The 72,089-nt window shown below is 38.7% G+C and overlaps 4 protein-coding genes across 5 annotated transcripts in view; all 4 read right to left on the minus strand.

The window, feature by feature from the left end:
- Window positions 1–5,160: 5,160 nt before the first annotated feature.
- mas1l (MAS1 proto-oncogene like, G protein-coupled receptor) lies at window positions 5,161–15,266 on the minus strand. The gene is made up of 2 exons (XM_031899147.1): window positions 15,084–15,266; window positions 5,161–8,917 (listed from the first exon to the last, which is right to left on the minus strand). Exon 2 carries the CDS (start codon window positions 8,853–8,855, stop codon window positions 7,860–7,862), a length of 996 nt encoding a protein of 331 aa, XP_031755007.1. The 5' UTR covers window positions 8,856–8,917; window positions 15,084–15,266; the 3' UTR covers window positions 5,161–7,859.
- A 10,577-nt stretch (window positions 15,267–25,843) lies between these two features.
- On the minus strand, window positions 25,844–26,919 carry mas1 (MAS1 proto-oncogene, G protein-coupled receptor). The gene has a single exon (XM_002937887.2). The coding sequence runs from the start codon at window positions 26,883–26,885 to the stop codon at window positions 25,893–25,895; it is 993 nt and encodes a 330-aa protein (XP_002937933.2). The 5' UTR covers window positions 26,886–26,919; the 3' UTR covers window positions 25,844–25,892.
- Window positions 26,920–47,758: 20,839 nt separating this feature from the next.
- Window positions 47,759–55,610, minus strand: mrpl18 (mitochondrial ribosomal protein L18). Its single transcript, NM_203957.1, is given in 4 exon segments — window positions 47,759–48,163; window positions 51,596–51,827; window positions 54,088–54,274; window positions 55,458–55,610. Coding segments are annotated over 4 exon segments (528 nt in total). The 5' UTR covers window positions 55,495–55,610; the 3' UTR covers window positions 47,759–48,091.
- Window positions 55,611–66,237: 10,627 nt separating this feature from the next.
- The window catches only part of LOC100485898 (interaptin), a 13,887-nt gene continuing 8,035 nt past the window's right edge, over window positions 66,238–72,089 (minus strand). For both annotated transcript variants that reach the window (XM_018092409.2, XM_012971346.2), the window contains exons 5-7: window positions 72,027–72,089; window positions 70,724–70,977; window positions 66,238–68,730 (exon numbers count right to left, since the gene is read on the minus strand). The exon at window positions 72,027–72,089 is cut by the window's right edge and continues 40 nt beyond it. In XM_018092409.2, coding sequence (XP_017947898.1) covers window positions 67,790–68,730; window positions 70,724–70,977; window positions 72,027–72,089 — 1,258 coding nt within the window. In that variant the 3' untranslated portion in view covers window positions 66,238–67,789. The remainder of the gene's footprint in view (window positions 68,731–70,723; window positions 70,978–72,026) is intronic.

A 72,089-nucleotide genomic window follows, 5' to 3' on the forward strand; every position in this document is an offset into this window, starting at 1 on the left:
TTTCTTTCTCCTTTAAAGTAAAAACTCAGTTGCTACCTTCTGGAGCACTAGAACATTATTTTGTCTAGCCCTGTGCTTACGGGCAAATGCCCATACCTTGTGCACTCTTACCTTCCAATTTGTGCCTGTATGTTATTCAACCATTTAGATTGTAAGCTCTATGGGGCAGGGACCTCCTTCCTTCCTACTGAGTCTCATACTACATGGCACTTAATCTCTCTGTACTTATTTATTGTATTTATTATAACACTCCCTGTGTGTAATTGTGTATATTGTAAGATTGTACAGTGCTGCGTATTCTTGTAGCGCTTTATTAATAAAGTTATACTTACATACATACTCTGTACTAAATGAAGTGGTGGTCAGTCAATTACTGGCTGCCACATCATAGCCCTGCCCCCTGACAGCACAAGTTTGCCCACAAAATGTTATCACCCCACCCCCTGCCCAAGCTTTCCTCATCCAAAAGGTGGAAACCCTACTTGGCAAGCCTTTTTGCAGGAAACTACAATTCCCAGTATTCCACAGCAGTTTTCAAGTTCAGAGGGATGTTAGGTGCTGCTGTTTAAAATAGCTGGAAGTCATGATTTTGATATGTTTGGTTTCCCATTTAAAGGTACAATTTACTAAGGTGAAAACACCAAGGGACACGTTTATAAAAGGGCACATAATTTGTTACCCCAAAAATAAAAGTGTAAGATTTGATATAAATTAAATGACTATGATGTGACATTAGTACTAACACGCAGCATAAATTTAGCGAAACTTCTGTGAAAATTTGCAGCAGAAAAATTAGATGCATGGATTTTTTTTTGTCGCACGTCAAATTGGGCGTGGTCGCATCAAAAACAGGCGCGGACGCGTGATAAAAAGGATGGGCGACAAAAAATAGATGCAGGTGACAAAAAATAGACGCGGGCGACAAAAAAAAACGTGCAATAAATGCATTTCGCAAATTTTTCACAGATTCGCTCATCACTAATGAAAGCAAATAATTAAAAATAAGAAAAAAATAAGAAAATGAAGACCAATTGAGAATTTGCTAAAAACTGACCATGACCATTCTATAACCTACTCTTTGTCTCTTTGTGACAGACCCTGCAGGAGTATGCACAGTTGAAGCTGATTCCTGACTAGCCCCTACTGTGTATGCTCCTGCAGGGTCTGTGGTGGGGAAGAGACAAGCAGTCTTTCTACATAATATACTTTGTGGGGAGGGAGAGGTGAGGGGGGGACAATGGTGGGCAGTTAAGGAGCGGCTGTTGTATGTAGGGGGGTTTAGTTCTCATTTAAAGGGGTTGCTCACCTTTAAATTAACATTTGGTGTGATGTATAGACTGCTATCCTGAGACAATTTTCAATTGGTTTTCATTTTTTATTTGTGGTTTTTTTGTTCTGCAGCTCTCCAGTTCTGAATTTCAGCAGTTATCTGGCCGCTAGGGTCTAGTTTAACCTATAAACCAAGCAGTGGTTTGAAAGAGGGACAATAATATAAATAGAGAAGGGCCTAAATAAGATAAGTCTTACAAAGTAACAATAACAATACAATTGTAGCCTTAAAGAGGAATAGTTTTTGGCTGCTGGGGTTAGTGACCCCCATTTGAAAGCTAGAAAGAGTTAGAAGAGAAAGGCAAATAATTAAAAAGAATGAAAAATTAAAAATGAAGACCAATTGAAAACTTTGCCATAACATACTAAAAGTTAACCTGAAGCTGAACCACCTCTTTTATGTTCTGAATTTAATGGATAATGTTCTGCAATTGATTATGGAATGCAAAAATGGTTTTTGCTCTGGGCTTATGCCGGTGCCTCATGGGGTGTTAGTATTTATATTAATATTCTGCTGCCTAATTGATCTTTTGTTCAAACCTATGGAGCTAGTATGATATATACAATGTGTTTTATATAGATAGAGGATTTAGATCAGTATTTTTTATATTTATCTGCGTATGAGTAAGTAGCCAGTCTAGTGTTTGAGTGTATGAAGATCTTTGTCATTAAGAGAAAACAGAACATCTTATACTAATTTAGGAGTGAATTAAATCCGCCATAATGCATTTAGTGCAATGTCCTACAGTGAGAATAGTACTATGTCCAATATATCCATTACATACATTCCAAGGGTAATTAGAGAAACACTCGGGTTCAACATATAAATGACATCCTGCAGTTAAACTTATAAGAAAGATTATCTACCAACAGAACTACACAGATAATTAGCTCAGCCGTTTGGATGGTTTAACATTCTGAACTTGATCTCTTAAAGGAAACATGATATGACACTTAAGATAAGGTTAAAATGTTTCAGTGATGATAAGCAAGACTGAAATATGGTTAGAGTTCATTAATTTAACTAATATATTAACGAGGTAAAAAGAGAAGAGAAAGACAGTAAATAAATCTGTATTATAAGAGTGTGTAATAAAATATACAGTATATTGTATTGTTTTAAAGTAATTATGTGTATTAAAGGTATTTCTCTGTTCTGAGGGGGAATAAAGCATTAGAAGCTGTGGCATCATTTTTGCCATACTAACTACCCTGACACTACCCTGTCATCTAGCACAAGGGATAGCTTACAGGAGCTCAGATCTATTATAATCCTTATTTACAAGGCACAAAGCTAAATCTGCACTAAATTTAAGAGAGTCCTATAATTATCACCAAGACACCAACCCTTTAGGGTGCTTACTGGTTTACTAAGACAAAACAACCAATCAGCAGGTAGCATACACTTGTCTTGTCTGCTGTTTGAAACATTTGACATCTGCTATGGGTTATAAGACCTTGCCTTCCCTAACAACAAGTCACCCAAAGTATTCTTGCTGGGACATATAGACCAGATAATCCCTCATCAATATAAATGCAAGATCTTTTGTCTGCTTTTCTTCTATGCAAGCAAGGCCATCACCCATAAATAGAAACTACAAGAGCCTTCCTCCTTATCACTCTGGGAAAATTGGTGAGCAATGCCCTTCCCATGTACAAACTGACCAACAAGGACACAGGCTGCTCCACTAAATTTAGTAAAATCTGGGACACATGGACTTCCTGCCACTACGGACCAGGAATGCAATCATATGCAACCTGACCTTTAACACATTGCGGACTTCCAAACTGGAAGCATACTCTCCCTTAACCTCCCCATGATCTCCCTTCCTTACCTTCTTACCCCCCATCTGATTTCTGTTGTTATTTTTAAAAGCAAAAATATAAACTACAGGCAAGCACAGGAGCTCTACTAGTCTAAGGGATGTTACAGAGAGTGAGGTATGATGGTATTGAGATTGGCAGCCTCTGTATAACCGCAACCAGCAACATGATCCCTACTGTAGGCAATATAACAAAGGTCTTGCCATGGGGTGCTCACTACTCCAAATAAATAGGCAATTAGTTAAGGATAATGCTACCAGGTGGTCTATAAAGAGTTCCTGGCTGTGTGACTTTGAATTATTAATTAAATATATTGTAAAAACTTCCATAGTACCTTGACATCTAATTTTTCTTTTATATTGTGTGCTTTATGTACAAAATATATAATATCCCGTGTTTGTACATCAGATTTAAAGGAAAACTATACCCCCAAACATTATAGGTTTTATAAAAATATATTGCACAAAACAGCTCATATGTAAAAACATGTTAATCTAAATAAACCATTTTCATAAAAATATACTATTTTAGTAGTATGTGCCATTAGGTAATCCTAAATAGAAAATTGCTATTTAAGTACTATGGGCCACCTTTTTGAATCATACACAAACATGCCAAGGCACACATACATGTTAGGTTCCATCAGCCAATTAATAAACAAAGTTCTGTCTTTTGCTCCCACACTTCCTGACACAGCATTATTTTTTGTCAGGTGATCTCTGAGGGAGCACACAGCACCACATAAATGGTGGCTCAAGGTAAAAGGGCAATGCTTACCGCTCTATATTAAATCCATCCTTACACAGAATTCCCCTCTCTATCGAATACAGCAGAGGCTAATCAAAATGAAATAAACTGCAGCCACCCTCACATCCAGTGATCCATTCTTACACATGTGGAGGGGGACACTGGGCCTGCAAGTATAGTTGGGTGGGGCTGCAGGTCCCTAGTTATACCACTGGTGTAAATACCTTAAGCAGGAGGGTGCCCAGCTAGATGTATACATGCCTTAGCAGTTGTGTTATATCTGGTACCCTTGATCTCATGCTGGAGACAAACTACTAAATACACTTTGTGATTTTAATATCACAGTAACTCCCTAACCATTTTCTTTACATATTAAACCAGCAAGACCCCCAGTTCTAACCATGTGACACAGATAGCTTAATAATCTCTATGTTTCCAACCACACTTTCTAATTCTTATCTAAAATGTTCCCTGGATATACCCTGTCAAAAGGGTTGTTGATATAGAAATCTTTTAACTAGAAATTCTCATAAAAATGAATAATATTTCCGGCTCCCTGTATCGCTACCATGCTGACCAATGTGTGCATATCTACTCTATGTTCTCTAACTGTCTCTGTTTGATTACAGATATCCTATAAAATTGTCTAATATGTTCCTTGATAACAAAAATGCTTTAATACTGACTGAAATTGGGTCCTGCAATGGTGGTAGGTTTAATTTAAAGAAAAAAAAAAAAGAATATCTAGAATGTCTTACCTTCTCATTGTTTGAAATTAAATGTAAAATCCTGCAGGTCTCCCAAAAATAGTAAAAAATTGATTTGAAATGTGTGAATAGTGGTGAAAGTTTACTGGTACTGGGAAGCCTTTATATCACATGATAATCTAGGCATTTTGTGGTATTTTGTGATTCAGCCATTCATTTATGTTTTTAGCACAGTAACCAAATGCATATGGAGTGCTGGCTATAACAAATTAATTCCCCAGATATTTCAGATATAATCTTTCTAAACTAGAAAGATTGAATAGTTCACAATATGTTTAACTTTTTAACGAAATTTGCCAAAAAATCATATTACTTTCTTACATTTGAATCAAATGTACATTTAGAAATCCAGTTTAGAAAATTTAACAACCTGGAAAATCCCACAAAAACATTAAGCATAGCCAGATTGTTATAAACTACTACATATAAGTGAATTAGAGCTAGACAATAGGAAAACATTCAAAGTTGAAACAATAAACACACAAATAAGAACTGATGATTTACATTTTTATTCACTTGGCAAGTAAGTACAATATGTTATGATTTATATATTACAATATTGATTTATTAGCTTTAGTGGCTGGATTTCTCTAAATGGCAGAGCTCAAAAAAAAAACAGGTTGATTATGGCAGCACAGGTAGTAGAGTATGATGCAAATTCTGTTGTTGTATTGGTAAAACAGAAAGGAATTGCAGGTATATTTAACCTCACTTTTACTTCACATACAACAGTATTTTGTATTCTTATGTACCAAATAACAACCATGAAATCTCAGTGCTGGGAAGTAATTGCTACATATGGTAGTTGATTTCCTAATCATCTTCCTAATCATCTTGTGTTTTTACCTGAGGCTAACAAGGAATTTTGCTTTGTAAAAAGATTTATAAAAGTTTAATGAATGCAATGAATGAATGTTTTTTTTAATCAACCTTTTGGTTCATTAGGGCAGTATAGTTCAGAACTGCTGAAGAACTATGACATCTCATAGAAAAAAATGGTTTTGACTTCTTCTAGCAGTTAAATTACTTCTGACCAACTGGCCCATTTCTAAAGGCAGGAAATGTGCAAACATAAAAAAAATTACTGTCAGGTCTGAACTGCTCAGGAAGTCCCCTCCATATCATTCAGTGGTTCGGTATTGTTTATAGGAACATTCACCTGGAAGAAAAACTCTCTTTCTCCAAGAAAAGCTGAAAATGCTGTCTGTTTGTTGGAAGAAATTGAAACTTGAACTCATCGATAAGGTAAGGATTAATTTAGGCTGGATAACAATGCAGTTTTTTCATGGAAATCATGGATTATACTTGCAGGGAATCAAGATAAACACTTATGTAATAAGATCATCTTTGGTATCTACAACTGCTATATTCTTACTTTAATGGCAGATCTTACAAGGCTAAAGCTACATTACTCATAAGAAATTCTCTCCAATGCGTATTAAAAAAAGGAACACTTGCTTAATTAACACATCTTTTTTGTACAAAGCAAAAATAAAATGAAACTGTCAAGTAGCGTTAGTGATATACTTCATTTGTTGCCACTGCGGGATTTACATAAATAGTAACAATGAATACACAAGACTCACAATTTCATAGGGATGCACCAAGCCCACTTTTTTGGGTTCAGCAAAACCCACCCCGACAGATTCTGTTGAATACCGAACCAAATCCGAATCCTAATTAGCATATGCAAATTACGATCGGAAGCAGTTAAAAATCGCTGTGCAGCGAAAATCTTTTCCCCGACCCATTCCGGATGCTAATTAGTACATGCAAAGTTATGCTAATTGAGATTCAGATTCAGTTCGGCCAGGACCGTGGATTTGGCCGAAACCGAATCCTTCAAAAAAAGCCTGGATTCGGCCCGAATCCCGAACTGAACCTTAAATTAAGTGCAACCCTACAATTTTATAACAGGAACAACCTAAGGGTGGCCATGCACATTAAGGGGCATATTTTTATGCTGTGTAAAACGAATTCAAAGAAAAAACGGCGTAAAAAGCTGTGTAAAATAAACTAATAAGATTGCCGTCTGAACGTCACATTTGACTCCATTATTTCTGGCAGAACAAAAACTAAGCCAATTTTACGCCGTGTTTAACACGGCGAAGCCTTGCGATGTGTGGTGAATTTCCTTGACATTTTTTACATAGTATAATAAATATGCCCCTAAGAGCGGATCTTCTCCCAATATGCCCACTTAAGCCAAATGATCAAATTAAAAAGACAGGTGTAGGAGTTGTCAGACCAGGGGCCACATCAATGAGCTGATGCAGTCAATGAGAAAATCAAACCTGCCCAATTGACACCTGGACAATTTTTGGCCAGATATACATCGCAAGCCTGTTGGGGGGCCCCATAAATGGGCAGATAAGCTACCCTAATGGTCTAAAGGACTCGAATAGGCAGCTTATATCTGCCAGTGTAAGGCCACAATAACCCACTTTTTGTCTATGTTACAGCAACAGAGATAAGTGATGAGTCTTAGGAGTGACTAGTTAAAGTTAAAATATGGCTCACAAATTTTAGACATACAATTAATTTTTTAACTGACTTTAAGGTTGAACTGTTCCAGCAGAAGAAACATCTGCTTGTGTATTAAATTTATTTGTTGTATATTTGTTATATATTACAGTGGATGTAACTTATAAAGACATTTTATAAGTAACTTGTTTTAGCATCAGCATGCTCATTTCTACACTATTAAATAAGTAATAATTGAATGTATAATTATTCCACTATTCATCAGAAATGCTGTCCAATAAAAGTCAGTCCATAATGAAGAGGGGTTTGTATTTTTTCTTTCAGCAGGTAAATATCATTGAACACTTGAACACCGTGATTAACAAGACTGCAACAAATCCGAATCCGAAAATACTCTAAAAACTGTCGATATCATGTAGAAGACAATGGCAGATGTCCCTTTTGCAACTGGAAGATCTTTCATTACTTTGTGGTTTTAGAGGTGTTCGGTTTTTTGTGCGACAATTCAAAAAAGTCACAGTTATCATGAAACACGTAGAAAAAGCTGTGGTTTTCACAACTTTTTTAATTTGTGCTTTTACAGTTCAGATCTTTTGAGAAATGACGGCCATTTGTGGAAATTAGCTTTTTTGTGGTTCCCAATATAAATCCGAAAAATGAGTTAAAGCAAATCTGCCCCATAGTCTTGAAATATTTTTCTGAAATACACTAATTTAAAGTAGAGATTGTGGAATTACTCTCTGTGTAATATTCAGTTGATTGATCTGTTTCATCTTCTTTAAAAACTCTGCTAAGTGCTTCATTCACTGAGCTACTAAACCTCTTCATCTTTTGCCTCCCCACAAAGAAGTAAATGAATGGGTTTGCACTGCTGTTAAACATAGTGCAGTAAGTACTGGCAAAGAACAGGGCAACTGAATGGAAGTTATTTGGGAATAACTTAAAATACAACAAAATCCACAACACTTTGATAGGTATGACAGAAATCAAGAACACCAGAACTGTAATGATGATGGCAACATAGATTTTTGGTGGTCGACATTTCTTTGATGTTGTCCTAACAACATGGATCAAAGTAAAACTAGACATAACCATCAAAGGAACAATGATAGCAAATGTCAGAACAGAGGCAAATATTTGCATCGCTGTACATTGATATGTATTCTTATTGAAATCATTAGCGGGACAAACAAAATTATCAAGGAGGGATAATAAAGCTCCAAACAACCAGAGGAACCCACAGGCCCACGTTGATAAGTGCTTGGGCCGGTAACATTTATGCCATATGGGGAAGAGAACTGACAGGCAACGTTCAATACTTATTGCTGTAAGGAAAAGCATGCCTGCAGTATAGCCAAAATCATATATGATTTCTAGTGCTTGGAGCGTTTTGCTTGATGGGTTCCTGGCGTTCAGCATTTTGTCCACCAGCAAAAGCATGACAACAGCATCAAAGAAAAGGTAGATAAAATCCGCAATTGCAAGATTAAGGATATACACAGTGTATTTGTTCCTCTTCATCTTAAATGTAAGGACCCAGATGACAATTGCATTGCCTATAAGCCCAAAGATGGAAAAAAAGGCAGCAAAACCGGCAACAACTGAGAAGATAATATTTTGGCTGTTCTGAGTGCCATTTGCACTTAGAGCTGATAGTGTGGAGTTCACTGTAGGATAAACTGGAGTTGCATTTACGGTGGTCATGATGGCAACACTGCACTTTACGTTTCCTTGAAGAGAATTTTGCTTGGCTGTTCAACACACTCCTACAAAACAAACAGATGCACATTAATTGGTCATGTACCACATAGCAGGGAAGCAACTTTCAGCATCTTAGCTGGTGCAGGACTACACCTTCCAATATCTATATATTTGTTCAACTGCTGAAGTATTGTTGAGGGTGGAAGTTCTATAACATCTAGAGTGGTAAAGCATGGTTACCTCTGCCATACGCAGTGTTTAGAAACTTACAAAATGCCTTTCATCTAACTTTATAAAATGATAAATCATTGGTGAGTATCGCCTTTAGAACCATTCCTACAGAAATTCCTGAAACATTCATTATAGAAGCTCAAACAAATATTAATCATTTTATCGAAAGCTAAAAAACACACTCTATAATAGTCACTAGTATTTGACAAAGAGATAAACCATTAGGAGGTTTTCAGAAACATTATACTGCAAATATTATTTTTAAAGAATTAAATACCAATGGACAGAAATAGACAAAAATGTACTCGCCAGGATGACATAAACATGTATTTACTAATCTACCTTCTACTCTAAACATTGACATTTGTATGTTCAAACATATACAAGGTCAGTTAGATTCTATTTTTCATTTGCCTTTTTCATCCATTTGAAAACTAGAACCAAGGAAAGATTATTCCCTGTTGCTGCTTTATATCAAGCAGGACAAATCAGTGGATCTGAAACACTACAAAATGGATTTCCAAATTTTACAAATATTTGCAAATACAGCATGATCTTACTTCTCTTTTCTAAAAAAGAATATCTTTTAAGAAACAGAAATACCCAAAGGGGTAGCTAACAAAGACATGGAATGTTGTTCTGAGACAATTTGCAATCGGTCTTCATTTTCTATTATTTGTGGTTTTTGATTTATTCACTTTTTGTGCTGCAGCTCTCCAGTTTCAAATTTTAGCAGCTTTCTGGTTGCTAGGGTCCAATTTAACCTAGCAAACAGGCAGTGCTTTGAAAAAGAGACAGCAATATCAATATTAGAGGGCCTAAACAGAACGATAAAAAGCACAATAGCAATTGTAGGCTCACAAAACAATAGGTTTTTGGCTGCTGGGGTCAGTGACCCCCATTTGAAAGTTGAAAAGAGTTGGAAGAGGAAACCAAATAATTCAAAAACGATAAAAACTAAAAAATGATAACCAGTGGAGGAGTTGCTAAGAATAGGCCATTCTACAGCATACTAAAAGTTAACCTGAAGGTGAACCATCCCTTTAATGCGCATTCAGGGAAGACTTCAATCTGGGGACTGGCTGTGCACTGCAGCTAGTGCCAAATAAAAAATCCTGCAACTTTTGCACTTTGCACATTGTGCCCTATTTTTTACCTGCAGAACACATTAAAGAGATACTGACTGCAATTAAAGAGTTTTTTTTAAATATATCATAACATTGCCTTTGCATGAGCTTTACAGTTTTGCCATACGAGTACTTCCTGATGCTTTTACATTACCTATGTGATCCCCCATGTTCCCCTATGAGGGGGCTGCCATATTTGTGCAGCAGAAGGCCGTTAGCATTAGAAGCTATAACTGACAGGCTGAGAAGGGACAGTCAGGTTGGCAAAACAGTCAGGTTTAGAAACCTCAAGTAACAATTACGTACAAAAGCAGCCCTATCAGTGAAATATGATCAACATAACCTATAGGTAACTTTTTATTTACATTAAAACACTCAGAAGCATTCTCCAACTTGCATATTTGAAAAATCAATTAATTATTCCAATTCTACCTCCTCAGATGTAACTTCTATTAGTAAATAGATTTCAAGCAAGTATAACCTCTCTCCCTCTCTGATTTTTTTACATAGGGTGTGCCAGTCGTGAAATAATTTTTGGTATACATTTAATTTGGCTGTGTACCACGCCATATAATTACTTTTGACATCAGAGTGCAGACACTCCAAGGACTGAGATATATATATATATATATATCTATATATCTATATATATATATAGATCATAAACCACGTCTTATGTATTCCTCTCTTATTAGCTAAAGGCATGAAAGAATATAAAGTTAATAGACCTGTCAGTTTTGCCAGCAGAATTGTGCTGAGCCCAGAGGAATACCTGTGCTATTATGGTATTATGTGATAATAATAGAAGAATGCTATATTAGACCCTAGTTGGCTAATCACACTCATTAGGCCATTTCCAGCTTCTTGTATTAGGACTATAAACAAAATAAGAGCCCTGTGGGGGTTGTAAAGAGCTTGTGAACAGCCAAAAAGCCATTGCTTTTGAGGCCAGGCTAAAAGCACAATCAGAGACAGAAGAAAATAATTCCTCTTCTAATATTTCAGTTAGGCAAATCTGTCTATTGGGGGAAATGAAAATGAAGGCATAGTCACCATCCAAAAAAAGTTGAAGAGCCACAGATCTAAAATTTCTCAATCTTTAGATGGGTGAAAGATTTCTGTTTGATTTTTTAGATGCTACAGAGCTTTGGCATAAATATAGCTTGGTATCTTTAGAATTATATGCAGAATTGTTTAACAAAATGTAAATCTGGTTTACCTATTTATAATCCTCACAGTAAAGTATGATGACTGTAATTTATGTGGGAATCCCAGCTGCCATGGTAATGTACTTCTGTAATATATAAACATATGAGATCTGGAACTAAAGTTGCATAATTTATAATCCTTCAGTAACAGCAGACAGTCATAGGATGAGGAGCATTACTGAAGGCTACCAGGCATATTAGTGTTGCACAATGGTACAGTTGACGTCATATAGAATATAAACAAAGGACGATGTGTTAGCACAACAGGTAATCTCATAAGTATTTAACTGAGCAAAATAATACTTAAGACCATAAGCATGTGCATATAACTGTCTATCCAACTATCAGGAGATGAAATAAATCAGGGGATGAAAAAATCTTTCATATGTAATTATGAAATTAACACTTCTTATAGTGCTTTTGTATTTTATTGGTGCTGCGGATCCCTAGACCAAATGCAGTTATGTACACATGACAGAGTTAATCTTCTTTAAAATGCAGTTTGATGTCACATACAATATAAACAAAGGTGGAATGTGTTAGCACAACAGGTAATCTCATAAGTCTTTGAGAGAAAAAATATTTGAGAACATGAGCGTGTTTATGTAATTGCCCTTGGAAATGGAAAAGAAGAATCATTGTCCAAATGTAATGTACATTTTTTACAGGACCTTTTATTTACAAGACATCGTACAAACAGCGATCCAAGGAATCCAAGCAATGTATGTATTGTATTAATTTTTAGGTTTTAATGTATTTTTGAGTGATATCTAGTCAGTGTATTCTGTATAGTGTCATAATTGAAAAACTGCTAAGGGAAACACAAGTGGTACACAGGTACACATTTTGTATTTTTTGGTATGTCAGAGAGGGCCCAAGTCATAAAGCTTTACTGGACACCAAAGGCAAACTTAGGACTTTCCATAGTAGCTATGCTATTACTTTATGATGCATTAGATTTCCATAAACTTAAAGGGCCAGTAATAGAAAAAATATTTTAGCTAGATATAATTTGGCCAAAGCTCTCCACTTAATTTTTCAGGATTCGTTGAGGTCTGGCATGGTGCTGTGAGACAAAAGGTTGTGAGGCAAATTGCTAATGTGGTGCCGTTATTCAAAAAGGGACCCCTTTTTCAGCCTGAGAACTATAGGCCTGTTAGTCAGTGGTTTGGCAGGTGTAATAAAGAATAGGGTACTTGAATACATTACAAATCACAATTCTACAAGTTTGTGCCAGTGTGGTTTCATGTGTAACAGTTTTGCCAGACTAATTTAATTATGTTTTATGAGGAGGTAAGGAGGAACCTCGACTCTGGAATGGCAGTTGATGTCATCTACTTGGACTTTGCTAAAGCATTTGATACAGTACCTCACCGAAAGTTAATGATAAAATTGAGGAATATTGACCTGGAACATAATATTTGTAATTGGATAGAAAACTGAAGGATAGATTAGAGTGGTGGTGAATGGAATATTTTCTAATTGAGCCAGTGTTGTAAGTGGAGTATCGCATAGGTCAGTCTTTGATCCTTTGCTTTTTAACTTGTTTATTAATGACCTGGAGGTGGGCATAGAAAGTACTGTTTCTATTTTTATTGATGATACTAAATTGTGCAAAACTATGAGTTCCTTGCAGGATGCAGAGCGATTTCATTAAATTCAAAACTGGGCAGCAAAATGGAAAATGCGGTTGATAAGTGCAAAGTTATAAATGCGAGTTATATACTAAATGGTAATGTTTTGTGGGCATCCTTAATGGAGAAGGATCTGGGTGTTTTTGTAGATAAAAAGTTGTCTAATTCCAGGCAGTGTCATTCTGTGGCTACTAAAGCAAATAAAGTGCTGTCTTGTATAAAAAAAAAGGGCATTGACTCAAGGGATGAAAACATAATTTTGCCCCTTTATAGGTCCCTGGTAAGGCCTCAACTTGAGTATGCAGTGAAGTTTTGGGCTCCAGTCCTTAAGAAAGATATTAATGAGCTGGAGAGAGTGCAGAGATGTGCAACTAAACTGGTAAAGGGGATGGAAGATTTCAAGTATGAGGTTAGACTGTCAAGTTTGGGGTTGTTTTCTCTGTGGAAAAAAGGTGCTTGCGAGGGACATCACATTACCAGAGGCCTCCCTTTAGATTAGAGGAATGGAGCTTCCATTTTAAGCAGCGTAGGTGTTTTTTCACGGTGAGGGCAGTGAGGTTCAGGAATGCCCTTCCTAGTGATCTTGTAATGGCAGATTCTGTTAATGCCTTTAAGAGGGGCCTGGATGAGTTCTTGAACAATCAGAATATCCAAGGCTATTGTGATACTAAAATCTACAGTTAGTATTGATGTTGGTATATATGGTTTATGTATGGGAGTGTATAGATAGGTCAGTATAGGTTTGTGGGTGCTGGGTTTACTTGGAAGGGTTGAACTTGTTAGACTCTTTCAACCCTATGCAACTATGTAACCATACTTGGAACAGTTTTCTTTGGACCAAATGTCTTGTTTTAAGTGCAGTGTGTTTAAATAACTTTTGCAGAATTCAGTAATTAAATAAGACATGTTGTTTTATTATTTACAGGTATTTTCAAATAACAATGTATACTTTCTAGAGATGGTGCAGAAAGGGAAGCAGAAGTAATATTACCAGTAATAAACAGAAGTAATATTACCAGTAGATGCATTTAGGTCATTCTAATTTTTTTGTTGTTACTGGCCTATTATAAAAAAAATTGTTATACAGGTATGGGGCCTGTTACCCAGAATGCTTGGGACCTAAGGTATTCCAGATAAGGGATCTTTTGTAACTCTGATCTCCATAGTGCAAGTCTGCCAAAAAATCATTGAAACATTATTTATACCCAATATGTTTGTTTCACCACCAATATGGATTAATTATAACTTAGTTGGGATCAAGTACAAGGTATTATTACAGAGAAAAAGGAAATAATGTTTAAATATTAGAATTAATTGCCTATAATGGAGTCTATGGGAGATGACCTCATAAATTGAAACTTTCTGGATAACAGGTTTCCAGATAATGGATTCTAGATAATGGCATGTTCAGTTATTTGTATTGACATTTACTTCAATTCTATATTGTTGCCAAGCCTTTTACATGCTCTACTTTTCAGGTGAGAACAAGATTGTATCTGACAGCATGACCTCAGATTTGTCCCCTACTTTTTTTTTTTACCAAGCTTGTTAATATTAGTGAACATTTTAACTAAATGGCTAGCAAAACTCCTCTGACCTTCATAAGGATATTTCTTAATTTTTTTACAGAAAGGTTTAACCTTAATCGAGAAGTAAAAGTCAACAGAGCAGAGTTTTGCAGCCACCAAGTGGCTTTGAGCAGTGCTGCATAACATGACACATGCAAATCCATGGTTTAATTGAATCATTTACATATTTTTCTTTGTCCTTGATCACAACTAAGATATAATTATTCCTTACTGGAAGCAAAATCCTTTTGAATTTTTAATTAATGTTTAAATGATGAAAAAATAAAGAAAAAACCCTTATGTGGAAAACCACAGGTCCCATACCTGTACTACAGTCCATAAAATTACTTAAATCTTTGTAAAAAAAAGAAATTCATACAGTTATTTCACAACAAAACAACTACAAAATCTAACAGCTAAAATAGAATTTGTAGGTACAGTAGTAGACCTATTCAGGACTTACCTTTGTTTTCGGGAAAGCTGGAAAAGAGTAATACTCGCTGTGTGATTTCTGATTCCCACACAATGTTCTAATAAACACTAAGAAGTGAATAATGTTTCTCCTCGAAATCAATGCTTTTGGATTACAAATGGGCAGGGAAAAAACATAAACCCACACCCACTCTTAACTAAAACAAAATTAATACCACAAGTAGCATGCAGCTATTACACAATCTTTCTGGCTGGAGAATCGTGCTATGTATTAGTTATTTCCTGGTTTCTTTGTATATGATTTGGGCTCCAAGTAAACCTTGATTTAATCTTGCTTAGGTATGTTCAGATATTGTGTCTCTAATAATTCATCTCACACTGTGGCAAATAATTACGGTATGGCATTGTGCTCACTGGCACGCAACTGCAGTTTCATCTGTAACCTTTGGGAATAAAATACAAAGAAAGAAATCCATTGATCACCTAATAGTTTACATAGTTGCTAAACCTGTTATGTAAGGCGGCATGCAACCGTTATTACACTGAGTATATTAATAGATTAACAGCATGAGAACAGAAGTTCTATTTTCTGTAAAAGTCAATTGTTAATTGTTAGGAAATGATCCTGTGTTGCTTTGTAGAGGAGCTCATGGGAATCATTTTTATAGGGGATAAATACTTTAGCTATGTGCCATAACATTTAATATTTGAATTATAGAATGAAAATGTAAATCATCACACCGGATCACATTTTCTATTCTTGTAGACTTTGAGGCCTAGTTACTGCAGTGCAATACTTTTTCTAACATTGAATCACCTTTCATTAAGAAGAGGTATGTGGCTTGCTCTAGCATCCCTAAATATTTTCCATCCAGGGTATTTGTCCTCTCTGGCACATTTCAAATTAGCTTTTCTATCCCTTTATTAACTGGATGTCAAGGATATTGCCGCATTTCATACATGTGACAGGAGGTTGATTACTAGACGTACCACAGAATCCATTACACCTATCAAGTAAATCACTGGACACATGCACACACTTCATAGTACTGTAATTACAGTCTGCAAATATATTCTCTTCAGTCTGTCCACAAATACTAGTGGGTATCTGTTCACTTAAAGATTGTTTGGTGACAGATTCTAGGCTTATATGAGTTCATTTTACTTGTATGTTGGTTATAGCACTCTCAGACAAAGCTAGTAGGATAGTGCAAGTGAACTCTTTTTTTTTACCCAGCGAAGCCACAATTAGCCCAAAATATAGTCAGTGTTTAGTATAACTAACAAGCTAACAATCATTATAAATGCTGTGTTATCAGAAACACTGTAGAAATAGAAAGGCCACAAACTATATAATTATGACATATAAGTATTTGCCATGCCATTAAATGAAACATAATAAGCAGTAAATTAAAATCACAGTAGGGGCAGGGTTTGACAACCCACTATAAAATCATTGGTTCCCACTGCATATACACCATCCAATGCTAGTTGAGAGCAGACATCATATCAATAACATTGCATTGCATGCAAAAGGGTTCAACAGCATCCAGTCCTATAGATGGCCAGTTTATGCAGCAGTAATTGCCCTCATTTATTAACAGGGACCTCCACTGAAAAACTTTTTTGGCATAATGAAAGAAAATGCAATTCTAAGAAGCTTTCCATTATATATCAATTAAACCTTTTAATGTTCTTAAAGTTATTTTGAAACATAATTGCTTTTTAAAGCTATTTACAATCTCTGCACTCTGACTCCTGAAACCATGTTGCAAGGCAGCTGATTAAAGACAATTAAAAGATTGACTCCTGGTACATTGTTTTGAGAGTCAGACCAAGAGAGCATGACTTTAAAGGAGAAGGAAAGGTAAAAACTAAGTAAGCTTTATCAGAAAGGTCTATGTAAATACAGCCATAAGCACTTACAGAAAAGCTGCACTGAGTCCTCTATCAAAAGAAACACAGGATTTCTTGTCTCCTTTTTTGTAAACATATTCTTAGGGTATCTGACTTCCTCTCTCAGAAAAGTCCTTCATTCCTGGGGCCAGAGTCTGCACAGCTATCTCCTCTCTCCCTTCTCCTGCTCCCCCCTCCCATAAAATTTCATAAAACTCACACCCCCCATCCTTAGGAATGTGTGATCTCAGCTATAATAGAGCTGCAAGCAGGAATCTATGAAGACCAAGCTAAAATGGCAGCAGCAATCTTAATCAAACAGAGAATGCTTTTAGGGCTTGGTACGGTATTGGTTTCTGCAGAATAAATATAGCGTTCTAAGTGGCATTAATGTGGCAAATCTATTGTGGCGAATACTTCTCCTTTAAGAGTATAAATAGTATAGGTATTCCGTAAGTGATGCTCAAAAGGAAAGATAGACAGGCAGATACAGTATTTGTTTGTTAAATTCTGATTGAGATGATTTGTTTTTCACTTGTCATAAATCTCAGAGTTATTCCTTTTAAATGCTTCAAACACTGCAGTTCATGGGAACATGTAGCTGAGATCACACACTTATTTTCTTTGTACCATGCAGGGCTATTTTTAACATTTTGATCAGCTTTATTTTGCACCTAATTGCTGTGGGAAAGGCACCTCATGAACTTAGCATTAATGTCTGGGAAACACCATGGTCAATAGGATAACAAGCTGTTACACTAAGCCATCATCATGTATCAAAATTCACTGAACCCTGTCAAACCCTGTCATTATACAAAATGGGTGCAGATGGGAATTCCCTCTCCGATTTCTTTTATTTTTATATCAACCCTTGTGCCATATATCTACTGAATGGTACAAGAGTTGCATCATATAAAAAAGTATCTAATGTCAATAGGCTTTTCATAAACCATACAGGGCTCTAACTCAATCAGCTATAAACATTAAAGCAACAGCCTACAATAAACAAAGTAAATATTGTGTTGTATTATTTGTAGACATAACATACTGTATCACATCTCCAATTTTCACCCATTACACTCACATAGACATCAGAGCCAGAAAATAACATGTACGCTTAATATATATATAATGGGAAGTGTAAAAATTGATATGCAGAGACAGTGTCTCGAAAAAAAACATTTCACAATTACAAGTTTGTGCCAGCATGGGTAAATGCCAAACAGGATTGCGTCAGACAAATCTACAGGATGTGTATAGAAATGTAGCATGTTGGCTACAGTGCATTTAATACAGGACTGAAGGTTACAGGGGTATTCTTTCATTCAAGTTGCATGTAAAACTTAGTCCTTCTAAAAAAATGCATTAAAAAAAGGAGGGCAGCGCAGTGCAGCAGCGTACCTGTGCGCCATCTTCTGTTTAATAGAATATGCTTCGGGTCTCACCGCCAACATGGACCCTGCTTGAGCATGCACAGTTAAAGTTGATTTCTGGCTAGCCCCAACTGCACATTCTCAAGCAGGGTCTGTATCGGTGGTGAGAACCGAAGCATATTCTATTGAACAGAAGATGGTGCCCAGGTGCGCTGCTCTGTTTTTTTAGGTTGGGTTCTTCTCTAGGGCCAGTTTTAAACTTACAGGCTATGTGAGAAGGGAGAAGTGAGGGTTATCGATGCAGGCCACTTAAGGGGCTTTTATACCTGGGGGGAGGTAGTAGTTCCCCTTTAATGAATCAGATCAATTTGAGTGTCTGGCCAGCCTGGGGATGACTTTCACATAGTAGCCCGTTTGAAATATATTGCAATATATGGACAAACAATCCCTGTTTTGGTTAAATGGTATGGGAATTTTTTGGTAGCTTAATATCGGGTACAGAGGGTGGTTGTTAATGGTACATTCTCTACTTGGAATAAGGTTCTCAGTGGGGTCCCTCAGGGTTCTGTATTGGGTCCACTTTTGTTTAACTTGTTCATAAATGACTTAGGGGAGGTTATTACAAGTAATGTTGATACAGATGACACAAAACTCTGCAGACCAGTCAATTCTATCCAGGATGTGGCATCCTTGCAGCAGGATCTTGACCAACTGGCAATCTGGGTGGCTAAGTGGCAGATGAGATTTAATGTGGATAAATGTAAGGTCATGCACCTGGGATGTAAAAATATGCAAGCCACTTATACCCTTAATGGGACTGCACTAGGCAAATCCATAATGGAGAAGGACCTTGGAGTCCTTGTAGATAATAAACTTGGCTGTAGCAAGCAATGCCAGGCAGCAGCTGCAAGGGAAAACAAGGTTTTGAGCTGTATTAAAAGGGGTATAGATTCACGGGAGGAGGGGGTTATTCTTCCCCTTTACAGAGCACTGGTAAGGCCCCATCTAGAATATGCTCTTCAGTTCTGGTTTCCAATGCTCAAACGGGACATGATTGAGAGGGTCCAGACAAGGGCAACTAAGTTGGTAAAGGGTATGGAAAGTCTCAGTTATGAAGAAAGACTGGCCAAGTTGGGTTTGTTTACACTGGAGAAGAGGCGCTTAAGAGGTGACATAACTATGTATAAATATATAAGGGGATCATATAATAACCTTTCTAATGTTTTATTTACCAGTAGGTCCTTCCAACGGACACGAGGGCATCACTCCGTTTAGAAGAAGGGAGGTTCAGTTTAAATATTCGGAAAGGATTTTTTACAGTGAGAGCTGTGAAGTTGTGGAATTCCCTCCCCGAATCAGTCGTACTGGCTGATACATTATATAGCTTTAAGAAGGGGCTGGATGGATTCTTAGCAAGTGAGGGAATACAGGGTTATGGGAGATAGCTCTTAGTACAAGTGAGGGAATACAGGGGTATGGGAGATAGCTCTTAGTACAAGTGAGGGAATACAGGGTTATGGGAGATAGCTCTTAGTACAAGTTGCCCCAGCGACTGGTCCGATTGCCATCTTGGAGTCAGGAAGGAATTTTTTCCCCTCTGCAGCAAATTAGAGAGGCTTCAGATGGGGTTTTTTGCCTTCCTCTGGATCAACTAGTAGTTAGGCAGGTTATATATAGGCATTATGGTTGAACGTGATGGAATTATGTCTTTTTTCAACCCAACTTACTATGTTACTATGTTACTATCTTACTGCCCAATATATATATTGATAAAAGGACCTCTTGTCTTTGTCTGTATCGATTTTATGATCATATTGTAAAGGTTTAATGTTTAATGCTGAGTACAGATTTCACTTTTTTTATTGGTATGGTATGTTCCTGTGTAGTTAGAACAATCTTACTGTATTTGTGATGTGCCTCTGGGGTCTGCTCTAAAGGGTCAGTAAAGCTGGCAATTTTCGCATGAAAGATTGTTCCAACCTTCCACTGACATTCAGGGCTGAATCATCAAATATGGAGGTAGAAACAATAGGATTTCTACCTCCTTCTGTAGATTTAGCCCTGAAGGCAGATTTTGCTTAGGCGCCTTCAATGGCGCCCGATATCAGCAGCTTTCTGCGATATCTGCTACCTCGCCGAGCTGCCATACATGCACCGAATATCGTATGAATCGAGGTTTCGTACAATATTATCTGTGCGTGTAGGGCCATCTTAAATCTCTGGAGTTCAATGAAATGGGGGTTGTGCCGAACATACTTTTTGCCTATTGTTTTTATCACATTGTTTAATCCCATTTTTATTTCTGGAGCTAAACAGGTAAAACATGGAAATTAAGCTACTCCATCTTTGGTCCTTGGGAGATATCCATTTTTAATGTTTTAGTATTTATATACAAAAAAACACAGTATGTTTAAATGGCTCATTTTGCAGAATGTGTACTGTATCTACTATGCTTAATTGTATATACTATCATACAGACAAAAGTAGAGTTTTTTTAGATTTTGAATACTTTTTTACTTTAATTTAAAGGACAGCAGCAGCACAGTAACTGCAATTTTAATTACAGTAATTGGAAAAAAGGGCAAAATGCACTTAATGCAAGATCTGAAAAATGACTGAACACTGTTGTAGGTATTGCTCAACAGCTGATACATGAGAATACCTTTATATTAGGGCACCTGTTTTTGTGAAGTGTTTGACTAGAAGGAAGAAGTTTTTAAAGCAAATACAAAGCTAAATCTCAAGAAGGAAATAAAGCACAAAGAGTGCATTAACCAATAAATAAGAGGATTTTGAAAAATATATTGACATAAATATGACAACAGAGATTTCTGATTACTGGATTATCTTTTTTGTGTGTTAAACTATGTATACCATTGTACAACAATCAGAGACTGATTACAACATATTATGGACAAATACCCCATGTGTGTGAAATTGAGTTTTGCAATTCAGTTTTGTATGTATAGCTATATAGAATAGATGACGATAGATAGATAGATGGATAGATAGATAGATAGATAGATAGATAGATAGATAGATAGTTAGATACTGTGGAACAATGGCTGGAAAGACCCTAGAGGGAAGGTAAAAATCTACTAGTATGCTCTATGGGGCACAGCAGATGAGGGAAATAACAGAGCGTGTGTCCAATCAGACTGGAGGAGCTGGGGCAGGTTCTGTAAATGAGTCACCAGTTGGGTAAAGGGGAGTGGCTGGGGGTGAGCTCTCTGCCAGGAAGTGGGAAGTAGGTGTGGAGAGTTGCTCTTGTAATGAGTTTTAAATATGCAGCCTATATATGCAGACTGCCAGTGAATCAACTCACAGTTTAGTCAAGCTGGACAAAGCTGTGAGTTGATTATTGCTTATGTTATGTTAAAACTTACCTCATAGAAAAACTCCTCTGTGAATAAAACAAACTTCTACCTGTTTAAAATTACCCTGGGAATTGCTTGCTTTTGCTTTGGAGAAGGTATTGCCTTAGGATATATATACACTCACCTAAAGGATTATTAGGAACACCATACTAATACCCTTCTCTGACCTCTAGCATCAACAAGGCATTTTCGCCCACAGGACTGCCGCATACTGGATGTTTTTCCCTTTTCACACCATTCTTTGTAAACCCTAGAAATGGTTGTGCTTGAAAATCCCAGTAACTGAGCAGATTGTGAAATACTCAGACCGGCCCATCTGGCACCAACAACCATGCCACGCTCAAAATTGCTTAAATCACCTTTCTTTCCCATTCTGACATTCAGTTTGGAGTTCAGGAGATTGTCTTGACCAGGACCACACCCCTAAATGCATTGAAGCAACTGCCATGTGATTGGTTGATTAGATAATTGCATTAATGAGAAATTGAACAGGTGTTTCTAATAAACCTTTAGGTGAGTGTATTTCCCCATGAAAAAATGGCTCACTCATGGGCCTTATAAATGAGTGAAAAATGTTCATTAGATTGTCAATGTTTCAGTCCTAATAAGATGATGTTTCTCAAGACTACACACTAGGATTCCACAATCTAAAATAGCCACTTGATTATGTACATTGGCATCCAAATTTTAGGGGCTTGGGGGATTATTAGGTGAAACAATTATGCAATGCTGTATGTGATATTTGTCATGACACTGTATATACTGCACACTGATGACATCGCAGGGAGTGGGTTACATGCCAATTTATATAATCAAGTGGCTACTATAGTTTGTGGGATCCTGGATGTGTTTGGGATGTCTTGAGAAACTACTAAACATTTTTTCCTTTAAGTAAAGCTGTATTGGAGGTGGCAGGCTAGAGGGGAAAAGAATGGCGATATAAACATTTATCACTTACATAACAGTTCATTACAGCACAAATAAGGCCTGATGTGCAATGCCCACACAGTGGGCAAAGTGCAATAAAAGGTCACAATCAGCCATTGTTTTGCACTTTGCCCAGTGCATAGGGTATTGTGTATTTTAGCCACAGACCTGGGACTGCATAAAGGTGGACACACCATCGGTCACACAAAACATCGTAAGATCCGCCACACACTGTCAGGGCTGAAACAGCAGGTAAGGAGGTAGAAACAATAGGATTTCTACCTCCTTCTGCCGATTCAGCCCTGACGGCAGATTTTGCTCAGGCGCCTTCTATGGTGCCTGATCAAAATCTTTTAACCGGTCCGATCGGCGAGTCGACTGATATCAGCAGCTTCCTGTGATATCGGTCTACTCGCCGACATGCCATACACGCACCGAATATCGTACGAAATGAGGTTTCGTACGATAGTATCGGTGCGTGTATGGCCAGCTTTAGACAGTGCTCCATTCAAGAAGGGCAAGCCTGGGGGGGAGGCACATAGATTTCCTTCCTTCCCGCCCCCTACCTTGTATGTTATTGTGCCCCTTGTGCTCTTGCACTTGCACCCACTAGGTCAAGATGGACCCATCTAGTTCCTATTGTCAGTTTACTAAAACATGACGCAGTAGCTGCTAATTTACAAGATCCACTCTGACTCTAATCTTATAAATCGACATTAAACTATTTATTAGATTATCTGATTTATTTAGATTTAAAAGCATTTGTAGATATTACTTCTCTGAAAAAGAATTAATAATTCCCTGTGATAGGAATGATAAGAGGATCACAGAAAAATCCTTACCATCCTTCATGTTGTCATAATATTAATAATAGTGCTGTTTTATTAATGCTTCTTTTGTTCATTTCTGAGAATGGTAAAGTTGTTTTGATATGTGGAACCACTTTTAATTATACTGTAAATACATGCTGGATGTACATTGGAGGTGTGTGCATATTTAGATACCGTAAAAAAAATACAATCTTTGTGGGATATTGTATAAACAATTTAATTTGCTTCGGGCATTGATGATGTGACTTTAAAATAATATGTACAAATTGAAGACAAGACACATAACCACAAGCTTTCTGGTTATTAAACAGATGTAAAGTCGTACAAAAAGAAGAAAGCATCTCACCTATAAATACAGGATATTATATAATATAATAAGTGCTAAGTGACCAATAGCGCAGTTAATAATTTCTTATTTTTGTTGTGTTTAGCAAGCTATTTTATCTCTTATCTAACAGACTTTACAAATATATAGAGTCATATATATGGAGATATTAGTAGCTCTTTTGTGAGTGAACATGGTGTGCTTCTATTACCTTTTACTTAAATATTTGATTCTCCTATAAAATTCCTATTAAAATTCTTATAAAATTATTTTTTGTGGGCCTGTTTGCATGTCCATTTGGGAAATATAGGCAATACAATACTTTATTGTGGAGAATCATAGGCCATGAAACAGGTCATTTGGGTTTGCTCTGGATACATAGTTGCTCTTTGCTTATATAAAAAATAGGGCTCTACAATATATCTACACCTTATATATATAGTCTGGCATATTAGTTATTTTAGCATATAAAATAAATATAACTGTGATTGTTGTCATCTAGATCTTTACAATCATGAGCCATGCAGGTAATTGTTTTGATGTTATTTTTATTTAGCAAAATAATTGTCATGTACTACAGTACAACTTATTTGAGAAAAACCCTAATTGCTAGAATGGAAGATTGGGTTGAAGTTTGGATGGAAGAAATACCTCCTCATCCTCCCATGATTGCTCTGTACAGCAAAACAGGCAGGATATGGTGTAAGCTGAAAGTAGATTGGATCTAAACTATTCTGCGCAGGAAGAAAATAACAAAATATTTATTTATACTTGAAAAATTGTAATTATGTACTGCCAACCCAAACCTTAATTATTTTGGTTGATGATAAACATAAGTGTATTTGCCCCTTACACTAATGCATTATTGAGAAATAGCAGATAAATGAATACCAGCAATAAAGATAATATAGTTGTATGTTTATTTTGAGATAACAATAATGCTTACATGAATTATACTTACATTAAAATGTGTATTGGTATACAGTCAATAATGCAAGGGGAACATGGAATAAAAGTTGCATATATCAGAGAAAAAGAACTTCCTTGCCCTAAAGGCTTGGCTCACAGTCTAAGAGAAAGAGCTACACCTAGGAAGTAGCAATAACACAGATTTGAGGAATGTACTAAAGCTAGATAATATAAAATAAAGCAAATTACATATATGCCCTAATCTTCAGGCACAACATTCACCTAAAAAAAACTGAGTCCATTAATTTCTGCCTATTACATTCTGCATATTGTTTTAATTATAAAAAAAATAGACATTTTCCTATTTTTTGCCATTATAAAGCACTATTTTAAAAGTTGGGCTATTTTCTCTGAACTCAGCTCCCCCTTTCTATATAAACAGGGCTCCCTGTCTACCTTTAAACAAGCAAACCTCTCCCTTAATTAAACAGCAGTCTTTGAGCTGCTCATTATCAGGGGCTTCTCAGTAGTTATCAGGAGTAGCAATTGGTTTTATCAACTTTGAAGTTTTTTGGGACTAAGTGACAGAAAGTGTTAACGTGACACTGGATTCATATTTTTGTTTAGTGCCAGAAATAACAGAAACCATAGATATGCAAAAAGTATGTGGGACACAAACTCTATTCATTTAACTGAAAGTGTTGAAAAGAAGTGTATACTGTGCTTTTTTTAAAACAGATGCAATACAGTGCAATTCCAATAGGGCAATTTTTACTGTAGTTTTACCATTTGGGAGATTCTCATGCATTTCACCCTAGAGCAACACAAGTGTGTAGGTAGTTAGGTATGTATATATATATATATATATATATATATATATTATATATACACTGGGTTCATTTAAAAGGGTTGAACTTGGTGGGTTAAAGTAATGGGGTGCACAGTGTATTAACTAAATGTTTCCACCAAATCAAAAGCACAGGATTCCTTTGTTTAGAGATGGGACACATGGATTGCAATTTTTTTTTATAAGATATTTTTATTTTATGTTATGATATGCTCCTAAACCATAGAACTCCTAAGGATGACAAATTGTTAGTGTTACACAGCATAACTTAAATAAAGCCCCAACTAAAAATTAAAAATCTCCAGCTCTGTCTAAATGATAACCATTCAAACCAATGCGATCCGAACAGAGCATGCTCATATCATCATTGTCTGAATTTTAGTTGTTTCCTTTTTTTGTTGTCTCCAATGCTGAATTCCATCATCTCGAAACACTCTTTGGAGTATAATAACAAGATTGAGCTTACCACTGCTTCTACCCTGACGTCCAACAAGAAAATAAACAAATGGGTTTATACTGCAATTCATAGAACTAAACAAGGACACAATATTCAGTACTGGGAGTGGTGGAAAAATGTGGTGTTTATACCATACCAGTAACAAAATCCTCATTGGCATACCAAATACAAGAAAGAAAATAACAGTCACTGTGATCACAATGTAAAGTTTTGGTGGCTGCTTCTGCTGGGAACTAGTCCACACTTTGATTAGAAGAACAAGACTTGACACAGTCATGAGTGGTATAAAAGCAATATAACTAAGGCAGCAAATAATAGCAAAGACAATATAACATTCTTTAACTGTAGTATTTACCTTGGTATAAATACTGATATATTCAGGTTGGTAACAATAGCAAAATTCAAGTACTGTGAGAAGACAGGAGATTGCCCATATAGAGATACATACAACTGAGGACAGATGCCTGGGTCTGTTGCAGTGATACCAGATTGGAAAAAGGACAGACAGACATCTTTCCACACTGATGGCTGTAAGAAGACAAAGGCTTGTGTTGTACGCGAAAAGACAAGGTAGTACCAGCGGATATATTGTACTTATTAATTCTAAATTTTCTTTGCCAACTACAGGAAGTCTCTCTTTTAAGGCAATGCCAATAATGTCCAAAGTAGCATATACTAGAAGGAAGCAGAAATCAGCCACCGCAAGGTTAAGAATATAGACTGTGGAATAATTTCTCTTGATCTTAAAAGAAAGGAACCAGATAACAAGACTATTGCCAAATATACCTAATGTTGATACTGTCATTGATATTGGTTTTATAAAAATGCCAATATCTGTCACATTCAGGCTGGTCTGGTTTGCCAAGACCATTTCTTTTGTTGTATGAGACATTGTTGTAGTCTTGCATCAATATACTGTGTCTCAGGCGTAAAATGAATACAATTTATAGAAATGAATGTAATTTAATTTTTCTAGATAATAAATGCAAACAAATGTTCAAGTGGTAACAAAATCACAACAAAATGAATAAACAGAGCTGGTGAAAAGTGCAACATTTGTTGGTTTGCTTTTTACTCCCATACAATTCGCAGTAAGAATCTGGAAGGTATGTTGCAGTTGCTTGGATTTCTGAGAAACTTGGACTGATACGCAGCACCTTCACAACAAACCCAGAATCATTGCTTTTCATTTATCTTTTCTAAAATATAAAAAAGGAAAAGTATGTATTAACAAATTGCATGAATCTCAAAATATACCTTATGCGGAAGCAGATTATATAGTTACATAGTTAATTTGGGTTAAAAGAAGACCAAAGTCTCTCCAAATGAACCACAGTGCACATCTATAACACACATAAACAGGTCAAAGAAGTTGTCAGGAGAAAGAAAGATGGCTGGTCTGATGTTCTTCTGGATGTGAGAAAAGGTATTTGGGGTTTCTAATGTTTTTCCTTACCAGAAGAATGTCAGATTAACACATTACTTAATACATTTTATGCCAGCTTCTCCATTAACAAATATAAAAGCCACCCTGAATAAGCAGATGTAAAAAATACACAGATATTCACACCTTAAAAGTTTTACGCTAAAATCAAATTTAAATTTTGGAAAGGGAAATCTGCTTGTTTAAAAAATATTTTTCTCTCTGTCTCTACTCCAGTAACCTTTGTACAACTATAATTAAAAGTAATTAGAGATTACTGTTGTGTGGAATTCAGTGAAGTATTGTTTTATAACATTAACAGCCTACAATAGTGGCTTATACAATTATCTCTACAGGTATTTTCTTTTTTTATATAAATCATTAAATAATAATAGTAGGATAGGAGTAAACAATGTGGGAGAATAATTATGCATTCACTTAAGGTGGCCATACAAAAAATAACATCATTGATCTTTTCTGAATTTCCTATCAATTTGTTTAAAGAGATTCTGTCATGATTGTTATGGTATACTTTTTATTTTTAATTTACACTGCTTACATAGCAAATAATTCACTACATAATTCTAAAACCAACAAATGTATTTTTTTTAGCTGTAGTATTGGCACTACTGTTAAAATGACCCGAGTCACATAATAGCAAAACAGTTTTTCCTTTTTGGGTGCTATTGTCGTGTCTACCACTAGGTAGGGGCATGTAAGCACATTTAGCAATGCAAAGGATTTCTGAACTTGTTTTGTCTACAGGGCTAAAATCTTCTCTAGTCTTCCAGAAACCTGATTTTTGGAAGGGTAAGAGGGACTTGGGTGTCAGAAATCATTGCCTCTTATTGTACTTGGGGCTAAAGTTCCCACTGCTTCTCACTGTATTTAATGTATTTGGGGGTAACATTCCCACTGCTTCTCACTGTATTTAATGTATTTGGGGCTAAAGTTCCCACTGCTTCTCACTGTATTTAATATATTTGGGGGTAAAGTTTCCACTGCTTCTCACTGTATTTAATGTATTTGTCGGTAAAGTTCCCACTATTTCTCGCTGTATTTCTGGGGGTATCCTTAATGGAGAAGGATCTGGGGGTTTTTGTAGATAACAAGTTGTCTAATTCCAGGCAGTGTCGTTCTGTGGCTACGAAAGCAAATAAAGTGCTGTCTTGTATAAAAATAGGGCATTAGGGTTGATTCAATAAAGTGCGATAACGCTCATCGCATGCTTTTTTGCATTAAAATTGATGTAAAATAAATGGGCGATTCGCTAAAGTATTGTCGCATGCGTTAAGTCGCATATCGCGTGTGTTAGATTGCGCGCTACTGCAATGCGTTAATTTTAACGCATTGCGTTAATTAGCGAATGAAAAGAATAAGTAACGCATGATCCACAAAAGCGCATGAAGTGTTAAATGCTTTAATTAGCGCGCAAATCTGTGCGTATTTTAGCACCTAATTGGAAAAAGGCAAGATGGAGTTTGCGATGCGGTTTTTGCTTGATTTGGAGGAGGAACATCAAGGGTTAGGGGGTTGAGCCCCTCAACACGATCCCAGATATAGAGGAGAGCACCATAGAGCAGAAATCTGCTAAAAGGCTTTTATTTCAGACAACAATACACAACATGTTTCGGGCAATGTGACGCTCAAAACATTGTTGTGTATTGTGGTCTGACACCCCCCCCCCGTAAACCCCCCAACCCTCTGGAAACTGCCAGTGGCCAAAAAGTGCAGGGAGCACAGCAGTTTCACCATTCCAGGAACGGCACGGCTTCTGCGAGTCAGTGGCTGCAGGAAAGGCTGAAATAAAAGCCTTTTAGCAGATTTCTGCTCTATGGTGCTCTCCTCAATATCTGGGATCGTGATTGCACCCATGTGGCGTTAAACCCCCCCCCCCCAAGACAGGGAGCACATTTTCTGCAACAGGAAAAGCTACCACTCCCTCAATGTGCAAGTGGTGTGTGATGCACATATGAACATCATGAGCATCGTGTCTGGGTTCCCCGGTTCCTCTCACGATGCTTACATCCTAAGGCAGTCCGCACTTTACAATGCTTTTGAGACAGGAGAAATGCCTCATGGGTGGCTGTTAGGTAAGTATTTGTGTCATGTATAGCATGACTCTCCTACTGGCAAACCAGTCCCTGCCTGCCATAAGCTTGTTTTGCAATTGGTAAAGTGCCCTCTTTTGCCAGTGGGATAGTCAAAGCAGCTACTTGTAGTGTCACCTATCAGTCTCACACTGTCACATCTGTTGCAAAAGGGCCATGTTTTGACAGAGGGAAACTGGAAGCAGCTTATTTGCTTCTTATTATTTGCATCTTATTATATCTTATTTTATTTCAGGAGATGATGGCTACCCATGCTCTAGGTGGCTCATCACACCCATTCACAGGCCATATACACGGGCTAAGTGTGCTTTTAACGAAGCACATGTCAGAGAGCGGTCTGTGATTGAGCAGACATTTGGGGTCCTTAAAAGCCGCTTCCACTGCCTGGATAAGTCAGGGAGGCAGCCTAATGTACAGCCCCTCTAAAGTTGCCAAAATTGTGGCTGCGTGTGCTGTACTGCACAATCTGGCGAACCAGGCGATGTGGCTGAGGACCTGGATGACCCCATACATCCCCAAGATCCTGTCCGAGGTGCGGATGCCAGAGGGAACGAAGTCCAGGGACAAATCGTTACCAATTACTTTTCCTGTAAGTACCTACAATCTTTAATCCCATAAACAAGAAATACCAAACAACTTCTCCAAAAAAAAAGGTTTTATTTACAGGGACATTAGTTACCCACTTCCAGAAGAAATGCTCCTTTCTTTTATTTGTTACAGCAGTAGTGAGTCGCAACTAAGGCTTCTGTTGATTTGAGCAAAGTGATTCCCCCCACCCCAAACAAAAATAGCAAAAACAGAAAGAACTATTTACAAAGAACATAGGCCTAAGAAAAGAGGTTCCACAGATCCCTAATGTGGCACATTTATTTTCTTTTATGAAGCTGCCTAGTGGGAGCTGCAGGAGCGGTAGCTGAACTCTTACCACTATCTCTAGTGGTAGAGCATGTTGGCTGAATTTCCTTTTGTGCTTTTTCTTGTAATGCAATTTGTCACGTTGGACTTGTAAATGCTCTTCTTGCAGGCTTAACATGGCAGCCTCGTAGGCAGCTTGGCATGCCTGACTCTTCTGTTGCAGGCTTAACATGGCAGCCTCAAGGGCGTGCCTGACTCGCAAGACACACTTGTCCAATAACACACCTATCTTATTAGCAATACACTGCACTTCTGTAATTGAAACACCTGTAATATACACGGACACAATTCACTATTATGCCATTGCACAAGCCTAACACAAAACACAGGTCCAACAAAATTTGCTAACAAAAATACCTGGAATGGGAGCAGATGACGATTGTGTGTATCTGCTTGTGCCAGGTGGTGGTAAGGATGAATCTGTTTTAGAAAACATTGGATTACATTAATATTAAGCTTCTCTGCAAGAGTAAATACACTTGTATTAATGTCATTACACCTACATTGGCCAACATTCCTGTCTGAATCGAAGGTGCCGGACACACCGCTCACACTCTCTGTGTGTAGAAAAGGGAGGAGCAGCTCCTCATATTTGGTGAAAAACACCTTTTTAGCAGGGCCACCTCCAGTTCCAGATCTAAATAAAATATAGGAATGGTTTTATTGTGTTGTCTCCAATAAGCAAGCCATAACAACACAGTCACTTTTTGTTACTCATTTTTGCCCCAATCAATTCCCTTTACTTTCAAGTGTAACAATACTAAGGCATGCTCTGACACAAACCCTACTAAAATGCTGCAAGTTGCTGCTAAGTGGCCTCGCTAACTCCCAGGGATCTCCCTTATACTCTGTATTAAACAATGCTTCCACAGTAATCCTTCTTCATAAAGGGGAGTACAGGGCATTAATTATTTTGGAAAATATTTATTAAATGACCCCCCTATTTACTGTCCTAATTTGTTGTTCTACTCCACAGCTTTGAGTTGCGCACATAATAATAGGCGTGCCATACATACATTACATTACATTACAAGTAAAGTAAGTAAGCCAAAAAGGAAGGAAAGCCAGTAAGCCAAAAGGAAAAGCAGATTGAGGAGAAAAGCAGATGAGCAAGTGTTAAATAGAAAGATGAATGTAAGATATTTACCTGTATCTGGAGTCCTCTGCCAGCTTTTTCTTCAGGACCCTCTTAATGTCCTGGTAGCGCTTCTTGCAGTGTTGGACACTGCGCAGACAGACCCCAATGCTATTTACATGGTCTGCAATGTCCCTCCAGGCATTGGTTTTGACAGCCGTCTGTGTCTTCCCAGCATATTTGCAGATGATCTTATGGAAGACCGGCACAATCCTCTCCACCAACGCCTCATTCTCAAATTCAGAGAATTTTAAATTACGGAGCCTGCTCTCCTGCTGTTATCTTTTCCTTTTTGGTGATAAGAGGGGTGGAAGCTCCTCACTCTCCTCTCCACTGGCTTCCTCTGGCCGATAATCCCTGTTAGTGCCCTCCACATCTGACACATCTGGGCTGCTCATGAAGCCAGGCCTCTCTCTGTCAGTGTCACTGCTGAAGGCAGAAGCTGGAACACTTGCAAGGTGTTCCCTCCTTTTTGCCATCTTTTTCCCTCTGCTGGCTCCCACACTGCTCTCCATGGCGTGGGTTGCTTTATGTTGCTCTGGCAATTGCGCACCACCACCTTCCGCGCTCTCCCAGCGCAAATACACAAAATGGCGTTAGTTATGTGGTACCGCATGCGTTTATTACCGTGCGTAAATTAGCGCACGCGCAACAAATAGCGTACATGCGTTAATTAGCGTGCGTTGCATAAAATACTGCACGAAAATGGTCTTCGCGAGTCAAATAATGCAAACAGCATCGCGTCTTAATTTTGATACATGTCCTTTTAGTGAATTGTGCGTTAAGTCGCAAAAAATAGACGCAATAAAATTTTTACCGCATGCTATAAATAGTGCTCGTTTTAACACACTTAAGTGAATCAACCCTATTGACTCAAGGGATGAAAACATAATTTTGCCTCTTTATAGGTCCCTGGTAAGGCCTCACCTTGAGTATGCAGTGCAGTTTTGGGCTCCAGTCCTTAAGAGGGATATTAATGAGCTGGAGAGAGTGCAGAGACGTGCAACTAAACTGGTAAAGGGGATGGAAGATTTAAACTATGAGGTTAGACTGTCGAGGTTGGGGTTGTTTTCTCTGGAAAAGAGGCGCTTGCGAGGGGACATGATTACTCTGTACAAGTACATTAGAGGGGATTATAGGCAGTTGGGGGATGTTCTTTTTTCCCATAAAAACGATCAACGCACCAGAGGCCAGCCCTTTAGATTAGAGGAACAGAGCTTCCATTTGAAGCAGCGTAGGTGGTTTTTCACGGTGAGGGCATTGAGGTTGGGGAATGCCCTTCCTAGTGATGTGGTAATGGCAGATTCTTTTAATGCCTTTAAGAGGGGCCTGGTTGAGTTCTTGAACAATCAGAATATCCAAGGCTATTGTGATACTAATATAACTAAAATATATAATATATCCAAGAAAATTTGGAAAAAAAATAAAAGAAGTATATAACCATGCATCAGGCTTCAAATAATTACATACCTGAAATGTTAAGAAAATGTTCGGTATCAGGGTAGAGACTAAAGGGGCACATGGTAAGTCATTAAAATAAGACTCTGTTTGCTTTCTTTGAAGAATGGATTTAAGTGCAGAATTCTGCTGAAGGAGTGCAATTAACTAATGTGTTTTGAAAAAAAAACATGTTTTCCTGTGACAGTTTTCCTTTAAAATTGACTTCCTGCATTAATATAATATATACAAACTGTTCTAATTTCTTACTGGATCCAATTCATAACTAATTCTGTATCCATTTTCAAACTGTCCAATTTGTGTATCGGGTAACAAAGAATCAAATTAAAATCAAATTTAGAGATGTGCATAGGAGTAATCACATTTTATGATCTCCATTTGCTAAAACAAATGTTGCCTCGCAAGGAAACTTTGGGCGACTTCGGAAAACCGAAGCAACACGTTTGCCATGCCACAAGCAATTTACATTCTTGCATTCTACATTCTTAAAGGAACAGTAACACTAAAAAATGAAAGAGCTTTAAAGTAATAAAAATATAATGCACTGTGGCCCTGAACTGGTAAAACTGGTGTGTTTGCTACAGTAACACTACTATAATTTATATAATAAGCTGCTGTGTAGCCACGGGGGCAGCCATTCAAGCTGGAAAAAAAGGAGAAAAGGCACAGGTTACATAGCAGATAACAGATAAGTTCTGTAGAATACAATTGTGTTTTATCTGTTATCTGCTATGTGCCTGTGCCTTTTCTCCTTTGAATGGCTGCCCCCATGGCTACATAGCAGCTTATTTATATAAATTATAGTAGACTTTCTGAAGTAAACCCACAACATTTACCAGTGCAGGGCAGCAGCACATTATATTTTAGTTACTTTTATACACTTTCATTTTTTGGTGTTACTGTTCCTTTAAGATTTATTTTTTAATGTTGTAGACTGTGTACATAAATAAAACATATAAATAAATGTGTACTTAAATAAAAAATATAAATAACTTTGTACTTAAATAAAAAATATAAATATATTTATAAAGAACAATTAATTTATGTAATTCTATAAATATTTAGACATAGGGGTAATGTTATAAAAGGCACTAAGTTTGCCCAGGAGCAGTAACCCATAGCAACCAATCAACAAGTAGCATTTACTGGTCACCTGTTTAAAAGCAAGCATCTTATTGGTTGCTATGGGTTACTCTGCTTGTGCAAACGTTGTGCCTTTTATTATATGTTGGGGATGGTGTCTTATTTCCTACAACTTTGGTTGTTACTAGGGTTTCTAGATACTAGTGTTAGTAAAAGGAAGAAAAGCTACAAATATAGGAAGGATGCAATTTTTTTCCAATGCAGGTGCAACACTATGTACAGCATATAAACACATTATTGATATGTTTGCTGGCAAACAATAGACATGAAAATCCAAAAAGGTTCTCGTTTCAGGTTGCTGTTCACAGAAGAGCTTAATAGAGTGGCCTTTAGCATTTGTATAGGGCAGACAGAGGGTGTGCCTTTAAGTGAAACCGCATAAGGTCAACGTTACTGTGCAATTCCCCCATCCAACACTAGATTTAAGTTTTTTCACTGGATATTAAAGAACCATTAAGCTTTATTTTGTATTATCATGTTGTATTTGTCTTATTGAATGTTAATTCCACATATGTATAATTATTTTCATATTGCATTTATCTCTTAGCTTTAAGGAAGATGCTACTTTCCTTATCCCTTCACAAAGCTCTCTAACTAGCGGCGTTTCTGCTGCCATCTGAGGTAAAATGACAAATGGGCCAAAAAAACTTTTCCACTGGCATTAACGTAAACATCGTTTTGTTTTCCGAAGTCTCTCAACGTTTTCTTGTGAGGCAAATCATAGCAACTTGTATGGTTTCCCACCAGCAGCTTACATTGTTGCTGGTGGGAAAGCATTTTCAGGGGGTTTATTGCCTGCTGTAGTACAGATTTAACAGCGAGTGACAAATATACTTGTCTGCCAGAAACAAATGGAAGCTGGTTTGCAAGTAACAATGGTACAGGTGTTTAATTTAGTAATCTTTAATAATGCATATTAAAGGGATTCAAATTTTATTCTTGAACCAACAAATGTATTTTATTTTGTTGTAATATTGGTGTGTAGGCAGCCATCTCAGTGCATTGTGCCTGAGTCTGAGCTTTCACAAAGAGCCAGCGCTACAAGTTACAACATCTCCCAGGCAGCTATTCAAACAAGCTATCGTTTCTCCTGCTCAGTGTAACTTAAGCTGGCCATACACGCACCGATAATATCGTATGAAACCTAGTTTCGTACGCTATTCGGTGCGTGTATGGCAAGTCGGCGAGACGACTGATATCGCAGGATGCTGCTGATATCGGTCGACTCGCCGATCGGCCAGGTTAAAAGATTTTGATCGGGCGCCATAGAAGGGGCCTGAGCAAAATCTGCCTTCAGGGCTGAATCGGCAGAAGGAGGTAGAAATCCTATTGTTTCTACCTCCTTATCTGCCGTTTCAGCCCTGAACGTTAGTGGCGGATTGAAAGATCTTTCACAAATCGCCACGTGTGTGGCCACCTTTAAGGATTCATGAGCCAGACTTGGATTTCTTACTATTAAGTGCTATTCTGATATCTACTGGGAGCTGCTACCTTGTTCCCTTCCCATTGTTCTGCTGATCAGCTGCTGGGGATGGGGGGGGGGAGAGTGATATCACTTGCAGCTCAGCAGTAAAGCGTGACTGAAGTTTATCAGAGCACAGGTCATATGATTGTGACACCCTGGGAATGAAGAATATGGCTAGCACCATGTGAAATTTCAAAATTAAATATAAAAAAATCTGTTTGTGTTTTTGAAAAATGGATTTCAATGCAGGATTCTGCTGGAGAAGCTCTATTAACTGATGTATTCCTTTAAACAAACATGCAACTTATGGGGACATTTACTATTACCGTACTTGTTTTTCAATTCAGACTTTTTAGATGCCAAAAACCAGATTTTGCTGTGGAAAAAAACACATGATTTTGTTGTGATTTATTATGCAACAAAACCATGACACGACAATGCAAAAATATGCCATTTAAAACCTGTTGCGATCATGTAGAAGTCAATGGCAGACATATTTTTTTGATCAAATGTAAAAACAGTTGGAGAGCAACCAAATAAGGGCTAAGATTGGCTATTAGGCAGCCTCTATGCACATTATCAGCTTACAGGGGGCTTTATTTGGTAGTAAATTTTGTTTTTATTCAACAAAACTTGCCACCAAGTCAGGAATTCAAAAATAACTCCCTGGTTTGGGGGCACCGAGAGCGACATCCAAGGGGTTGGGGAGCAACATGTTTCCCCTGAGCCACTGGTTGAGGATCACTGTTTTAGAGGTTTTGGGGGTTGGTGATGCTGGCTTTTGTATGACAATCCAAAAAGTTGCTATTTTCATGCAACAAATTGAAAACGTTGCTTTTTTGGCATTTTTACGCAACTTTTTTTGTTCGGCTTTTCAATTCAAAACTTTAGATAAATGGCTGGCATTCGTGGAAATGAGTTTAGTCTGAATGTTAATAAATACCCTCATAAATTTCTAATATTTAGTGAAAGTTTGTCAAGGTATTTTTAATGTATTTATACCCCAATATTGTTAAAATGTGCACATGTAAGATTATGAAAATACTATAATCCAAATATCCCAACTGGGGAATCCAAGGGAAATTGTTAATAAACTCACACATTTATCAGAGTAGATTAAAGTGTAAATTAATCTCAATGTGTTCAAATTCTTTGAGCAGTCAAACACCATTCTGTTTAGTAGGGTGTTCTCAACGGTTCATGCAAGGCTTAAGCTGCTTAGAATTAACAAGGCTCCTGTAATTCATGAGTCATTTATTTATTTAGTATTCATTACTGAATGTTTGCCCATTTAATGAAATATAGAACTCATAAAAAGTGATTTATTTTTTGTCTACACCAGTTTAAAGATATATAAATATCTTAATAATGCTCTGTGTAATCTGCTGTGTATGATTCTGGGTCACATGAAGAATTTTAAAAATGTCAACCTCATTTTAAATTGGGTTTTATGGGCTGTTGTAGCGTAGCTGCAACTTTGCAGGCAAGCTACTAAAACCATCCTGACTGCACACAATACAGTAACTTGCCTGCATGGTAATATTCAGAGTGGCAAGAAATGCAACTGCAGTTTCTGAAAGAAGCAGTAGTTCCACCATACCCTTTAAATAAACTTATGTTTGAAGTTATTTGAAAAGTGATGAACCCAGGAAATGCTAAGGAATCTCCACAGAAGGCAGTGGCACACAGGTGTCATCCCTGCATGTCATTTCTGTATTTCTCCCTAAGAAGACCATGACAGTATGTACTATACTAATAACATAAGGGGATTCTTGCACAGGTTACTTAGCCAATAACAGATAAACCCTCATTATATGGGGCTTATCAACTAGTTATCTGCTATGTAACCTGTGCCCTTTCTCCTTTTTTCCAGCTTGAATGGCTGCCCCCATGGCTACACAGCAGCTTATTTATATAGTAGCTTTTCTGTAGCAAAAACACCAGTTTTTTGCAGAGCAACAGCACATTATATTTTCATTACTTTAAAACATAATAATTTTTTGATGTTACTGTTCCTATAACCCCATCTGGAACTTGAGGATAACTGACCATATACCCCCTTTTTACTATCTCTTTGCTTCCACTGGAGATCAAGCTGCTCACCTACAAAAACCATCTGTACCCTATGCTCTATGCTGCACCAGCACCTGTACTCTCACCCTCCCACTCACACATTATTGCCTACCGCAAAACATAAAATAAACATTATTTCCCATACAAATTAATAATTTTCTAGGGATGTCTGATACAGATGTTGTCAAGCTGTCTTTACTTCAGAAGTACCAGTATGGAGCTATTATCTGGAATCATTGGCATCTGGACCAAGATAAGAAATATTGGCATCATGCCTTATGGCTAAGAAAAAAATAGACTATATATTAAAAAATAGGATTGTTTTGCCATCAGCATGTACTTATGATAGCTTAGTTCATATCAATTATTATATGCTAGTTTATTATTACAGAATGAAAGCAAATCAGACAAAAATGAACAATTGTTTTTTTTTTTTAAAAAAGCGCACTATGGAAAATGTCATTGCAAAATTTTGTTGGATAAGGGGTTTTCAGACAATATATATAGTAAAAAGTCAATTTAAGCCTTTGTTTATATAATGATTAATGTTTGAGGAAATATAATGTAGTACAGGTATAGAACCTACTATCTGGAATGCTTAGGACCTGGTATTTTCTGGATAAGGGTTTTTTTCCATAATTTAGATTACCATTCCATAATTGTGCTAAAAAAACATTTACATGTTTAATACAAACCAAAAGGATTGTTTTGCCACCAATATGGATTCATGCAGCTTAGTTACCATCAAGTACAACTACTGTTTTATTTTTACAGAGGAAAAGGAAAGATATTTATTTAAAATAAGAATTACTTGCCTAAAATGCACAAAGGCAGATGTTCTTCCAGTAACTCTATGTTTGAAAAATCAGTTTCCTGGTAAGGGATCCCTTACCTGTATTACTAATAGCATGCAACAATATGTATAAGCTAATGAGATATAATTCAAAAAACTGTGTTAATGTTGATTTTTAAAAATACATTTTTTTTGGGGGGGGGGGTCTTACATAAATTTGATGTTCCTTTCTTTAACTACAAAGTTCAGAACAATAACTTCTATTTATTTTTATATATTTTTTTCTCTTTAACTTGGAATGAGAAATCATGATACTTTGAAAACCTTTCCTTTTTATTCTGATGAATGAATGTGCTAAATAGAAATACTAAAGCTGCACAGATACAGAGTGATTCACAGAATCTCAAATACAGAAAACCCACAAAAGCAAAATGATAGGCTAAAGAAAAATACTTTACAGCACCAATGCTAATATTTTTAGTTATCATTATATTATTGAAAGAAACACTTACCTTTTTGTTATTCCAGGTGAAATCTTTTTCTGATTTTTGTATTGAATGAATGCATTTTTGGATCTATTTACCTACTGGAATTTGCCACATTTTGCCTTAATAAATCATTTGCAATAATAAAATTGTTGTAGTCCTCAAGAAAGCTGTAGATATCAGAATATTATATAGCAGATATAACTGGTATAGTTTCCCTTTAAAGTGGATAGACAATCTTTAGAACACATTTGTTTTGAAACAAGGAGGAAAGTGGGAAGCTCTCGTATTTTTCTGTGCTTGCAAGCAGTCTGCAAAATCAATTAGCTTCTCTTTGGAGTCACTGTGGTTTATAACATGTACAGTCTGCATGTAAACACAAAGAAACATCAAGACAAATATTATCATTATAACAGAAGGCTAAGAATTGAAATAAGCAGCTGCAGTTAGAAAAAAACAACAGATGATGTTACTAGCTGAAGAATAGTTATATTATTTTTCTTACATGTTTCACAAACAAGGAATATTAATACAGCTTGGTGAGATAATTCCCCCTGTATAGAAGTGGTTACACAGTAACTTCCTAAAGAGATTAGTGTTTTTGAACCATCTGTAAGCTGTGGTTACAATTTGTAACATCAATGTTTTAGTCCCTCTTCCCATGCCAGTATTTTACATGAGAAGAACTGTTTTACAGACGGTTTTTAGAACGTAAAAATGTATTTATACTTATTGAAGGAACAGATTACAGTGAGAGGTATATTATGGGTTTCTGTGCTGTGTGGGGCCCTTTAAAGAAGTTTCATCCAGAAACCAGAGTTCTCTTTTAAATGCATGAAATCCAATAAAACAAAGGGACTCATTTACACAGATACAGAGGCAGGTATTTCACCAAATGAGTGCCTTCTGAAATTATTCAGGTATGATCATAAAATATACTGCATGGGCCATGAGTTGTGAGAGGGGCAAGGGGGAGCAGCAGTGTGACCAGCTAAATCACCTGGCATGGCAGGAAAATCTCTCTGCAATCTGATTATCAATTACTCAAATTTAAAATAAAGTAATAAGAGCTGTGTTTGAGCATAACAAATTACAAGAAACTGAGCACAGACATTAATATGAGGCAAAAATAGTGTAATTAACTACAGGGGAAATAAATGTATTAATTAATTTGTATTATTAAGCAAATACTAAGAACAGTGAAAGCAGTCATTTGTGTTTAAACCTGCCTCTCCCTAAGACTGAAAGACTTTCTGGGAATAAAGTGTAATTTTACCTATTTATAAAGCACTGGCAGGGTCCCAACTAGAGTATACACTACAGGTCTGCTCTCTAGTTTGCAAATAGGTCATTATGTACTACTCTAGGGTGGGTGACTAAGTGAATATAGGAAACAAAAGGGTATAATTATGAAGATAGGCTGGCCAAGTTGTATGGTTTACAATGAAAATCTAGAGCTTACTAGATTTAAGTTGTATGTATAAATATATTCTTTGCACTATACTTAGCACTATCGGGGCTTAGCTGGTTTCTGGACTTCTTTATGATTGTGTGGCTAGGGAAAATAGCTTTATATGGCTAATCAAACTACAACTAAATGTATTTTTGATTGAGGACAGATGTGTGTTTAGGGTTTAATAGATAACAGCATTGGTAACAAAAAACATTGGCAAATAATAGGCAAAAAGAATGTTTAAGACAAGCTTTATTTAACTCATGTTGAAAGAGGGGGTTTAGTGCCCATTAAAGTGTCTAGTGTTTTACCAACCCTACGGTTTCCCTCTCTCTGCCTAGTTTGCCTAATCTCACCCTCACTTCAGCCAGCAATTCCTTTCCGCAGTTAGGTTGCAGTCAGTTTCTTCTTCCCCTTTAAGCCTATTGCAGTCTATATTTTCAGTTTTCACATATGTTGCATAACAACAACCTTACGTAGACTTGATGACAATCAGCTCCTTCAACTTGTCAAATAAATCAGCTCACAACCCTTGAACAAAGCATCTGATCATAACATTGCTTGCCACAAAGCCTGGCTGCACACTTCAAACATCCCCAGTACCAGCTTTCCCTTCTATCACTTTTCAGCTTGCCCTAAAACACAACTCTCTTAGCTGATTGCATATAGCTCTACAATCTATTGAATGAGCAGTTTAGAGCACATCTCTGATGGTCAAAAAGACACCAGCAGGAAATATGCCACATCCCTATATTTTAGATATATCTGTTTCTTGAGTAGTTTATGTCTTATTAAGCCTATGCAACTTGCTTTCCTTTGTGTATATTCTTTTCTCCATTATTCTGGTAATCATTGCAGTCATTTAGATAATGGATTTTACAGCACTTTTATTGGAGAGCTTAACCCTTTTGATGTCTAACAATCTTCCAAAACTGTCTGTGCAAAATGCCAAGCTATGTTTTGAAATTTTGTGCTTTTTCTTTTGGGGAATATCCTTTTGGGAGACCCTGCTCAATCAAGCTTACAATCTGCAAGTCAAAATCACATGGGAAATTCCAATTTTTTTTGTTAAATCTATAATTTAAGCAACATTTCAATGAAATTAAAACACTGTCACATACCCTTTTACACATTGTAGCTACAACCTGCAACAAGCTTTTGTCAAATATACTATTTTGTATAAAAATGCATATATCACTATAAAAGCCATGTTTAAAGCAATATAAAGAAACATTTTTAGAAAAAGAAAGTTAGGGAATTTTAAGATGTATTGATAACATTTATTTTTACAGGGTACGAAAAAGATTTGGTTTCTGGAAATGCAAAAATATAAACAGTACAAATAACTTTTTGTTGTTAAGACTTTGTCCCATATTAACACAACACTAACCCTATAACACTGTATATTTTTGGCCCCTGCAAGTTGTTAAAAAGCTGCTGTGTTGAAAGCTGCTTAACAGTAATCACTGTATTTCTCTGCTCCAAACTACAGGTATAGGACCTATTATCCAGAATGCTCGGGACCAAGGGTATTCCGGATAAGGGGTCTTTCCGTAATTTGGATCTTCATACCTTAAGTCTACTAAAAAATCAATAAAACATTAATTGAACCCAACAGGATTGTTTTGCATCCAATAAGGATTAATTATATCTTAATTGGGATCAATTACAAGGTACTGTTTTATTATTACAGAGAAAAAGGAAATCAGTTTTAAAATTCTGAATTATTTGATTAAAATAGAGTCTATGGGAGACGGGCTTTCCGTAATTCGGAGCTTTCTGGATAACGGGTTTCCGGATAAGGGGTCCGATACCTGTACTAAACTAAACGTTGTTAAATGTAAACAGTTTCTATGATATTTCTAAAACCCATGGTACATTTCAAGAAAGCAAGACAAAAGCTGAAATTTACAGCATTTGCTCTTACACTAGTTCTTGGGTACTAATAAAAATGTCCTAACTAGGTAAGTAATACCTCCATTCTCAATTACTCCTGTTCTTAGCCTGGGAGGCTTTGTGTTGTGTGAGCCTTTTATGTGATACTGTCTTGGTGCTGCCCTGGTAAGCCTAACACAGGGGCTACAATACACAGTAATTTCTCTTTCTTCTTCGTCCCTTCCATGTCAGTACGCATGGGCAGTATTGCCCCCACAGCTAGGAGGTAGGACCTATATACCAAAGCCAATCAAAATTAGCCCTTACCTATAAGACCATGTGACTTCCTCCTCACCACTGTTATTTTTTGTCCTACTGAACAGGAGGTAGGATCTCCCTCCTCACCATTTTGTGATTTCACAGTTTGATTTTTCTTTTGTTTTTGTCATGTTATTTATTTATTTTATTTTTTACCTCTGTGTATACATAGAGGGATGATTCCCACGTAATGGAGAAGATTTTACCTGATGCCCCAATAAGTAAAGTAATCAAACTTTCACCTATTGGGAAGAAATGCAGGTGTGGGCATACCCATGGTCCTAGCCTTGTGCTAAAATAGCCCCCTGCTCTATTCCCATGTATGCACAGTATGCAAACAGCTGCTTAGTGGGAAAGTATACAGGCGTGGGTATTTCCACTTTCCTGCCTGTGATCAATTGAGTCTCCTTTTTCCTATGGTGTTTTGAGCCTTTGAAGACATTTCGGAATAAAGGGCCATGGGTATGGATATGGGCTAGTGATAACTAAGCCTGAATCTGGTGAGTATGAATCTTCAGTCTCCACTGTGTGTTTGAAATGCTCAGTGCACTGAGAAGCCTGCATACTAATGAGCTAATTATGTCCCTCAGCTGAAGGCTGTCTGGGTTCTTGTGGGAGTTGCCATGCTGCTGACTACTCACTGCTATCTGGTAAGGCTCCTTTAGGGCACTTTGCTATTGATATCTTTAGTGTTTTTACTGTAAGCCTGAGTCCTCTGTGCAGACACAGCAGGTATGGGTGCAGGTATGTGTGCAGGTATGGGTGCTCATTTACACCAGGTGCTTCCAAGACTGTTCTAGGAGTTGCACTGCTGTAGCAGTATGGTATCTCCTTTTCTTACGGGGAGTCTGCACCTTATAACCAGCCTTTCTCCAGGGTTCTGACTGGAGTTTGCATTTTGCCTACAAGCCAATTTTATCCTGTAAGGTGTTTGTGTGCTTCTAGGCCTCCTTGCTATTGCTGTTTCATATGGTTAGCCTTTCTTGGTGAGTCGAGTCTGCCATGCAAACTCTGCAGGTATTGGGGCTCATTATTACACTGGGTACATCCAGACTGGCTAGGAGTTGCACTGCTGTAGCAGTATGGTATCTCCTTTTCTCGCAGGGAGTCTGAACCTTATAACCAACCTTTCTCCACGGTTCTGACTGGAGTTTGCATTTTGCCTACAAGCCAATTTTATCCTGTAAGGTGTTTGTATGCTTCTAGGCCTCCTTGCTATTGCTGTTTCATATTGTTAGCTTTTCTTTGTGAGTCTACCATGCGGACTCTGCAGGTATGGGAGCTCATTATTACACCAGGTGTGCCCAGACTGGCTGGGAGTTGCACTGCTGTAGCAGTATGGTATCTCCTTTTCTCACAGGGAGTCTGCACCTTTTAACCAGTCTTTCTCCAGGGTTCTGACTGGAGTTTGCCTTTACCTACAAGCCAGTGTTATCTTGTTAGGTGTTTGTATGCTTCTTGGGCTCCTTGTTATTGCTATTTCATATATGTAGAATTCCTTGTGAGTCAAATCTACTGTGCAGACACAGCAGGTATAGCAGCCCTTATTTCATCAGGGGCTTCCTGGTTTAACTGGGGTTTCTGCTGTGGCAGTGTTGTACATTTTCCTGCTTATTTTATTTCTGCAGGCCCTGGTTGGGTCTTTGGCTTAAAAGGCAGTTTTTTCCTACCAGGTATGAACAGAGTTGTAGTTCAACAACTCCTTTTTCTTTCTGGTGTGTTTACAGGTATATTTCTGTCTGCTAGCATGATAGGAGCCAACATTAGTAAATGTTTGATTGCTCTGTGACTGTCATTTTGCATGATTGCCGGCTTGTGCTATGACCTTTGCTTACGTGCCTGTTGGTCGTTGTCCTGGTTATGGCCTTTGGTCAGCGTGACCGCTGTTCTTGGTCCCTCTTAGCCAGTTTTTTGCTATGTCTCTGGCTTGCATGACTGATGTTCCTTGTTTTGGGCTTTGCCTGTGTGCCTGTTGACCCTGGCTGTGATTATTGTTTTTGGTTTGCTTGGCCGTTGGTTCTCTCTATGGCCTTTGCCTCACTTGGCTGCTTCTTCCATTCTGGCTTTTAGCTCACTTGGCCGCTGGTTCTGTCTTCTGGTTTGCTTGGCCGTTTTTCCCAGTTCTGTCCTTTGGCTTGCTCGGCAGTGGGATCTGATTCTGGCCTTTGGCTTGCTTGCCCATTGGTTCCAGTTTTGACCTTTGGCTCGCTTGGACATTAGTTTAGTCTTTGACTTGCTTGTCCATTGGTTCAGACCTTTGGCTTGCTTGGCTCTGGCCTTTGGCTTGCTTGGCCTTTTGGCTCAGGTTTGGACCTTTGGCTTGATTGGCCTTTTGGCTCTGTTTTTGGCCTTCAGCTTGCTTGGCCATTGGCTCAGGTTTTGGCCATTGGCTCCAGTTTTGACTTTTTCAGTTTTGTTTTGGCCTTTGGCTTGCTTGGCTGTTGGCTCTGTTTCTGGCCTTTGGCTTGCTTGGCCGTTGGCTCTAGTTCTGGCCTTTGGCTTGCTTGGCGTTTGACCAGTTTTGGCCTTTGGTCCTGGTTTGTGGCTCTCCCTCTGGTCCCTGAGAGGATTCTTGTAGCCGGGAATTGTCCGTTTTTTCTTGTGATGCTTGATTTGTTTTTAGCATCTGTTGATATTATTATTCCCACCCCTTATATTTTAGGGGCATGGCTTGGTAGATCCCATGCGTACTGACATGGAAGGGACGAAGAAGAAAATGACAATTTTACTTACCTCTTATCGTAAATTCCATTCCTTCTAGTCCCGACATGTCAGTACGGGGTTTCCCATCCCAATTATTTGCTTCTTGTATTGCTTGGCAAATGTATAACAGTGGTGAGGAGGAAGTCACATGGTCTTATAGGTAAGGGCTAATTTTGATTGGCTTTGGTATATAGGTCCTACCTCCTAGCTGTGGGGGCAATACTGCCCATGCGTACTGACATGTCGGGACTAGAAGAAATGGAATTTACGATAAGAGGTAAGTGAAATTCTCATTATCCCTATATATACTGAGGTACAAATACATATCAGTCATTTTAGTGGTAAACATTGCTGCAATGCTGGGGTCCTAGGATCAATTACAGCCAGGTCATCTGCAAGAAGCTGGTTTGTTTCTCCAGTTTCTGTGGTTTCTCCATACGCACTCAAAAACAAAATGTGTGTCTGATCATATACCCTCAGATCCACTGGGGTAGGGATTGATGTGAATGATGTATATTCTTTGTAAAGCACTTGTTTGGCAGTATAGAAAGGACAATTGTATTACTTAAGCCCCAATTAGTATGCTTCTAATAAAAAATTGTATAATGTACCCCTTTATATTTTAAAAGTATTAAGATTAAGAAAAAGTGAATAATAAAGTGAATACTTAATATGCACAAACAATATACTGATTTGAATATTCATCTGAAAATTACCATTATTAAACACACTTACACAAAAGTCCTGAACCTTTTTAATTTAAAGAAATATATATGCTATATTTTACAGGGGATAATTTATAAAGTACTGTTTCTGGCAGCATTAGGAGAGAGTGAAAACCTAGGGGAGAAAAGGTTATGAATTGCTCGCCACTGGCTGGGACTAATGAAGTCTGAGCTAGGGATGGGGCATTTGAGGAAAGCAGTGGAAGTAGGGGACACAAGTGTAGGGTTACCTGCCTATATAAATTTGATTCAGGTCCTGACAGATTTGAGTGTAGATGCTTGGTAGAGCAACTCTGAACTACTGTATGTATACAGCATACTATCAGACCACCCAGGGTGTCTAAAATTGTCATATTGTACAAAAGGGGAGAAGCGTGATAGGAAGCTAGGACAAGTAGTAGTAAGAGGTGATCCAGTTATTAGAAAGGCAAGTAATATAATCTATTATGAGACACTACTTGCCACACTGTGGGGTATATTTATCAAAGAGTGAAATTAGAGCATGCCACAGTCCAGAGTAAAATTCTGCTACTCTCCATTCATTTCTATGGGATTTTTAAAGGGGTATTTATCAAAGGGTGAACTTTTAAAGCATGTTTTTTCATTTTTGAGGTATTTAACACTGCTGATAAGGATCTGCTTAAATTTCTAAAGCTATTAGCAGCCATGGATCAATTTCCTGGACACTATTCACATTAGAAAAAACTCTTTACAAACCTCCAAATATTGCAAACCAACTAATTGACCTTCCTTCCTCAAAAGGGATAGCTATCTCCCCATGCACATATAAATATATATATAAATATATATATATATATTACTATTTATAGCCTGGCAAACATTTATTAACCAAGGCTACAGAATTAAGACCATTGGTGAACAATTAAACAATTATCCCAAAGGAAAGGACCTTCTGAAATACAAGAAGAGACATACAAAATTGTGTATCTCCTATGTTTACAAACAAAACTCACCTGGAGGTTCCAAGAAAAATCACTGGTTACTTGCCACCCGCCTGAGATTTTCTTGTTTATGACCATGGAAGTAATTGAAAAAGTGCACAATCTGACATGTTTCCCCCCCCCCCACCATTTTGAAAAACAGTGGGAAACCTGTGTCCCACCAGATAAATACACTGCTGCCTGTTTTTGGCTTTATATAGTATCAGTACTGAGATTAACTGCCCCCCACCTCCACATTGTTAGGCCTGCCCTATGTAGCCTGTGTGTGCCACATTCTTCCTGCCCTATGCTGCCTGTGTGTGCAACATTCTTCCTGCCCTATGCTGCCTGTGTGTGCCATACTCTGTCTGCCCTATGCTGCCTGTGTGTGCCATACTCTGCCTGTGGGAATTGAACATGGCAGGGGTTTGTTCTGGGAGATTGTTAGCAATATAGTTGTTAGGGTGTCTCTAATGTGTTTAAAGAAAGAGGGGAAAAGAGGTTGTGGCTTAATATAACTTAATAAACTTCTTCACATACGATTTTTTGGTGTGCTACCACCATTGTGGGTATGGTGGTAAAACGTTTTGTGATAACATGGGCATGGTTTGATGTGGGTGTGGTGAAAAAACGTGTTTCCATTATCGACCATCCACCATACAGGCCAGAAAAATGACGGCCCCCGGTACAACAAAAATTGGACAGCGCGGACATAAATAAATAGAAAAATAATAAAAACAAAAACTCAGTCAAGGGCCAAAACATACACTGAGAATTTTATTTAAAAAAAAAAATAGATTTGATTTCATGTTATTAATGTAATTTAGCTTCTTAAAAAACTCAGCACATTAAATATGTTGCCATTTTTAAAGATTTATTAGGTATTTATGATATAAAAATGCATTAACAACATACAGTAATTCTTTGGAGAAACTGCAATAACTGAATTTAATGTACAACTCAGAGGGTGGCTTTTTTCTCATTAGCAACAGAACAAAAAATATTGTGATACAGTTCCAAGTATTAAATAAATCACTAATGTTCTTAAAATAAAGGAAAGCCTGCTGAATCTATTCCACCAGTCACTCATAAATTCGACGTGGTTCACTTAAAACAACGCCACCTTCCTTCATTGCATTTCGAAAACGCTGCACCTACAACAAAGTGGAGAAAGGGAAATATATAAAAATAAAACAATAAATGCAGGACAAAACCAAAACACAAATTTGACAAGGTTCAAATGCAACCTTAAAAAAAAAAAAAAAGCTGAATACTTTTTCAGGTATATTTTTTGTAAAATGAACCTAATGTTTCTGAATAAAAGGATATATGAAGCACACCAAAGAAATAAAAAAACAGTATGCCCTTTGTAAATTAGAAGCTATCATTAAAGGAAGGTTTAGTATGTTGTAAACCATAACAAATCAGACTACTTGCAGTTTTTTTATTCTGCACCAATGTAAAAATAAATCTGAGAAAACAAGTTAGGCTTTGCAAAATAAAAAATATTTTCAATATACGGTAGTTAGCCAAAAATGGAACCTATAAAAGCTTGAAGGAGGCACGTGGGACATGACTGTTCAGTAAGTTTGCTTTTAATCCTGATCACCTTCGCAGATTTTCGCCTAGATATCAGTAAGACAGGTCTTTCAACTGGCACCCACACTGGCCAATAAGCTGCCGATTCAGTCCAGAGGGGAAAAAAACTAAGTAGCGAAGGCCTTGACCTCCCCATCTAAGTCTTCTGAATTCCCAACATTCCTTTTGTGAAAAATGAACTAATACTGTAATGTTGTTGAATGTCGTTAAAGAAATCAACATAATGATCATTCTGAGCTGGTGGTTTAATCTTGAAATTTAACACCATGGCAAAAGTGAGCATGACATAAGGTGGCCATCTTGTATCAGCTGCAATTTCATGGCAGACAGATATTTCCAGATGTGCAGCCCCAGCTCTTCTGCAGAAGCAGAAAGTGACAGGGTTAGGGCCACAGCAGATGATAAATACAATAAGCTTCCCTTTGAGATCAAAAGATGTCCAGCACCGCTACCATATCAGAACTGGCAGAACCAATGGGACCCTGCTACACCCATCTACAGAAATGTTATCAGAAGTGGTCTTCAAGGAAGAGTTGCAACCAGGAAGCCATTTGTGCCAGGAATGGTGTGTAGAAAATGGCAGCAGGGGCGTTGAACTGATGAGTTAAAATCTAAAATATATGGCTCTAATAAAAAGCTGGTTATCAGACAAAAGGCTGGACAATTGTACATGTATGAATGTCTGCAAGCAACAGTTAAGCACTGTGGAGGGTCCCTTTAGATTTGAGAATGCATTTCCGTAAATGGAGATGGTGATTTAGTTAAAGTTGATGGCACACTCACTGCTAAGATGCCAATGCATCAGGATATATCACTAAATTCCTTATGTTCCACTGTATGTCACTAATGCCTGGAGGCATCAAATTTGTCACAAGATTGTCATAAAAGGATGCAAGGGTGTTTAAACCACTTATTCCAGCTATAGACTGCAACATAAAAACACAGAATTTTGTGGGAGAAGCCTCCCTTTGTCTCATGGAAAACCATTCTAATATATTATATATATGCAGAAAGAGATTATTTTTTACTATTCATCTAAATTAACTATTCAAAGCAATTTTCAGAATCAGCTTCAAGACATTAAAAATGCACACTCTTTCAAATTAGAATCTGCATTGCAATGAACTTTCCTAACAGAAACTTCCATAATCATTCAAAAGCTTACTGGGAGGGCTTGCAAATGTGTACAAGGAGTGCCAAAACAAAGGAGTCAGGCTTTCGAAATTATTGCACTGTTTAGCCATCAGTCATCAGTAGTATTAACATAGTTTGAGAAATACAGTCGAGAAATCTGCTTCCTGCTTCCCAAGATAAATAAGTATGGATTTAAGTGCAAATAAAAAGGTGCCCAAGTCACTAGTGTCCTTGTTTGTGTATCTACAGTAAACAACATTTTTACAGTCAGTTCATTTGAAAGAAGGGGCAGGGATACCTGGCTGTCAAACACAAAAGTGCGTGATGATGTGTGTACAGACAAAGGGTATAAACATACAAACTTGGCAACTTAAACCTGATATGTGCCTAAAGCATTCAATTGTGTTCAACACATTTAAGAAGAAAACAGTATTTTCTTGACCAAGCGTTTCAGCATGCATCAATATTTTAAAGTGGTTTAAGCATGCTGGGGGCTGTAGTCCAACAATATAAAGATTGAATGCTTAAAACAATATTGCACAGTAAATCTTTTTCCCCAGCTTTCTAGGGCTAGCAGCCTACTAAGTATTGGGATATTCGAATTATCCAATAAAAATCTCTCCTGATATGTGTAAACCTAGCTCAAGGTTTGTTCCAGCAACTGGATCTAGGGGCTTTAAACAAAGTTTACTATCAAAGAGAAACGAATAGCAGTGATTTCAAAGAAAAGGCATAAGGGCTCTGGTACACGGGGAGATTAGTCGCCCGCGGCAAAACTCCCTGCAAAACTCCTTTCGGCGATTTGCGCGAAATCGCGCCGCCGCGTCTGCCATCCCGCCGGCGACTTACATGTTCGCCGGTGGGATGGCAGGGGGAAGGCAACTCGGGGAGATTAGTCGCCCGCGAGCAGGGAGTTTTGCCGCGGGCGACTAATCTCCCCGTGTACCAGAGCCCTAAGTAAGAATAGCACACCATACAGTCCCTTTTCTAATACAGGAGAAGATAAGACAGACTAGGTCCTTGGACACCCTGAGTTGTAAATGAATAGATCCAATTTTAGACATTTTGTCAGAAAATACATTTCCGGTTTTTATGCCTATTTGTTTCCACTGCTTCATTGCTATACTGCACAATATTTCAGTATAAATTAAGCATGTGGTAATACAGTGCCATCTTTTGGATATTCTGCATAATACTCAGCCTACAAGAGAAGAAATGTGGTACAAGGTAAACATTTGTGTTAAACAAAATATAGGGGTCATTTACAGATCCCTGTGGTGCAAGTGTTAGTGCACACTGTGCAGGGGCGCTGCTACCATGAGGTGAGTTGAGAAAAAAAAGACACTCCTAGTAACTAGAGCCTAATTTCCATTTTTTAAAATGGAAATTCGGGCCTGCTAGTGTAGACAGCACAATTGCACTCTCTCTACACTAGCGATGTGGACCCCCCCCCCCCACAAGTTTCATATGATCATTTTACTTGAAGGAGAAGTACAATTAAAATCAATGGGGGGTGACTGCGTTTGGCACCCCCTTGAACCTAACTGCTAACCTGCTACCCCAAGCCAGTACTCCTCATTCTCAAAAAATGCACCAGCTCAGAGGTCTTTATTTCAAGCGCTGTGCCACCACATTCTACCAATTTCTGAGGCACTCTTTTTACCATCTATCAATATCTGTATAGCACATGCATCCAGCTTCAAACAGCACAGGGAATGCCTGAAAACTGCAAAGAAGATGGTGATTTTACCTTTACGTCTTTTTAAAATATATCGGTCTCCTGGATTAAAAGAAAAAAACTGGGCGGTGTGCATACAGGCAGGCAATGCAGTACCCTCTAAAAAATACCTTACCGCTTCAGATCGGAAGGTCCAGGGGATCTCACGAAATATCATATAACTGATTCCAGCCTCTAAACAGCGCTGAGCTAGTACACGGCCAATGTTTTCACAAGCCATGACATCCTTTGTGCTGTAAAGGTGCCTCTTCACTGCCCACTCACGGGTAGAAGCCGAGACTATCACGTTTCCATTGGAATGCTCCACAAATGCAGAGACATGGTGCTGAGATCGTTCAAAACGCAATCTTAAAACAAAAAGCACAACCAAGTTAGAGTAACAAAATACTAACATTCCAATACTTAAGCCATGCATTTGCTTATATACATGTTATACAATATCTGACACTACTAAATGCCCTATTTGATCTCCTGACACAAGGAACAAGCAGATGCTGCCTAGTAAATTGTGCCTGATGGTTAGCCCACAGGTTGCCAACAACCCTGAACTACTACCTCAACTGACAGACTGGGGCTAATATATTTGTGCACAGGGATTTTTAGTGCACACACTGTCATGTTTTAAAGCAGCTTACATTGCCATTTCATTGTAGAAATAAAATCCATAACATTGACATTAGTCACAACTTTTAATGTTATTTGCTATTCTGTCTTGTGTAACAATATTTTCACATTCCCACTTTGTCTGCAACATATTGTACTGTATTATGTTGCAACCACCAAAAAATTGAAAAGGGCTACCATCATAAGTGACTTTATATTTATGTAAGGGTTGAAATGGAGCAAAGTCCAAAAGTATCCCAAACATCACACAAAAGTTAAAAAATAAAAATGTTTTTGAACTTTTGTGTGACGTTTGGGATACATTTGGACTTTGATGTTTGGCTTGCCCTTTAAATCTGGGGACTGTGTCCCACTCGCTTTGGTTGATTTAGACTGGCCATTGAGGATCCCTCTTTTTGATATAGTATAAAGAGTTGAAATGGAACGCTAATTACAAATGTAAATGCATGATTTCTACTTCTGCCCTTAAACAAATAAACAGCTAAAATATGGGAACGCAAGCTGATGTTCCTAACAATGGTGATACCTGTTTCAGAATTCTTGCAAGTAGCAACCAATGAGCAGTATTTCAATCTGCAACAGGTTAGCAATTGAAAGCAAGAGTCCACTATCATTGTGTAATATGCCTTTGTGGTGCCTGACCCTCTGCTTACATCCCTCACTTTAAAGGAATGGATAAACACATGCCGAGAAACCACCCCTATGTTCCAAAAAGTTTGTTGATGTGCCTGCACATGGAACTATTGTGTAGGCTTGTATGCATGTATGTATGCGGAGTAGATCTTGGTGTGGATCTGCAAACTGGAGCAGTTTTGCACCAAAAAACGTTTCATTTGCCTTCACCCTGGCTGACACAATGGCTCCAGGTGCAGGCATAATAAGCTTTTTGGAGTATAGGGGAATATTCTTAGCCTGCATTTATCTGGCACATGCAGCCGATATCAAACACAAGACTTGGCTATCGGAATCCTGGATTTGGTGCATTCCTAATATAAACAAAGTTGCTGTGTAGCCAATGGGGTAGCTATTCTTACTGAAATAGGGCTAAATGGCACAGGTAACATAGCAGATAACAGATAAACTCTGTAAATTTTCACCTTTATACAGTCATCAGTCAAATAAGAGGTTTACCTGGTCTGAATGTAATTGTGGATTGGGGGATGAGTCGGGTGGATTTGTATACATTCGTGATAGATTTCTTTAAGTGTGTTAAGGTTGTTAAAAACATTATTGATTTCAACTGGCAAATGCCCTTTTGCAGCTTTCTTCACAGATCAACCCTTGAAAGTTTTTCTTTATGTTAGGTAGTATAGTAGGCTGAACTAGGACATTAGTTCAGTAGTAACGGTTAAACAATGAAACCTTAAATCAGTGGGAAGCCAATAATATTATGGCTGCTTGACTGGCCTTGACTTTCTGATGCACTATGCTGCTTAGCTAAACCGACTAAAAAAAAAAATAACAGATGAGCACAACAAAGTAACACTTTAATAGTATAATATTCTATTTCCTCATGCACTGACACCTTATGGATATAACAGAGACTGCATTTAATTTAATCCAGCCTTTAGCAGTCACCTGGCTGTGGTTTTCACACCATGCTTGCAGTCTATGTTCTCTATGCAGTGCAGGCTATTCAGCATCTGTTGATGGTAATGAAGCTCTGGAAGTTCTAGCAGATATATGGAAACATGTCTGTATTGTCTTTGCATTGGAACCCTGAAACATTTTCTACCCAGGCAGGAATTCTGTGGTTTTGCATACATTGCTTTGAACAATCTGTCTGTTAGGCATCCCTAATAAGCAGCGCTGCTTCATGAAATTAAAGACTGGTTTCAAGTGTTTTATTCTGAAAGTTTCCCGTTTTAATGCAGATTAGTGGAATCATGTATGTGTGTGTGTGTGTGTGTTTCTGGATGATTCTGATAATCTTAATTGATATTTGTTCTATAATATAAAAAAATATATATAATGTTTTTTTACCTATGCCAGTATTGTCGAGTTGGCCACACTGTACCCCATCCTCTGTCTTTTACTGCCAATGCTAAGCATTCCATATTACGTGGGTTTCTATTGACAAAATTTGGGTTAACAAGTTCATTTTCTTCTGTGTCCACTTCAAACCCTGGAGCTGCCTGAACACTGGCAGATGTGCCTGCAAGGCGCACAGCTGAAACAGATAGAAATAATATTTTTAAAATAAGGCTGATGCCACACGTGGCGTTTTTACGCTGCGTATTTTCTCAGCCTAAAAACGCCGCACAAGCCACACAGCCCCTGACTATGGCGTTTTTCAGCCTAGTACTGGTGACGTAGCAAATCCCGTTTCCATGGTGCTAATAGTGCGAAATAGTAAAAAATGAAGCGTATTTCTGCTAGGTCTGGCAGCTGCCTTTGTGTATACATAGGAATAGCTTGCTGTGGAAATACTGGCGTATTTCGGCAAACGCTTGAAAAATCCGTGGTAAGGCGTTTTCTAGCGTATTTACACTTTGTGTGGTTTGCTTCGAGTCTTTTCAAGTTATTTCTATGGATGATGATATTGTGCGTTTTTCAGCCGCCAAGAGAATTAGAAAATACGCGGCGTAAAAACGCCACGTGTGGCATCAGCCTAAAGCACTAGCATGAATAAACAGTTACCAGCACTGTTTTACTATTGTGAAAGACAAAAGCAGTGTTGTACTTTTAGGATTTTCTTGATTAAGAGCATGTGCATCAATGAAAACATTGCAAAAGCAATCATAGTATGCAAACTTCATTTTGATATCCATTCTGTGTATCTAGAAATGTGAATACAAATTATAAAAAAAATTAAATAAACAGAAAACATTGCAGTAGCATGCCGTACAAATCTAGCACAGAAGATTAAATGTCTATTGCTGACATGACATGCAAGAAAGGCTCAGTTTGTGAGAATTACAGGAATATGTCTAGGTCATAGTTTCAAAATGTATGGACTGCATGCACAGGGGGAGAGCTAAGATTTTCGTAAAGCTGCAATGTCAGTCTACCCATACAGCCAGTAATAATAGCCACTGTGTAATAGTGAGATCACTAACTGAAACACGTTCTATTACAGGTTCTGCAGAAGTTTCAGTATAGCTACATTTATTTTAATGGCACAACCCACATTATACGTTTGACCTCCGTAGGCGTCATTTGTTAATGTTAGTTCCCAAATAATGAATGCTTAACAAAGGGATCATCGTTAATAACATCTATTACCGACGATAAATGAACCATATAAACGCCGCAGGTAAAAAGAACATATTAAGAGTCTTTTCCTGCGCTTGAACTGCTATGCACGTTATAGGACAGAGGTCTATAAACACGTGTAGCGGGTAATTCCTTACCATGAATGATATTTCTACTTCGCCTCAGAATAGACATCAGTGCATCTATGGAAAACGGATTTTGTACTTATATCTCCACTAAGGTTCTACTACATGCGAGTCCCCTAACAGCAGCAGAACTGCCATACATAGGACACAGGAACAGAACAGGGCGCTGACATTTCTTTTTAATAAACTTCCGGACCTGAGCGTGTTGGCAAATGCGGCCATATTTGATAAGGGCGCACACTTCTTAGGTGGGCAGATAGTACGGGTTTTATTTGTGTTTTTTTAATGACTTTTTTTCAATTAAAGGGAAGCACAATAGATTAGTAAAGACTCTGCTACGTGTTTACAAGGACAAAGGCAATAAGATAGTTATGCACGCTTCAGAGAGACAGAGGGGCGGAGCCGCATAGGAATGCTGGGATTTGTAGTTTGGAGACGTAAGGTTTACTTGTTCTTAGGGGCTGATTTACTAACCCACGAATCCGACCCGAATTGGAAAAGTTCCGACTTGAAAACAAACATTTTGCGACTTTTTCGTATGTTTTGCGATTTTTTCGGCGCCTTTACGACTTTTCGGAAATTATTGCGACTTTTTCGTTACCAATACGATTTGCGCGAAAAAACGCGAGTTTTTCGTAGCCATTCCGAAAGTTGCGCTTTTTTCGTAGCGTTAAAACTTAAAAGGCGCGGCGTTTCGCGCAAGTTTTAACACTACGAAAAAATCGCGACTTTTTGCGCAAGTTTTAACGCTACGAAAAAATCACAACTTTCGGAATGGTTACGAAAAACTCGCGTTTTTTCGCAAAAATCGTATTGGTAATGAAAAAGTCGCGTCAATTTTCCGAAAAAAATCGCAAAATACCGATCATTACGAAAAAAACGCAATCGGACGCATTCGGCCCGTTCGTGGGTTAGTAAATGTGCCCCTTAGTAAAGGTGCCAGCAAACCTTAATGCTGTTAAAGCATCCCTGAGCTTTGTAAGCCCCCAGAGTTTTAACCAATGTGGTTTATGAAACAGATATGCCTTTGGCAAATACACCTTTTGCACATCTTTAAAGATGAGTGGGAAGACAAGTGGTTTTTGTGCAACCTTGGCTACCATGCAGTTACCTAGGATTAGCTTCCCTGTTGTGAAGTGCAATAAATATAAATTCCCGAAACGTACAGAAATTCATTTTAGAAAATTGTGCTCACAACATATAAGGGCATATATACTAAAAATCCAACTTTTCTAATGTTTTTAGTTTTAAAAATTAAAATAAACTCATTTCCACAAATGTGTGACATGTCTGAACTGAAAAAGTATGTGTGAGAAAAAGTCACAGAAAAGTCTTAAACTGTGACTTTTTTAAATTGCAGCACTGAAACCTCTACTTTTTTGAATTGTCGCACAAAAAAACCAGCATCAAAATCCTAAAGTTTTGAGGCAAAGAAGGAACCTCAAGGGAAGGGACAACTGCAGTTTAGATGGTGAATTGTTGATTTGGATTTTTAGCCGTTTGGTTGCAGAGTAAATCTTTTTTTGGCTAAAAATTCCAAATCAGAAAAAATAAAATCTGACCGTTAGTAAATGGCCCCAATAAATTTTTAGTGAAAACACTGGAATAGAGCAATTAGACTTAAGGGCTGAAAGGGACAATTTGCCAAATAAAAGTGTGCCATATGATGTTGATATAAATACAGCAGAAAATACTATGCGAGTATATCCATATTCCAGAATAATCCATCTATGCCAGTTTGCATTTATCAGAAGAAAAGAAAGCTGTTTTGTTTGTGTGTATTGTTGGAGGGGAATAACAAGATAATGTGCTATTGATACTTGCCACAGACTTTTGCTGTTTAGAAATCGTTCCCCTTGCTCAATCCAGAAGGGAGAGGCAATTTTATTCAGAAGTTTGAAACTGAGAGCCCGTATTGGTGTTAAACTGGCCATACACACACCAATATGAAACAAGTTTTCATACGATATTTTCTGCGTGTAAGGTGGATTTATGAGGCAAAAGCCTTGGATACTGGTCGTCTCGTTGATTGGGAGGGACAAAAGATTTTGTTTGGGCACCGTTTATTGTTGTCCTACTTGTTATCAGAACTAAAGACAGGCATATTCCAGATGCTTGGGATCTGCATAAGAACCTGACTAGCAACAGTCCTTTCAAGCCTTTCAAGGATTTTGAACCGCCCTTCTATTCTTGTGCTAATTTATGCAGTTTCATGTGGGATCAGTACGTTTTGGGTGACAATGGTTGTGTTCAGGTTGTTGGGCTGTTATGTCAGGTTCCACAGAAATTGTTGGGGAGGTCATGTATTTTGCTGTGACCACCTTGACAGCGGTGTAATTACAGAGATTACAGTTGAACTCCAGCTTTACTTTTTCCCCACTTGCTGTGCTTTGCTGGTCTGGGATGTACTTTGCCTGTACCAATAATTTTTTCTCATTCTGGGAAAATTGTATACCTTGTACTCTTCCAACACAGTTTCTATTTTAACACAAATAGTCATTACAAAATAGTTTTTACTGTGAAAAACAGGCATCCAATTACATAAACCCATTATTTCATATAGAAACAAAACACTGAGCATGATCAGGAAATTTGCATGAAACTACATATTACTGCAGACTGCTCATTACAACATCCCTTTTCTGATGTCACACATTATTGTTGTTGCATTAATTTAATGCTGTCTGTTGTAATACCAACACCCATTTTTATGCCATGTTTATGGCTATGCACTATATGTGCCATGGTGTAACATCACCACCCATGATGTTGTCATGTTTAAAGCACCTTCCCTCAAAATGACTGGGGTTTTCCTATTACTTTATTCTTACTGCACAATTTAAAACAATATAATAATCGTTATTTTTTTTAAATGGTATATCACAGAAATAAATCTTTTTATTTGCTGTAGATTTGTATGTCAGTCCTGAGCTCAATATGTTGTAATTTTGAGTCAGTTATGCCCCAGCGTGGGCTTAAAGTCATTCCACGAAAGAACAAAAGAAGCCTGACTGCCTTTGTGTATTATAACAAGTTGTTGCACATAATGTTACAAGCAGTTCATTGAGGAGTGCCCTTATGTCAGGAACCGTCGCCGCTCCCGCTCCCTACCTGCTCCTGGTGTGCGGCGGCGTCTTCCTTCTCAGCGCGGCGAATCCAAGATGGCGGCGCCCAGGACTCCACGTGGGCGCAAGGACGCCGGCGCGATGACGTCACGCGCTATGGCGCCAAATTCAAACTCAAAAAGACGCCAGTGACCCAGGTTCAATGCCCGAGTATAGCTCAACATACCTATTGTGTTCCTGGGTCTCTAATATTCTTATCTGCTTCCTGTTGCTGTTTATTTGCCTGTTTCTGACCTTGAACCTTGCTGCCTGCCTTTAGTGACCTTTGCCTGAACCTGACCTCTCTATTGGATTATCCTGCATCTGTACTTCGCTCGGACTCGCTGGAAGCGGCCTTCCTCCTTGATCCTGACTTCACCTCTCCCGTGGGTGCCGGAGGCCCCCGCTGACATTATACTCGGGCCATGGATCCCGAGGAAGCGGTACCGGACGTCGGAAGAGCCCTTCGCGGGCTGGCGTCCCGTATGGAGGCGTATGAATCCCAGCAAGTCAGAATTGGGCAAGTACTTGATTCCATTTTGTCCCGTTTGCCCGTTACTCCCGCTGTCGCGGAAATTCCTCCTGCTGTGGTGGTTCCTCTGCCAGCGATGCCGCCAGCTCGTGAGCCACGAATACCTCCTCCTCCGCGCTACAGTGGCAATCCGCAGTCCTGCAGGGGATTCGTGACTCAATGCCAGATTCAGTTTGAGTTCCAACCTTCCCAATTCTCCTGTGAACGAGCGAAGGTGGGCTACGTTATGTCTCGTCTGGAGGGCAAACCACTGGAATGGGCAACTTCTCTCTGGGAGAGTCAGTCACCCCTGACATTTGATGTGAAGGAATTTCTACAGATGTTCAGAACCATCTTCGATGCCCCTGGTCGGGTCGCTACTGCCTCTTCACGCCTGCTGCAAATCCGCCAGGGCAGTCTCGGTGCCAGTGAGTATGCCATAGACTTTAGAACCCTCATGGCGGAAACTTCCTGGAATGAGGAGGCTTATAAGGCAGTCTTCTATCAAGGCCTATCGTCCCGTCTGAAGGATGACCTGGTATCCAGAGATCTACCTGACTCCCTTGAAGATTTGATTGCTCTCGCTATTAAGGTAGACACTCGCCTTAAGGAACATCAGGCTGACAAAGAGCGGAGTAAAAAGTCTCATCCAGTCCTGGCTCCGCGCTTCCAGAACCCTATGATACCACCGTCTTCCCCGCAGTTTACCTCTTCCCCTTCGGAGGAACCCATGCAACTTGGGAAGGCTCGACTATCTGCACAAGAGAAGCTTCGGAGACGCCTTTCCGGCCTATGTCTATACTGCGGCGGACAATCCCACTTAGCGGTTTCCTGCCCTGTCAAGCTGGGGAATTCTCCTGCTTCAAGTAAGACTATTGTTTCTTTTGCTGGTAGTATTGTTCCTAAGTCAGCGGAACAATCTCACCAATTTCATGTTCCTGTGCAGATCCGGTTGCCCTCCCAGGCAATTCCAGTCTCAGCCTTCCTTGATTCCGGAGCTGCAGGAAACTTTATGGACTTGGCATTCGCAAGAAAGGTTGGCATTTCCCTCTTTCCAGTGACTCCTCCTATTCGGGTCCTCGCCATCGATGACAGACCTCTCTCCACGGACACCATCACTTTAACCACCGGTGAACTATCTGTGCAGATTGGAGCACTACATCTGGAAAAGATGTCATTTCTGATCATCCCATGTCCTTCGTCTCCTGTTGTGCTGGGGTTGCCATGGCTACGACTCCATAACCCCTCCATTGACTGGTCATCGGGTCAAATCTCCCGTTGGAGTCAGTACTGCCAAAGACATTGTTTAATTCCTCAGCCACTCCAGCGGGTTACAGTCTCCTCTACGAGTCTTTCAGCTCTGCCCTCCGTCTACAGGGACTTCTCTGATGTTTTTTGTAAAAAGTCAGCAGAGTTTCTTCCCCCGCATCGACGGTATGACTGCCCTATTGATCTCCTTCCTGGAATCATGCCACCCCGTGGGCGGACCTATCCCTTATCCCCTGCGGAGACGGCTGCCATGAAGGAGTATGTCTCTGAGAATCTCCAGCGTGGATTTATCCGTCCTTCTACCTCTCCAGCAGGAGCTGGCTTCTTTTTTGTCGAAAAGAAGGACGGTGGACTCCGCCCCTGTATTGACTACCGGGGTCTCAATAAAATAACTGTTAAGAACAGATACCCTTTACCCCTTATTTCAGAACTTTTTGACCAACTAAAAGGGGCCAAGATTTTCTCTAAGTTAGATCTCCGTGGGGCCTATAATCTCATCAGGATCCGAGAGGGCGATGAGTGGAAGACGGCTTTCAATACCCGTGATGGGCATTACGAGTACCTCGTGATGCCCTTCGGCCTCTGCAACGCTCCAGCCGTCTTCCAAGAGTTCGTAAACGATATTTTTCGGGACCTCCTGGGGAGGTCTGTTGTCGTGTACCTGGATGACATCCTTATCTTCTCTCAAGATTTGGAGACCCATCGCTCCCAAGTCAAAGAGGCCCTTTCTCGCCTTAGAGAAAATTCTCTTTTCGCCAAGTTGGAGAAATGCACTTTTGAAGTACCAAAGATCTCCTTCCTGGGCTACATTATCTCGTCTAGGGGCTTCGAAATGGATCCTGCCAAGGTATCTGCTATCCAGAAGTGGCCACTCCCCCAGAGTACTAAAGCAATCCAGAGGTTTATAGGATTTGCGAACTATTACCGCCAGTTCATTGAAGGCTTTTCTTCACGCATTGCTCCTATCCTTTCCCTCATCCGCAAAGGAGGGAGACCCAATTGTTGGCCCCCTGTGGCCCTTGAAGCCTTCCAGTCCCTGAAGGATGCCTTCATTTCAGCCTCTGTTCTTCGACACCCGGAGCCCCATCTACCCTTCTTTATTGAAGTCGACGCCTCTGATGTAGGAGCAGGTGCTATTCTTTCCCAGAGACATTCTGCAGATGGTAAGCTCCATCCATGTGCATACTTCTCCAAGAAGTTTTCCTCCGCCGAGCAGAATTACGACATTGGGAATCGTGAACTCCTGGCTGTCAAACTCGCCCTCAAGGAATGGCGACACCTCTTAGAGGGAGCATCTCATCCGGTCACGATCTATACCGATCATAAGAACCTAGAATTTCTACAGTCTCTAAAGAGACAGAATCCCCGTCAGGCGAGGTGGTCGCTTTTCTTCTCCCGTTTCAATTTTGTCCTGACGTATCGTCCTGGGACCAAGAATCGGAAGGCAGACGCCCTGTCCCGGAGTTTCTCTCCAGAGGATCGTCTACCTATAGAGCAAGAGCCTATCATTCCTCCATCCAGGATCATTGCCTCTGTATTGCCCCAATTCGCTGAACAAATACTGCTAAGCCAGTCTGCCGCTCCTCCAGATACTCCCATAGGGATGGCATTTGTACCTCCTGAGTTACGCCTTCCCATTCTCCAGCAGACTCATAGCTCCAAACAAGCCGGCCACCCTGGTTCTGAAAAAACTCTTGAACTTCTTCGACGCCTAGTTTGGTGGCCGACCATCCGCAAGGATGTCCGAGACTTTGTCGCAGCTTGTACTGTATGTGCCACCACTAAAGCCAGCCACTCTCGACCCTGCGGTCTTCTGCATCCTTTACCAGTACCCTCTCGCCCATGGACGCATTTGGGTATGGACTTTATTGTGGAGTTACCGCCCTCCTGTGGTAACACTGTCATTTGGGTAGTGATAGACCGCTTCAGCAAGATGGCACACTTCGTACCCTTGAGGAAACTCCCCTCGGCTGTAGAACTGGCTCAACTCTTCATACAGCATATCTTTCGTTTCCATGGTTTCCCTGTGGAAATTGTCTCCGATAGGGGGTCTCAGTTTGTGTCCAGATTTTGGCGCTCCTTGTGCAAGTCTCTGGGAGTATCTCTTCAGTTCTCCTCGGCCTATCACCCTCAGACCAATGGGGCAGCAGAGCGTGTCAACCAAGCTCTTGAACAATTTCTGCGAAACCATGTTTCCCTTTGCCAAGACGACTGGTCAGATTTACTCCCGTGGGCAGAATTCGCTCACAACAATGCCAGTCATTCCTCCACTGGAAGATCTCCTTTCTTGTCAGTGTATGGTCAACATCCTTTGGCCTTCCCTCAAGATTTTCTCCTCTCCGAAGTTCCCGCTGCAGATGACCTGGCGGCTCACATGTCTGTTATCTGGGCTGCCACCAAGTCTAATTTGGAGAAAAGTTCCCTGGTACACAAAACCTTCGCTGATCGTCGGAGAAAGCCTTCCCCTCCATACAAGGTTGGTGAAAAAGTCTGGCTTTCTTCCAAGAACATCCGCTTGAAGGTACCATCTCCGAAACTGGGTCCCAAGTTCCTGGGTCCCTTCTCCATCTCTGAGGTGATCAATCCAGTGGCTGTCCGTCTACAACTTCCCCCAGAGATGCGGATTCCTAACGTGTTCCACGTTTCCTTATTGAAGCCAGTAGTGTTCAATCACTTCTCCTCTGCTCAGTCCCCTCCTTCTGCCGTCCTCGTGGATGATCAGCAAGAGTACGAGGTTGAGAAAATTCTAGATTCTAGGCTCTCCAGGGGATCACTCCAATACCTCGTCCAATGGAAGGGATTCGGCCCTGAGGAATGCTCCTGGGAGAAAGATTCTGATGTACATGCTCCTCGTCTTGTGAAGGCGTTCCATGGTCAATTTCCTCAGAAGCCTCGGCCTGGTGGTCCAGTGGCCCCCCGTGGGGGGGGGGGTACTGTCAGGAACCGTCGCCGCTCCCGCTCCCTACCTGCTCCTGGTGTGCGGCGGCGTCTTCCTTCTCAGCGCGGCGAATCCAAGATGGCGGCGCCCAGGACTCCACGTGGGCGCAAGGACGCCGGCGCGATGACGTCACGCGCTATGGCGCCAAATTCGAACTCAAAAAGACGCCAGTGACCCAGGTTCAATGCCCGAGTATAGCTCAACATACCTATTGTGTTCCTGGGTCTCTAATATTCTTATCTGCTTCCTGTTGCTGTTTATTTGCCTGTTTCTGACCTTGAACCTTGCTGCCTGCCTTTAGTGACCTTTGCCTGAACCTGACCTCTCTATTGGATTATCCTGCATCTGTACTTCGCTCGGACTCGCTGGAAGCGGCCTTCCTCCTTGATCCTGACTTCACCTCTCCCGTGGGTGCCGGAGGCCCCCGCTGACACCTTATCATGTAATATGAAAACTCACTTATTTAATTTTGATTAGGCTGATGACTGTGAAATTTAAAATTGTCTAATGCAATAGATCAAAATCAGATATCCATATATTCAAGCAATGCACAGGGAGGGCTTGACTTATACGAGAAATAGTAGAATATACAAAAGATCACATTAATATTTTATGTTGTTTTTTATCTTCTTTTGTACTACACTTTACCTTTGTAAAGGACAAGTAAAGGCTTTTTATCAAGAATGTATCATTTAATTAGTCACCCCTTCCTTTCCCAGAATGCAAAGTTTAATACCACTTGTAACGGATTATTGATTGGGATCTAATGAAGTTTGGCAGAAATTTTGAAGTAGACAGAAACAGGAGCACAATTAAACTGTATTAAGGTACGCCAGAAGCCTTTCAGTACCACATTCTTTCTGAATGCAAGGTCTAATATGTCCTGTGACCTAATTTTCTAATTACTGCATAACATGTTATTGCCCATTATTATCAGGACAACAATTAATGATGTTTCAATTTATAAATATTCAAATTATAATTATATTTGTTCTTAAGTTTTTCTTCTCCAAACTCCTTCAGCCAGCAGAAAGGCTTAAAGTTACTTTCAGGTTAAATGTAATAAACTTCAAGAAAACTATCCCCCAGAATAAATACTTAACCAACAGATTTATATCATATTAAGTGACCTATTACCAAACTGGAATATATATATAGTTTTATGGAACAATAAAAGTAATTTTTTGTAAACGTTCCCAGTGATTACAAGTTGTCTAATTCCAGGCAGTGTCATTCTGTGGCTACTACAGCAAATAAAGTGCTGTCTTGTATAAAAAAGGGCATTGACTCAAGGGATGAGAACATATTTTTGCCGCTTTATAGGTCCCTGGTAAGGCCTCACCTTGAGTATGCAGTGCAGTTTTGGGCTCCAGTCCTTAAGAAGGATATTAATGAGCTGGAGAGAGTGCAGAGACGTGCAACTAAACTGGTAAAGGGGATGGAAGATTTAAACTATGAGGTTAGACTGTCGAGGTTGGGGTTGTTTTCTCTGGAAAAGAGGCGCTTGCGAGGGGACATGATTACTCTGTACAAGTACATTAGAGGGGATTATAGGCAGATGGGGGATGTTCTTTTTTCCCATAAAAACAATCAACGCACCAGAGGTCACCCCTATAGATTAGAGGAACAGAGCTTCCATTTGAAGCAGCGTAGGTGGTTTTTCACGGTGAGGGCAGTGAGGCTGTGGAATGCCCTTCCTAGTGATGTGGTAATGGCAGACTCTGTTAATGCCTTTAAGAGGGGCCTGGATGAGTTTTTGAACAAGCAGAATATCCAAGGCTATTGTGATACTAATATCTACAGTTAGTATTACTGGCTGTATATATATAGTTTATGTATGTGAGTGTATAGATTGGTTAGTATAGGTTGTGTGCTGGGTTTACTCGGATGGGTTGAACTTGATGGACAATGGTCTTTTTTCAACCCTATGTAACTATGTAACTATGTAACTATGTAATAAAAGTAATTTTTTGTAAACGTTCCCAGTGTGCACCTGCCTATTTGGGATTTTATATATATATATATATATATATATATATATATATATTGGCCTTTTTTTTTTTTTACATCTTTTCTCCCTTTTGCTACCATTTTGTGACAGTCTGAGATACCCCTCAGAGACAGGAAATAATGCAGCTCTAACTGTAACAGGAAGAAGGGGTATAAAAGAAAGAACTTTGCCCATTAATTGGCTGATTTAACCTAAGGAAGGGCAGTGGCACACCTACAGTTAAATCCTGGAAACTTTGGGTCACTTTTCAAAATGAAGCATCCTGTATGCCTTCCCACCAGCCATTCACTCTATTGCCAGTGGGAAGTAATTTCAGGGAGATTAATCTCCTGTGAGAGCCAAGATTTCCCTGTGCCTAATTTCCCTCTGTGCCACTACCCTAACATGTGTATGTGCTCTTGGTTTGTTTGTCTGTAGCGGGATTTGTATCATCCCAGGTAATTAGAATGGCAGTTTTCTACTTAGGATTAACCAATGGCACATAGTACTGAAATAGTATATTTTCATGAAAATTTAATTATTTAGAAGAATTTGTGACGTTTCATCATCTCTATAGTAGTAATGATATAGGTCTTTACAATTGTCATAGGAGCTTACCATCTTGGATTCTGTTAGAACTGTCCAGGACAGTAGACATGTTCAGTGCTGCTCTGAGCAGCTGTTGAGAAGCTATGCTTAGGGGTTGTTGCAAATTATCAAGCAGAAAATGAGGCTGGCCTGTCATATAAGCTGATGCTACAGGGCTGATTATTAAATTCTGATACTAATTCCACTGGTTTATATAATAATAAATGCAGTGTATTGTGAGTGGGCCCCTAAACTCAGTAAGTGACAGCAGCACAGATGTGCAGTGAATCAGCAGAAAAGAAGGCACAGATCTTCCCTGCTAAAGGGCTGTGGTTGCCTTTGGCTGGTGCAGAAGCCCAAAACATTAAGCTTTAGTTCTCCTTTAAAGAACCTGAGGTTTTCTCTCTCATTTATTGGAGCACAGAAGAATAAATCAGACACATCTTAAGTTACATATATTACATTTTTTACTTAGCTTCATTCAGTATAAAAATATTCCATGTTAGGATCATAATGATTCAAAAATGAATATGCCTAACATCCCTAATTTATCAATGATAACATGTAAAACAATAAATACTGTATGTGCTGCTCAAGCCATATGTATATTGAACGTATACCCTGTAATTATAAATGTCAAAAACCAATAACCAAGTTTCTGCAGTCCCATAAGGATCAATGCAGACTGAAAATTAGTGCAATTTTGTAATGTCACAGAAAAAGGTTGCAACCTTTTAATTGCTCTCATTGTTGCATGCTCCCATGTAAATATGCCCATAGATAATAGACACAAAAAAGTGACACAAAATCCATCATTTTTGTACTTTTTTGAATACCGAATCTTCCACAAAAGATCCCACTGAATCAGAACCCTAATTTGCATATTCAAAGATGAGAAGAATAAACAAAATTGCATCATCTAGGAACAAAAAATTGCCATGGGTCATTGTCTAGAGCTGTAAAGTCACATGACTTTAAAGGAGAAGAAAAAGTAAAAACTAAGTAGGCTTTATCAGAAAGGTCTGTATGTAAATACAGCCATAAGCACTCACAGAAACGCTGCACTGAGTCCTCTATCAAAAGAAACACAGGATTTCTTTGTGTAAACATGTTCTTGGGTATCTGACCTCCTCTCTCCTTTCTCCCTACTTCTGCTCCCCCCCATCTCATAAGTATTCATAAGAATTCACTTCCCCTACCATCAGAATGTGTGATCAGAGCTACCAATGACTAGAGCTTCAGCACAGAAGCTACTGAGACCAAGCTAAAATGGCAGTTTTAGGGTATGGTAAAGGTTTCTGTAGAATAAATGTAGCGTTCTAGGCACTAATGGGACTAATCTATTGGCATTAAAATGCCTTTCCTTCTCCCTCAAGGGCTTGGATTCAGGTTGGCTGAACAGATAAAACAGATTCCTTCAAAAGGTGCTGGGATTTAGCATCCCTAACATATGACCCTAATTCTTTGTAGTTTGTTGTTGCTAGTCTTGCAACAACAAGGTATGGACTTGTGGAAAAATTTCCTGTTTTATCATCGGTGAATATTTTAATACACTGCTGCAAAATTTTGGCACAAAATCCATACCTGGGCAGACACTGGGGTCTATGGGCGACAAAACACACTTATACTTCAGTGTATTTTACATGGAAAAAGTTACCAAGAAAAAATGCAGATAGACTCCAATGCATTTTGAGTTTAAAAAGTTGCAGTGAAAAACACCTATTGACTTAATGCATTTTGTGAATTTTCGCAGTTTCATTAATTCTGCAGCAGTTTCATGAAATTTTTAGTAAAGCTAAGCAGGACAGATTTGTCCAGTTTCCATGTAAACTACACTAAAGAAGTATCCATTGTTCATACTTCTTAGAGTAATTGCAAGTCAATTTTTGGCAACTATATATATATAAAACATGCCAGGCCCTTTGTAAATGAACACCAGTTCTTCTATAACTGATTTAGCTCATTATTGTTTTTTTTATCTCCTCTTTTGAGTATGTTTTCTTTGTGAAGAGCCTGTGGAATATCTTGTTCTGCAGTTGGTAACTTGGCTGTTTCTTTATGTTTTGTAGTATTAATTTTGATTTTTCCATCATTCCTTCTTGTGCTGTACCCTTCCTTTTCACTTTTTTCACTTCTTTTTTCTGTATCCAAATCTGATTCTTTTGCTGAAATCACATTTGTTGTTGGTTTTGGAACTAAATTTGGGATTGTGCTATTTATTTGACTATCAGTCTGTTTTAAGCTGTTTAATTTTGCAGAATGACTGCTCTCCATGGATTGAAACAGCTTATAAATATTGTTTGTTGCTTTTGCATTCACTTTTACTTGTGAAGTTTCATTTTTCAAGGCCACTGCTTTGGATTTATTTGTTTCTTGAGCAGCAGCTTCCTGCTTTGACACCATAGCATTCGTGTTATCTGTCTTGTTCTCTTTAGAACTTACATTTGTTTTAGTATTTGAAAATTGCATCATTTGTGCCCTTGGCTGAGTTGCATGCCTTTCCTGTACCTTTGTGATGTTCCTGTGATCTGATGCAGTGTCCAAAACCTTAATAAATTCATTCCTATTTTCTGTTTGAAGATCTCCAGGACTTTCCATGTTTTGATCCTTTTCCTCCTGTAGTAGGAGTGTCATGATATCCTCATCCTCTTCCAAACTGTCATTGAGTTCTGCATAGTCCTCGTTCCCTTTGGACACAGTTTTTGCATCCAGTGTCTGCTTGCCAGTGTCTGTGTTTTTTTCATTTTCTTCTTCTAGGATGTCCTCAGTCAGCCTTTTGTCAAATATAGCACTTATATTGTTTTCCTTATCTTGTTCTCTATCTGTTGAAGGCATCTGGGTAGAGTTTTCAAATGTTTTAAGATGGGCTGTAGTGTTATTGTCACCTGCAAATAATATTAAGGAAAGTCAAATATAGTTTACCATATTTTAAAGGATTTTCATATTTGTTATTTTAACAAACAAGCACATAATATAAAGACATCAACTTTGCCTATTTGTTTCCCAGTGCATTTAAATCATTGGAACCATACTGCATATAACCCTTTGTTGTGCACAAATTAGTGTCATCAGCAAACACAAAGCCAATACATTTAAAAAACAAGACCAAGGACGGTCCCTGGGGGTTTCTTCCTACAAAACATTACATTTATCCTCTGTTGTAAGCATTTATGCAATGCTTTATCCAAGTACATATAATGTTATCAATCACCATGGTTTTGGCTGCTTCCACCTCCAGATCACAAGCAGTTTAAAAGACATACACAGAATGCTCTTATTTACTATAATTGCTATTCTGCACCCGCACTAAGCACATACATATGGCTGAATAATAATTGTACAACTACACTCATCAGCCAAATACCACAGGCTGGCTCATTTTTTTTGTAGCAGAATCGTAGGGCAAAGTTGAATGTTTTTGCTTAATGAAGTGCCTAACATCTTGGTACCGGCCAGTGATTTTAGGTTTTATAAGTCCTTTAATTTAATTTAATAATCTCTTATGCCTATTAACCTGTGGCACTTCCCATCCAAGTCAGAGGAAAGCTAGAAGAAACAATCAAAAAATCACCCCCAGTAACATTGCCTATATCAGTGCTGTCCAACTGGCGGCCCGCGACCCCCCTCTGTGTGGCCCCCCACCTGTCTGGCTGCTTTGATGGCTTACTCTTGTGTAAGCTCTAAGTGGTATCAGTACTGTGATTAACTGCCCCCCCTGCATGGTTCTCACCTCAGATTCAGGCTGTAATCAGGCTGTATTGTTTAAATATGTAATTCCCTGCATTGTTCACCCCCTGCAGTGTTCACACCTCAGGCTCAGACTGTAATCACCCCCATTGTTCCCCTGTTCACACCTCAGGAGCAGTAGAAACCCACAAATAATCCCTACAAAAAGAACATATACTGAGGTGGTACATCAATTAAAAAGTTTTTTAATATATAGTTATTGTGCAGACTGTAGGAGCAGTGCCAGCATTGTGTCACTGTAGGCTGCCTGTGTGTGCCATACACACAGGCATCATAGGGCAAGCAGAGTATGGCACACACAGGCAGGGTAGGGAAGGCAGAGTATGGCACACACAGGCAGAGTATGGCACACACAGGCCAAGTATGGCACAAACCAGCCAAAAATGTCAAACACAGTGAAAGTATGGCACACGCAGGCAGGGTAGGGAAGGCAGAGTATGGCACACACAGGCAGGGTAGGGCAGGCAGAGTATGGCACACACAGGCCAAGTATGGCACAAACCAGCCAAGAATGGCACACACAGTGAAACTATGGCACACAGGCAGGGTAGGGAAGGCAGAGTATGGCACACACAGGCAGGGTAGGGAAGGCAGAGTATGGCACACACAGGCAGGGTAGGGCAGGCAGAGTATGGCAGGTTTTTGCTGTACTACAACCATTAATATGGGTATGGTCATGTGATAACATGGGTGTGGTTTCAAGTGGGTGCGGTTTCAAAAAGGGGAGTGGTCAAAACTGGCTTCCATTATCGGCCCTCCACCACGTACGTCGGAAAAATTCCGGCCCTCGGTACAACAGAAGTTGGACAGCACTGGCCTATATGATTGAAATTGTGAATGTGATAATGATAAAAAAAGAATTACTAAGAGTAGCAAAAGCGCAATACAAAACACAACAATATTAAACAGTGAAGGAATGGGAGGGAGAATACAATTTAAATAACAGGGCTGATAAAATGTGAATAAAGAGAAAATGTGTGTTTTTGTGCATGGTTGTGGATTAAAAACAAGTATCCTCTTTCAAGAAACAGAGTGAATTAATAACATTAAAAACAATAGAATACAATGCAATTTTACTTACTCTCTATTATCTATGCAGTTCTAGAACTTTTGAAATGGTCTCAAACTCACCTAAAATTTCTGTGAAATGTTTTTTTGTGTTCTTGCCTGGTGCTTCAACGCTGCCTGGCTTCTCAGTGCTATAAGTGAAACTGGCATTTGGTATTAGAAATATCCCTTGAGTACTGTTCATTTCTTCTCCCACTGTAATCCTCTTCAAGAAAATACCATTGGTGGAACTTGATACCAAAAAATTTCTTGATTTGTTGCTGTTTTTTTCATTACAAAGTTCGCTAACCAAATTGATGACTTTCATGCATTGTGTCCTTCAAAGGAAATTAAAAAAAAAACATGCTTAGAGAGGTGTCTATATAGTTTAATTTAGATTATCATATATTCTGCCCACCACTGCATCACATACACTGTACTGACCCATGGCAGATATAGACTGAATGGAACCATTACCATACTGTGTGCTTCTAGTAGGGTTGCCGCCTGGCCAGTAAATATTAGGGACACACCGAATCCACTATCTTGGGATTCGGACAAATCCCGAATCCATTATGAAAGATTTGGCCAAACAAAATTTCAACTTCCACATTTATGTGCCAAAAAGTCACATGATTTTCAGCATTTGGATTTGGTTCAGCCAGGACCATGGATTCGGCTAAATCCGAATCCAGCTGAAAAAGACATCATCTTGCTCGAATCCCAAACTGAATCCTGGAATTGGTGCATCCCTAGGAAAAATGATGCTTGATGCCAATGGGGGCGAATAGTTTTCGCTGGAAAATTTGAGAATCTTGTGAAGGATTTGTAAAACAACTGAAAATTTGTGAAAGGTGAAAATGTCGTACTACAAAAAAATTTCACGTGCGCGTGTGACAATTTTTTATGCGCAGTGAATTTTTTTGCGCCAAATTGTGTAGACCGTTTTGCAAAAAATTCTGCCAGTTACAAAATGCAGAAATTCTCCGTGAATCCATGCCTGCCGAATTATTTTGCCCATCACAAGTGGGTAATTAACATAGAAATATAGGAATGCCAGTATTTTTTTCCAGGAAAGGAGGCAACCCTCACTCACATCCATCAGAGAAAACAATCACCAAGGGAGGGGTGTCCATAATATACAAATGATAAATGTGTATGTATCACAATAAACCCACTTGACTGCATGCATTACAAATAAAGGGGCATATTTATTAGAATTAATATCGTGGGAAAAACACAATCACAACTTTTCTCACAATCTAATTTTTCATATTTATTAAATGGGTAAATCTTTTGTTGCATGTGATTGTAAAAAAGGGCTTATTTTCAAATAAAATAGAAATATAAATACATTATTATTACTTTAAATGTAATTTACACTTACGACTGGGTGGAAAATTTTTCTAACAGTCTCGACTGAGTCTTTTCAAACTCCTCCATTTGCAAG

The sequence above is a fragment of the Xenopus tropicalis genome, chromosome 3 (genome assembly GCF_000004195.4).
Source record: "Xenopus tropicalis strain Nigerian chromosome 3, UCB_Xtro_10.0, whole genome shotgun sequence".
Taxonomy (NCBI): Eukaryota; Metazoa; Chordata; class Amphibia; order Anura; family Pipidae; genus Xenopus; species Xenopus tropicalis.

What these genes read in the sequence shown, in the direction of transcription:
- mas1 (XM_002937887.2), bottom strand. Translation starts at nt 26,885, where the DNA reads ATGTCTCATACAACAAAAGAAATGGTCTTGGCAAACCAGACCAGCCTG.
- mas1l (XM_031899147.1), bottom strand. Translation starts at nt 8,855, where the DNA reads ATGACCACCGTAAATGCAACTCCAGTTTATCCTACAGTGAACTCCACA.